This window comes from Lolium perenne, chromosome 6 (assembly GCF_019359855.2).
Source record: "Lolium perenne isolate Kyuss_39 chromosome 6, Kyuss_2.0, whole genome shotgun sequence".
Taxonomy (NCBI): Eukaryota; Viridiplantae; Streptophyta; class Magnoliopsida; order Poales; family Poaceae; genus Lolium; species Lolium perenne.
The window spans coordinates 231,835,205-231,907,293 of NC_067249.2; the positions used below are offsets into that span (position 1 = coordinate 231,835,205).

Here is a 72,089-nt window from a genome sequence, read left to right on the forward strand (position 1 = left end):
AACAGCTGTTACAAAGCTCAGATGTGTGATGATCAAAAGGGAAACTAAACATAAATATAAACAAACTACTTCATCTTTTGAGGAAATCGGCAACATCATTGCCTGTCCACTACATCACTAACATAACTAAGCTAACATTGTATGAATAATGTAGGACAAAACATGCCATCAATTTACCTTCCAGGATGACATCACACACATGCTCCTCGGATACGCCCAACACGCGCATCACCACCCCAATGTCGCGACACCTCGGAGCACCGAGCAATCACACCTCCCTCACTGCCATTGTCGCTGACTTGTTCAGGTAAATCTGGATCATCTCATCATTTATGCTACAAAACATAAGGGTTGCATGCAGTATCAACATCAAATCTAAATTCCAGATGGAACAGAAAAGGCAAATAAAGTGTGCTTTCTTACTGCAATGATCTGAGCTTTAGCTTGTCAGAGTGGAGCGGCCAGGACTTGTGATGGTAGAGCTGGCACGGAGGGGTTTCGCACGTGCGTCAGCATCAGTTTGGGAACTCGATCGTGTGGTCTCCAAAGGAACTACATCGCATCAGATACCGAATAGTGTTAACGATACATGCTTGGAAAGCAATGATATGTCACAAGTCGTTAACATAATGCTATTAGTATGTCAGTACAAAAATCTTATTTGGTGACCATGCTTCGAGACTGGCCTGCTTTTTCCAAACTCTAGATAATCTAAACGGACACTTTTGAATATCTTAATCTCAACTTACACTTTATCTAAATACTGAGTAGTATATGTCGATCGTAGTGAGCGAATAGCGTGAAAATAAACATTTCATTTGTTATGTTGAAAGAAGTGTAGAACTTCATCAGGTTATTTATCCTTTCAAATTTATTCTCAACCATCATTCCTAGTAAATTTACACTATCAGCTTGTCACAGTTCGATGAATCCTTAGCATGTAAGCACTGACATACCATATGAGAAGTATACCTGAAATGATGACCATATTTAAGGGAGCTGAATTCTAAAAGTGCCAGGAGTTAGGAATTACAAAACAGAGGTAAATAATTTTCTTGTATATAAAAAATAGAAATCTCTACTACTTAAATTAGTTCAAGTCTTTGTGTCCTTCCAATTGGATATGAAAATAATTTTTGTAAATGAGTTTCTTTTCTTACAAAGACTTAGTTAAAACAAGAAAATTGTGAGAAAGTGCCCGAAACCTCCAACTTTCATGTTGATTAGCACGTCTATCATGCCTCAAATTATTTACAACAAAAAATATTTATCTATTAGAAGAACGATTTCAATATGGCACATCCAATTATGTTCGTTTACTGAAGACTTTAGTTTACTCCTTCATGTATTTTCGGTTTCAGAGACCCAAGTAACTCACCATTTAAGCTCCATGCTTCTCTCATGGTACAATCCTCTTCCTGCTGAGCCCCCTTTCTCCTCGTTAACTAATAGAATAGTACTATTAAGTAATACTACTAATTAATACTAATATATAGATAATCAAAATTGAAAAGAGTCTTTTCTGTATAATTTCCCCATTCTATTGCTACCGCGGGTCTTAACTGTGACTAACAACATGCAAACAACAAAACTTGGCCAGGCCCACAACATGTAACTGATTTTCCCTTAAACTATAGTACTTTCATCAGTTATTTCTGACAAAACAATATTCAAGATTGTAAAATAAGTTGTAACACGAAGTACCCAAACTTGATGATGATGCAGAGTATAGCCATGGATAGTAAAAAAGTGCTGCCATGTTGTGAAAGAAAATCTTTCCATCCTCTTGGTATGAAGAAATGATGCCTATTTATGCAATATCACAAACATATAACGTGCATAAAAAACTGTAGCCATTCTTATTATCTACCCTATGAACAATAAAACAATTGTACCCTGCGTGCATTCTTAGATTTCAACTGATCAGGTATCCGGAGACCTATAAAAAATTACCATCAGCTAATGAAAATTTCAGGAAAATACTAATCTTGACCTTCAGCATCATGCATGCAGCTTGACAGATACTCTTAAATGTTTGTCCAATTGACCGGCCCTGGAACAAAATACATATTCACACTCCATGTCTTAGATAATGTTTTTTTAAGAAATTGTAGCAATTACACAAACTCCATTTACATCAACTGCATTTTTTTTCTTTTCGACAGCCAATACCACCAGATACAGTAAATATGGTATCTCCTAACAACAAGGGATGTAATTAATATGTAATCAGAGGGTGGTTACCTTGATATTCATGTGGATGTTAAATTTCATCAGTTCGTAGATCTCCTCACTCGTGCCTTTTTCAACAGCCTGAACCTCACATACGTCACTTTTCAATAGAATGGGAAAAAGTCATCTACCAATGTAACAACTGGTACATGTATATATGCCAATCTATTAGTGCACAATGCCATTACCAGTCTACATCATCTACATGTTCATCGAGGAGTCATGTATGCACTGAAGCACTCTTGGGATTTTGGCAGGTTTCTCTCATAATAAGTATGAATCTAGCAGACTTAGGAGTAGTACCTTCATGGTCATGTGGGAGCGTCCACTTAGGCAGCGCGCTCTTGTAATTCTTCTCTTAATCAATGATGGCCGAACGAAGACGAAGGACTACGACTGTAGGCCAGGGAGGATCAGTTCTACAAGGAGCTGCAGGAGCGCCATACGGGTTGCATCTCGAGGTCGACGAACTGATCGGGGAGGAACAACTGCTTGATCGATCTGGCCGGGGAAGTTCAGCGGGTGGAGATCCGGCGGCGCGGTCGGGGAAGTGGACCGGAGGTAGACGGGCACCACCATGGAGCGACGCACCCCCTCTGCTCTCGTTCGTCCTCTGGATCTCCATCTCCATGGCCGGTCCTCCGTCCAAGTCCAACCCTAGCTAGGAAGCGGCGGCGCTAGTTCCATGGATCGTGACTCGTGAGGGAGGCGATGTAGTGTGTCTGATGGATTTGTTGGGCTTGGCCCATTCGGCCGCGACAACGCGCGACGAAGTGCGACGACGAAGGGTTTGACGTATTGGCAGAATAGGGAACCTATTCCTCCTTTTTAAATAGTGTAGATTGTTTTGCTTCAAGGTCTCCAGCAAGGTCTACGGTGATATCTACAATAGCATAAATGCTACGATGCTACAATAACATAAACTTTTTTGCTATATTTATTTCGCCGTGTTGCTACTTTATTTTAAAAACTTGATGCGGCGTCTTTGGCGAGTCTCCTTTTATTTTTAGTTGAACCATTTTTGCTTGAATGAAGCAAAAGCGGGAGGCTTTTTTTTGCTGCGATGAAGCAAATTCTGAACGAGTCTCCGGCAACTCTCTTTTTATTTTTAGTCAAACCTTTTTTTTTTTGCTTCAATGAAGCAAAAGTGGGAGGTTTTTTGCTGCAACGGAGCAAATCTGAACGAATCTCCGACAACTCTCGTTTTGTATTTTAGTCAAACTTTTTTTTTCTTCAATAAAGCAAAAATGGGAGATTTTATACTGCGACGAAGCAAAGTCTGAATTTCAGATGGAAGTGAACACGTGTTGCACATACAAGTATACAAGTAGGAGGCTGGAAAACTTTAAACCTCCCAAAGATTCCTAGCACTTGGGTATTCAGCTCACACAGACAATATGTGTGCTCCTCAGGCCGAAGGGTCTCCTCATCCGATCTAAACCCAACCACGATAGTTTATGGAATCACCTGACCCAATCTGTCATGCAGGCTTGTTCAGTAAATATTTGAATTCCTTAGTCTAATTTTTCCAGTCTCCAAACAGCATTTAATGAAAATATAATCTATAAATCTTAACTTGCAAAAAAAACGACTATTATGAATACCCGGTGTCGAAATCCTACATCCGCCCCTGGGCCCCGGCAAGACAGGATATGATGCCCTGAAACCTTCCACACCAAAAAAATGAACGGCGGCCAAAAGGATTTGGTGGTACATACAATGGCACGACGCACCAAACACTGTGCAACCCAAATTGATGGTCCTGTCGAAGCGAGCTGTATAGGAGAGCTGTTTATCGGCTGCTTGTTTGCATAAATGTCATTATCAATTTATCAATTTATCATCATCATGATGTTACCAAATAATGTTCACAAAGTCATCATTTTCCAAGGAAAACTAAAGAACCAAAGTTCAAAGTCTTTCGACTTCACCATTAAATCAAACTTAAAAATACTAGCTGATTCCTGGAGATAAACATCCAAGGTCAATACATATACATATAAACCTGTGCGGGGACAATTTTACGCCTCTCTGCAAGCAAAGAAAATCCGCATCTTGGCCGAAATATGTAGTGGATCCTAGGTACTCATGAACCCGAGTTACTGTAGGGCATCGATATTCATATTTTTGGTGCTCCAAAAATTCTGAAAATGATAACACCGTTTGGCGTTTCGCCTCAAGGATTACCGGATTAATACATGGTTTATATGATATGAAACCGCAATGAAAAGTATGCGATCTGCAAGACAAATCTAGTGATACCAACGTCATATTAACAGGGAAATCCTTGAGAAATCTAGTGGTACAAACATCATGTTAACAGAGAAATCATTGGTCAAAGACTTGTCTTTACAAAACATAATACCCGTCAGTATTTAGAGGTAATTAGATGTTTCCTTGTGCTTCTGACAACTCAATGGGCTTCTCACAGTTATCCTTCTTGTCTGGACCAAATATCCATACGGCAGCGAGAGTGGGAAATAACTACTATATTAAAGAGCAACAAACATCTTTTTTTACAGAATTTTGAAGGCATTTTGAAATTACCATGGTGGTGACACGTATACTGTTTGTAAAGTTTGTTTTTCACTGGATTTTTCTGTGTACATTTCCGATGCTTAGTAGAAATTTTAGGAGAGGTTGGAACCTCATCTACTGCCAACACGTGTGCAAATGTCTATGTTTTCCCTTCATATTGCTTCGTTTGTAGGGGCTTTGGTACATTCGGTGCGTGTCCGTACCATTGGTTCAGACTGACAGTGGTCAAAGCGGTGATAACAGCCTGCTGCATTGGGCGTCGGGTTCGAGACCGACTGCCGCTGGCTTTTTCTTTCATCGCCGCCTCCCTTCCCAGGACGGCGCTCTCCACTCCCTCTCTAGCCACCGCGTACCGACGAACCCATCGGCGCGAAAAGAACTCCTCTTCATCTCGAGGTCGCTGGCGGCGCGGAGAAGGAGGCCGGCGCCATCTTCTTCCCAAGGAGGATGGCAGCGGAGAGCAGGACCTCGGCGCGTCCTCCTCTCCCTACCGAGGCGGACTTCAGCGTCACCCGACTCCCACAGGAGGGATGCCGGCGGCTTCGGCGGCAGCCCAGCGCCAAAGGGCCCTACGCCGGAGGGACCGATTACCTCCGCGTTAAGCTCATGGGCTACCTGCGCGATCTGGCTAAACCTAGCCCTCAAAAAGTGTGCTCAAGATCGCGCCACTTCCAACGCAGGGGCGCCGAGGTGGTGAGGATGAGGATCCCCGCGATGGCGGATTTGAGGATCTCCTGCTCAAGCTAATGGGCCATCTGCGCGTGCTCCGGTCAAGCAATCCTCTGCCCCTACAGTCGTCACCACCGCCGATAGCAGTCGTCGCGCCGGCGCCGTCATGGTGTTTCTCTCCGTCGGAGCGTCCTTGCGTCAGGTGGCCGCCGCCGCTACCTCCGGATACCGTGTCTAGCCAGTCGGCCGCGTCGGTGGCCGCCGCCGCTACCACCGGAAATCGCGGCAACTGCATCTAGCCAGTCGTTCGCCGTTCATCCCGCCCTTTGCCCGCGCCTCAACCGCAAATTCGCCAAGCATCCGCCGCCGTCCAGGACGAAACAGAGAGGATAGGCGGCAGCACTGCTGGTGCTGGCGACACAGGCGACACCAACACGGCAGAAGGCGAGGTTGCGTACATCGGCTACAATCAGATTTTGGCTCCCAGCCTCCCAGAGGCTTTGCCTTTGCCTTCTGTCGGTTTGTCTTCTGCTGATCTTGGGTTTCCCTGTGTTGTTCTAGGTGGATGTGAAGGGAGGAGGAACCTGCCGTTTAAGATGGCCACGGGCGCAGTGCTTGGCGCTAGCAAGCATCTCGAGTTCTCGACCTTCGCTGCCGTGTCCTTGCATCCACTGCAAAACCAGCAACGGCGTTATCCGCCAGCCGGCGCGTCTCTGCCTCTGCTGCCAAATTTGGGGGGCGCAAGGAGTAGGGAAGATCCGGGGCGACCACCACGGTGGGGCGCTACGTCCGTGAAGGCAGGACGAGCAGCATCAAAAGACCTTGGAGACGACAAAGGGAAGGTCTCTCCCATCTCATATGGGCCGCCAACCAATGTCCTCTCTCTGTGCCATCCCCAAATTTTTGGAAAGGTAAGAGATTCAATCTAATCCAGCCAGCCTACCACGATCCCCTTTCTCTGCTTCCTCCAAATCCCCACAGCTTCACAAATTTTTGAACAATCGGTGTATCAATTGCAGTCTGATGATGTTTGATGCACCAGAGGAAGATTAGGAGAGATATTTTATAATTTGCCACAATTACTTAGTAAAAGCCCAAGTATAGGACCGTTAATTTGAAGCAGAGTCAGCAGACGTAACCGTCAGCTAGGCGGCGGAGTGGACCAACTATATTGCTGCCACTGCTACACAGGCAGGTAACATTCACTAATAAATTCCCAGCCCATTTAATTCATAAAAAAACCTGACAAATCGTCTTATGTCTGACTGGATAGAAAAGGTAAGTTTTTAGCCCTATCGGTTCGAGCTGAATGAAGGGATGGAGGTCTGGTCTGCAACGCCACAAACGGCACCACAAAAGGTCCGCTTTGATCTTTACACGAAGCATTGTAGATGTTTTCCATATTACCTTTGCTCAGTCTAACATCTACTAACTGGAGTGTTAGCCGATGAAGTTGGACGATGTTCCTCATGGAGAGGATTTGCATTTTGCCTGTTGTTTCTTCATACAGGCTAAATCTTAGTTATCATCACCATTAACTAATCGTATTGATGCCTTGGTCTGAACAATTTATACATTTGTCATTTTGGCATATACCAGCTTGCTAGATTTCCTGAGCCAATGGTCTGAACAATTTATACATTTGTCGTTTCTTTGAAAATCTGGTGTCTGAATTTAAAACTTATCTAGATGAATAATTAAGCTAGCTGTATATTTAGATGTAAAGAAAAATTCATGATTTTTTTCTTCCAAGCCACATGATTCTCAACACCGGTGCATTGTTGGCTCCCAACTTGTGTCCCATCTCGATGAGCCTCACCCAGTCTCCAATTAGTACACGTACCATCATATATAAACTAAGTGGTAAGACGCTTGCCCTTTGGTTCATTTGGCTTTTATAGTATATTGTTGGATATTCATTCTTTCTCCCTAGCATCGATACTACATAAGCATACAACGACGAGCAATGAGTGTCTGTTCTACATTGATGATACATAAGCATACCGATGACCAATACATGTCTGCGAAAAAACTCATTACGACATATTTGTATATTTTAGTTAGTATTACTTTGGTCTGTCTGAATCACAAGGTCTGCTCACAAATTACCTGATTTTCACTATCACGGATAGTAATATTTACATTTGAATGCAGAGAATAACTATCATTTGGCATCAGTTAATGGTATATTTTTTCTTGGATTGGCTTAGATTGTCCCGTTTGCTAGCATCCATTTAATTGGCCAATTTACATTTACTTTTTGCATCATTACAGTTGTGATTTGTACCACTGTTCATGTCCACCATTACTGAACGTATCTTCTTATAGGGACACCAGAAGAGCAGTCATGGATACAACCTTGGTGAAGGATCTGTCACCTCGAGGGTTTCAATGGAAGACCATTGTGTGTGTCGTGGGAACATAGGGATCAAGCAACCTGGCAAAATAATTTGTTTTAGGTGGACTTCATTGTCATTGACCAAGAGGTACCTTCTAAATATTCAGAAACTTCAATCGGTCATTATCACTCATGACCTCAATGCATTTAATTAACTCGAGTTATTTACCCCCTTATCTGTCAATACCCACTATATTGTATGAAAAACAGTTCATGGACACTTTTTTTTCCCTATCAGGCATGGTGCACCTGTTGTCCTTATATTTCGAGTGAATGGCTTTGTGCAGTATAGTAAAGGGATGTTAAACTTTCTTCTGTTGTACGATCATTTAGTATCGAAACTAAATTTCCCTAGACAATTATACATTCAAAAATTAAATGATGTTTCAGGGCAACAAAATGGAAGGCTGCATCCCAGCCAATCGAATTGACCAGTTCAGAGATAAAATAAAGTAAGGTTCGATACTATTTTTCCCTTGGATTCATTCCATGTTTGCTATCCCACAGTACTGCCAAACACACAAGAAAGTTTGTCGCGTCTGTCCTGGTGGTGTTGATCTCTTTCAGTTCTTCATTGTTGTGCGCCGTGTCAAATTGGAAAACCTGGTTAGTTTGTTTCTTGTGCATCAGTGAACTAACTTGTCTTTTACTTCTTGACTCTTGAGGCTGCAGTTAATATGAATTGATTTATTTTCGTCTCAAATCATGCATAGATATTTAGTCCATGCACTGATATTTTTATTGAGGGTCCTTAGGATAAATTACCTGGTTTCAAACTTATTTCGGCTGCCTTGAATATTGATATGATTTTACTGACTAGATCTTAGAAATCCTACAGTGCATGGAGCAGCTGTTCTTGATGTCCCTGTTAAAGCCACTGTAAAAGAGGTGTTTTGTTTTATATATCCATATGATCATCAATATGATGAGTTTGCAAACATCTTTATAAGGAAACTTTTGATCCACTGCATCGTAATTCATCAATAATCACTTGTAGTACGTGTCATGGAGAGATCTTCAAACAACCACAATTTTGTGTCATAATCGATTCTACTTTATTAATACAAGAAAGAATTTTCTTTTCTGCTTCTGAATATTTTGTGTCTGAATTGATTCAGAGAAGGAATCCATATGTTTGGTGATTTCCCTACAATTTTTATTTCCGTCTTTAATTTGCCAATACTGTTGTACTATTCAGCAGGAAATTTAACCCTGTATTCGAATCCAAGATTAAAGTCTACAACAAAATATATCGCTGGTGTGTTACTTTAGGAAAAATCAACGCACCAGCTATATATTTTGTTGTAGATCTAAATTTCCTTCTGATTCCAAATGTTCTATACGTTTTAGTATTAATAGATAAAATATGTCAGTTTTGTTGGAATCTTCAACGATTTTTAGCCATGGCTGGTTGCTGAGCTTCAGTGGTTGACAGATGCATATGTTAGTTGCTTGATTCACCCATTTAGTGATTAGTTCTCTGCTATCACAGAAAAGCACAAATGCATGGCAAGCTCCCAATCATGTATATATCTGAAATGGTCTATTAGGGTCAAGATTTAGATGTAGCAGTACCTTGGTAGGTACATTGTATTCCTCCTTTATTTTTGGCGATTCTGCATTTGAGAATATGTTCATGCTTTCTGAATCGAATTAGATCTGGATTATTCACTTGGTCTTATTTGATATCGAAGTGAAGAGAGCTGGTACCAGCTTATGAATCTTTAATATTATGTCGGGTCATACATCTTAGGCCTGCCATAGTTTGAAGTTCTTTCATTTCCTGTTTCAGTGAGATAGCATCTAACTCATGTTCTAACAACTACGTACAGACATCAAATATTAGTTGTTATCAGAGGAAGTTATTTTTAATGCTTTATCTTGAAAGGGTAACCATATACATTCAACTGCATATGTGCTGTTCTTTCCAAATAAGATACACTTTAGAGTTCCCCCGAGTAGTAGGATGCCTGAGTAGTTTGTCAAGTGGTATTTTCATGTCAAGACATGTGTTATTCTAGAGATAATGAACAACTTGCTTTTACCTCAGAATTTTGAGGCCTCATAGGGGGTGAGCCTCGCGGCGACACTTTAACTTTGTTTTTTGGTTTTCACTGCCTCTTTGCTGTGTATGGTTTGGTGCTGCGTAGCGATTTCGACTGTGCAGTTTGATATGTTTCCTTCGCTTACTGAACAGTTTGAGTGGTTTGGTGGCGTGGTCATAGCTGATGCATGATTGGAAACGGTGGTGGTTGATGTGGATGACTCACCCGATCACACGTGTGTTCGACCGCTCAGACTAATCTCCTCTGCATTATCCATTCACATTTTCACAGGCTCCATCCTAGCACTTATTTTCTTCTCTCTCTGTAAATCAATCGCCACGGGAGTTGGGAGCGCAGCAGGAATGAGGCGCGCGTCGCGGGAGGATCTTCGAGGCAGCCGCCGACGAGCGCGTCCCGGTAGGCTCCGCCGACAGCCGCCGCCGTTCTGCCTTGCCTCTCGCCTTCACCAAATCGCCACTGTCCTCTATTTCTCAGCCGCTCCCTGTCGAGCTTGCCGCCACCAAGAGCCGCCTCCCCGCGCGGACTGTTGAGATACTTCGCCCCACACTACTCATGGAGATCAAGCACGACGCCATCATCGCGACGCTGGAGACGAAGAACTGCTGTGGTTGAGGAGCTCCAGCGGATCGCGAACTGTGCCCCGGATGAGGTCCGACTGCTCCTGTTGGAGCTGCCTGCGGTGGGGATCGCGAAGGACGCGCTGGAGCGGCCGGTGCTCCTCTGGCGCCAACCGGTGCACGCGGGGGTGCTGTCTTGGCCAAGACCTGCGCGCTGAGGTGGTTCGAGTCCGTGGAGCAGATCGCCGTGTGCGCTTGGAGAGGAGGCGACGGCGACGACAGAGGGCCAGGGCACAGAGTTTTCGTCTCGCTCTTTGGTTTTTTTCGCATCATTGTACTCGCCTTACAGTTTATTTTTCTTTTCTCTGTAGGCCACGTCCTGTCGTCAGTCGTTGAGTTGTCCCCCACCGGTGTCTAAGTTTGTTACGAAAACTTCTTCTCTTCTACAATTGAGTTCTACAAGCCCACCGGGGATCAAAGTCCTCTGCGTTTTGGAACAACTAGTAAACATGCACGTGCACTGCACGTTGGTGAAAGAATAGCATGAAAATATATATGTAAGGGAGAAACATGAATTTCAATATTTCATAGACTATACATTCCAAATCATATCAGACAAAAATAGTGTTTTGTCAAATGTACTATTTGTTTTATTGAACAAACAATTGAAAGAAAAATCAATAGACCATATGCGTACCTGATCTTAAGAAGTTTGCTAACATGACCAACAGATTATGAGCAGTCCACAAATTCTCCAATCTTAAATGTACTATGGCTAACAAATAATGAGTAGTCCACATATTATCCAATATTAATGTTGAGTTCCAGAAGAAAAAGTACTTGAGCTAAGAGGCTTTGTCGTGCACGCATGTTAGCATTACCTTAGTCTTACTCAAGCCCTAACAGGGATTCAAGAAATTCCATTATTGTTGCAGCACCGAATATATTTTTATTCTTGTGATTGAGAATATGAGCTTGATATCTCAAGGTTTCTCGATAGAGAAAAAAAAGACCATAACAGAGAGAGCAAGCACCTTCAGTTATAGAAAGTCTAGGCACATTCTTGAAAAAAAAAAGTCTGGCCACAGTGTTGAACATGTTGAAGGACATCATGATTAACCAGACGGTCATCCACACCATGACTTTAAGCAACTGAAGTTTTTTAATTGCTAATCAGCTTACATAATTGATCATGTTGTCATATGTGTGGTAAGAAGGCTGAGATAGTGCAGCTTTTAACACTTCCCGAGAAAACATCCAGAAATAAAAATTATACAAATTTAATGATTTACTCACGGCTTCAAACAGAAGATATAAAATATCTTTGAGAGATGAAGTCTTTGTTCATGGTAAGACAAATGATAACATCGACCTTGTCAAAGAAAAGGTAAAACATGGTATAAACTAAATTTCTTAAATGAGTGTAAATATCCAAATAGATGTATTGGTGTTGATGTTTTCTACAAGAAAATAAATTAATCTGAAATGGTTGCTATGTACGGAACCAACTAAGAAAAAGAACAAAAGTATGGCTTTATCCATCCGATTTTGTTATACAAATTGGCAACCACACACGTTAATCCCTAGCCTGCCATTGGTCTATCAATTCTTAGCAGTTTAGACAAAAGCACACTTGGTGTGCAAAAAAGGACATATCCTCCAGAAGATCACATCATGCAAAAAATTCCGTAATTTGATGAGAATACATAAGTGGTAGCAAGAAGCATCATCTTGTATGGTACTCTAATGTATGAAAAGATCAAGGAAATGGAAACCAACCGACAAAAAAGTGATACAAAGAGGCACACACGCACAGTCTGACTTGTGGCCGGTTATGGCACTTCCACTCCCACGGGCTGATGAGCTGGAAGCATTTGTGTAGTCAACAAGTGGAGGCGGTGGGTTGTGGAGGGGATGGAGACGCTTGTGGCTGGTTCAGTGCTCTTCATGTCGCTGCCTCCTGTATTTTGCGGGTGGATTTGACGATGACACCCGCAGTTCGTGTGCCTTTAAATTGTAGAAAACGTCCCCTTTGGCATGGTTAACCGAGGAAATTAACAGGCAAAATCTGTGAAGACGCATATTAGCCGGCGCAGTCGTCCGGTGCCCAAGGCCCAAGTCGCGGACGGGTGCGCGGAGCAGCTAGGCTCGTTGAATGGATCGTGCCCAGCGGCTTTGGCGGCCAAGCCTTGGCGGAGGGGCGTGGGTGCAACGGCTCCGGCTGCCAAGTGCGGCGACGACATTGGCACAACAGCTTTGGTGGTCAAGCAGCGGACCGACGCGAGCAGATCGGCGAGGCCTCCCGAGCGCAGGGGCTCTGGCAGCCAAATCGTGGAGGCGCGCTGGCCGGCGGAGCAGGCGAAGTGGAGCGGCCAGGTGTAGCGGAAGGCTGTGCAGTTGCTCCGGCGGCCAAGTCGCGGTCGCAGACGGGGAGAAATAAAAGACAAAACAGGACAAAGCTGCGACTTGGACTCAGTTTGGTATGTGGCAGTGCAGAGACGTCTGGATCTATCGCGAAGAAGCTGGCAAGTTCGCGCACAGGTGGAGCGAATCCGGCAAAGACCAACCGTTAGATATGCTAGATTACTGTGAGATGGAGGGTGGATATCAATGCAAGAGAAGAAATCGACGGCTAGAATCAATATTGTCTCTGGCGGGAAACTGGAGAGGGATTGGTAAATCCAAATTCAAAACTGCCACATTATAGTAGTAGAGATTATATGGCTTAAGGTAACCAAACCTGAAAAGGTTAGGCAAGATTGAAAGTACATATTGATTATTCTGTGTTGCCTACTATCTTGTGGCTCCATATGTGCTAATTGTGACCATTGATGTTGTAGATTTGTTCTTTGTAATTTTGGACAACTGAGATATGTTCAGATGCTATTGAACACTCTGTAGCTGAACAGTTCTCACTTTCGCTGCTGTTGCTGCTAGACAACGGCTGAATTTTGTTGATGCTCCTCACATTTGCAATTATTTGTTCGGCTCTACTTAGCCGCGAAGGTAGATAAAGTAATCATGACGACTACTGTTAAATTTACATTAATTTTCGTCTTATTTTATCTACTATTTTCCTGAAGTAAGAATATAATTATGTAAATGGTTTTCATTATTTAGCTGAACAATACTATAGACCATCTTAGTTGTTTACCGTGCAACTACAGGAGCACTCCCCATAATAGCTATTACATAGAGAAAAATGTGATCACTGCCATGCTTTTCACTTCATAATCATCATTCTATGCCATCATTTTTTTGTTTTAGGGACGTGAACATTAATTCATTATGAAGAGCTGACATTTGAGAATGCCCTGATCAACTAGCTGCATATACAGTAATGTAAATTTCATTTTTGGTTTCACAAGCTGGAGATGCTGATTTTATATTCCTTGAGGAAATATGAATGAACTAAATCAAGTGGTCTAAAGTTAGTTTGGTTTCAAGATTCCAAGGACAGGGAAAAAAACTTTGCTGACCATGATACCAATGTACCTGTCGTAGATGATTCGTATGCTGGAGCTTTAGTAGGCGGATGGAGGTACCTCATATAAGGCGAAACTTGTTCTAGAGAACTATTATGTTAGATTTCATTGCAGAAGAGGACTGCCGCTTACCTTTTCCCTGATTCTATCACGATACAGATTCATATGTAAACTGAATGCCAAAAGAGAGGACTGCCCCATCGCACTCACTTGGTTGCTCAAAGTTGACGGAACTCTCTATAAATATGTTGACGCCCTTTTCTCTTTCCTACAGCACTTGCATTTTAATTGATCGAAGGGACAATGCTTTTCATGATTATTTCTGCCACTTTTCTGTATGGCAATGGCTTAGCCATTTGCTCGATCTATGACTGTATTAGTAAATGCAAACACGGCCTTGTTTGTGTGGTTGTTTCTGGCTTCTTAACTTTGTAATTGGTTAGTCCATTTTTTTTCATGTTATTATGCTTACAAAATACTTCTATTTAACTAAGTTATTACTCAGAAGAAGTTATATCCATATGTTTTAATGATGTTAGTTGGCAGTAGCCAGATCGACGACTCTGCTATCTTCTTTTCAACCCCATCCATTGTACAATACTCTTGCCCGATTGAGATAAACACCTGACGAAGTTTTATATGAGCCTCCAAATCTGGCACGGAAGCACGGACATCACTAAAAAAAACACCATACCAACATGTATCAAACTTGAGCCCAATAACTGGAAGTTTATTTACCACTTCATCCAATATAATCTTGCAAGAAACATCAAAAGTGTGCATATGTTTTTTTTTAAATAGCCCCACATTCAGAGAAGATAGCAACAGCAAGAAAAACCATATCGCATGAAAAGAAATTTACGAGGAGTTGGCATGACATCCAAGCGAGCGCCATCTCTCTTTATATCTGAAGAAGATCATCAATATCCATTGACCTATCCATAGTGATGAGAATACTCTATTGGACAGATATGGATGCAACCGTCTTATTCAGACGGCACAGTGCACGATAAAGAAATACTTCAGGGAAATCACACATTTTTTTATTCAAAATAGTCACACACATTCCACAGAACAAAGAGAAAGAAAAAAAAAACTCACCCAACATGTCAGAGACATACCCGGGTTTATTATACAAGTTCTAAAAATGAAAAACACAATTCTAGAAAGAAAGAAAAACTAAAACCCGCAAATATTTAACACTGCCAAGAATTACCATCACTCAACCACCACATGGCGCGGCGTGCCGTCGCGCCCTTCATTGCTAGTATGATAAATGATAGCACCGTTTGGCGTTTCGCCTGTTGTTGCTCCAAACTGCAGGTTGAAAAGAACATATATTCATTATTTTAAAAAATGCAATTTTAGATGACAGAAAATGCTCAAAACTGCAGATTGAAAAGAGCACAAATTTTATTGAGAAAAAAGGAAACAAATGAATTACTCGCTTACCGTTTTCCCCGTTCTACCATATTTTGAGCTTCAACATGTAATTTACGCAACTTATGCAAGGTATTATCACCAAACTCTTCAAATGCGCCGTATTTTGAGGAAGAATGCTGTAGACAAATGGAAGTATTAAAACTTTCATCTATACCAATATAAAAAAGCACAGAGGGGGCAGAACCAACGAAACACGGCCATCAGATGGACATCTAACGCTCCAAATCATCACCACGATTAGCGCTAAAACAGCCAGGCTGACAACTCCCGATCGCTAAACATCCGTCGCACGCTAATCACCTGGACGTAATCCCTGGACAACGTCACCGCCGCTTGCCGCTTTTTCGCTTCGCCGCTGCCCCTTATCGCTTGCCGCTTTTCGCTTCGCCACCGCTTGCCGCTTGCCGCTGGGCTGCCGCTGCCGCTTGCCGCTTGCCGCTTGCTGCCGCCGCTTGCCGCTTGCCGCTTCGCCGCCGCTTGCCGCTTGCCGCCGCCGCTTGCTGCTGCTCGGCCGCCGCCTGTTGCTGCGTCTCGCCGCCGCCCCATCGCTTCGCCGCTTACCGCTTCGCCGCCTTATCGCCCGCTGCCCACCGCCCGCCGCTTCGCCGCTTATCGCTTATCGCCGAACCGCTGCTCCGCCCGACGGTGCGTTCCCGTGATTTGGCCGACTCCGCCCTGCAGGCAGCAGCGTCGCACGCCACCGGCGCGGAGCGCTGCCCAACCCCGCCGCCGCACTGGCCTGCCTTCGCTTGAAGGTAACTGTACTGCCATGTTCTTATGATTTGAAGATTACAGTGTTGTAAATCTATTTTGTTCAAATTTGATCGGTATTAGAACTGTAGTCATCTCGCTGTGATTCACAACGGCGGAACGATTACTGCAAGCGTCGGCTCAACTTGTTGGTAAATTAGCGTATTCGGAAAGACATCAGCCCCGCAAAGCATGCCGCTTACCACCCTACAACATGCTAATTGATGTTATTAACATTAAAAATTTCTCAACATGTCATCCTTCAAACTATTATCATGATGTAATTTTTCGCCGCCATGGATACTTCATTGTAGTCCGGGATTAATTGTGTCCTTTAATGTATGTTCTCGGTTCCAATTACCATAGTATAGTTCTTGAAGTAATAGACGGAAGGTTGGTGTAAGTCTCAAGTAGATGGATAAATTTTAATTCACCCATCTCATTTGTTCAGATCATGTTTCTGTGTGCTCTCTACATTCTGCAAAAAAATTATGATAGTTGTGCTTTCCACAATGAGTTGCTAGAGTTCCTTGGTGGTTCATGCAAGTGACAAGGGAGGCTGTGTTGTTTTTAATGGAACATCTGTAGGTGACCCAAGTTGTCTTGAAACATAACCTGATTCTTGATTTACACGTATGTGTAGTTGAAATATTCAGTGAAAGTATATTCTCTTGTTTGCGATATAAGAATGGACTTTTGATAGCTTATATACCGTTTCCCGAGGATCTTTACTATATTCGTAGTTTATATGGCATGTACAGGGACAAAATCTTGGGTGCTGATTCTAATGGGTATGACAGTTTCAATGCTCGAAATGTCTGCACATAGGACATAGATATGTACATCTCTTATTTGGGATGTTCTTTTATTTAACCAGGAGCATGTCTTCCCGGGTTTCATTTAGAAATACCGTTTCCAGTGGTGCTAAAATGACTGAAAGAATTTGACAAAACATCTTTAGCTATTACATATAAAAGATTGCAACCCAATGTCTGAAGCAGGAAAATATTGTCCAAGTTTCTACACGTTTCATTTTGATGGATGTTTGTCTCTAGGTTATCTATAATATGATACACAAGGAAAGCAAGTCTGTCTGCAGCGCAAGCATAGAGCTTGCTTTGATTGCATGATTTAAGCATTATGAGTGTATGATCATATTTGTTTATGTTTTGAGTCAACAATAGTTGAAATAAATACACTTTCATATCTGCACCAGAAAATGTGTGATGTTATTGTTTTATCCTTTCGTGCTAGGTACACAGTCTCAGCTGCCCCCGCCGTCAGCCGCCGTTTGTCACCGGAAATTCTGAGGTTTTCTCCAATCTCCATACAATTTTTAATTATGCAATATTTGCAATAACCAGTTTCATTCAGCTGTTTAGAGTTCCTCTCCGTGCCTAATCGATCTGCATATTGTACCAAGGCTTATTCGTGCATATATATACTGTGCCATGAGTCTATTGTACTAAGGCTGAGTTAATGATTGACTGCTCTGTTTACCCTCCAAAATTAATCCCCCTATCAAGTTCCAATTTTTTTCCCATGTAAACTTTACCAAACTCTAATCCCCCTACCAATGCCCCTTCAAACCAGGAATAAGTGCATGTGCATAGTGTATCACGTGTGTAACAATTATACCAAACAGGTGCATGGAGAATGTGGACATATCTACTGAGAGCTACGGTCATTCTTCACAAAATACATTATTGTTTTACTTCTCAATTAGTTTTCTTATTAATTACTGTTTGCTACTAATTCTGCCTCAACTCCTCATTACCCTGTTAACCTGAATTAGTTGTATGATTCATTTTATGGTGTTTGTAATGCTGTATGTTGATGCTTGATTAGATCGATAATGTCCCAACTCTGTCTCGGAATCCTATACATATTATCAATTTAAATCTGCATCAAAATTTCCATTCTAATATTAGAAACATGTTTCAATTCTGTTGGTTATTGCAGATGCTTGATATGCTTGAGTTCCTTTTTTTTCATTTTCCTTTCTATTGCAAACTTTACAGGGACGAGGTATTCTATAATATCAATTACATTTACGAAAAGTGTAAGCCAACACTAAACATGTCAGCGTCAAAGCACACCCCTTTTCAAGACATCACCAACGGCCAGAATCAAGGTGATTAACAATGACTGATGCTTTCAACTCGCTTATTATTATTTCGACATATAGTAAATTGTGTCATGACTGCAGATCCTAAAGAGGCCAAAAGGCAGAGAAACCGAGAGTATTATGCAAAAAATAAAGATGAAATTGCAAAACGCCGGCGCCAAGCACGAGAACTTAAAAAACAGGTTCCTTCAACAGATGCAAACATAAACGATAACACAGTATGTCATACACCAGATCCTCCACAATCCGGAGTCAGCCAGCTGCAATACAAAACACCAGGTCATGTGTTCTTTACTCGCGCATATATGTGGCATATTTTTTTAATGCAAATACTGAATTATCATCTACAATGAATTTTGTAGACATGGCTCCACTTGTTCAGCATACCTATGCAGACGGTTCACCAAACCATATAACTGGTAATATAATCTATGCAGACGGTTCACCAAACCATATAACTGGTAATATAATCTGTCATGCCATTTTTTGCATTTTTTTTACGTGATCTTCAAAATCTTCTAACAATGTTTGATGTTCACATGTCTTGAAGCTGTTCTGGGCTGCAGTAATGCTTCTCTTCATCAATCGTCAACATCTACCTTGCAATATGATGGCTGTGACTCGGGTACTGGCCTATCAAACACACAACGAGGTCAAAAAAATCAAAGTGCTAAAAGTTGGTACGCTAAATTGTCTGCCGACAAAAAAGCTGACTATATACAGAGGCAGCGGTTAGCTCGCCAACGAAAGAATGCTGCAACTCGGATTGCTCTTAATCATGCAGAAGTATCTCCGATGCAAATTACCCCATTGAGCAACGTAACCATGTCACTTGCAAATGGTACATAAACCTCTATTCAGAAAATTTTGCAAAATATGCGTAAATGTTTCATGCGAGCTTCATTTCATCTGTATCATCCTATTTTCTACTTCAGGTAGCAGGGATACTGCCACGCAATGCAGCGACTCAAGAATGCTTGACGGAGATCATAGTGATTGGCTACACAGTAATTTGACTTTCATCTCTCATGTGAAATCTGGACAAGATCTGCAAAATGGATCCACATCTACAGGAGGACATGGACAAAAGAGCTTCGCTGAAAAAAGTGAATATTGCAGCAAGAAACGACAGCGTGATTCTTCTGATTAGAAACGACAACGTGAAAGGGATCGGTACTCATCAATGACAGATGGTGAGAAGGAAATATGCTTGCGCAAAAAAAGGGAGTATAAGAAATTAGTCCGGGAAAATTCTTCGCCCTTGATCACCTCACATTGCACGCCTTACATGCAAGCACAACCATGTAAAACTAACCCAACAGGTACTGCTGGCCACATGCATATAGTGTATGCATGTAATCTAATTGTGCAGTTCACAGATATGATATTTAACTAATATTTATGCTATTTGCTACAGACCGAGTTGACACAAACAGCGATGATGAGTCCGATCCTGCAGGCATTTTAGAGCCATTTGAACAAGGTGCTACATTGGAAGGTAAATTAAATAATCACACTGTCTATGTACAAATGTGAGGTGTATCAAGCATTATTGAGACAATTCAGCACAACTTGCCTGCAGAGAACTTAGACACATTACAAGAGAAAACAACAATGCATGATGATGATGATGATGAGTGCAGGATTTTTAGTGGTACAGGTAACTAATACAAATCACTGAATACCATTATTGCAGTCCAATATGCCTTTTGGCGCCTATTTTATTCCTACTTATTTTGTCTTGGCAAAGTATGTGTTTGATTCCTACCGAGTGACAAATGGTGTTTCCACGACTAACCAGAATGATGATCCTTATGACTACGTGTACCACAATCTACCAAGGAAGCATCATGCTTTGAAGCCAGTAAAAGACTGCGAACATTGTGGAGCAATGAGGATCCAATATGAGGGTCCTGCTTTCTGTTGCAGAAAAGGGAAGGTGAAGATAGCTACCCCTGAAGTTCCTCAAGAGTTGCGACGGTTGTTTACAAGTCAGGTTGATGAGGATGCAAAATATTTCAGAAAGCACATAAGATATTTCAACAGCCACTTCTCCTTCACTAGCCTTGGAGTCACCCTGGATAAGACGGTCAGCACTGCGTCAAAAACCGGGGTGTATACATTTCGTGCACAAGGGGCATTGTATTATAAGATGGACGATCTGGTGCCTGGCGGTCAAGGACCTAGACATCTCCAGCTCTACTTCTATGACACGGATGAAACCTTGGAACATAGAGTTAAGCGGTCTCCAGATCTTGATATCAATATCGTAAGGGCGATTTTGAAGATACTGGAGGATAACCCGTATGTGCAAACCTTCAAGAGCATTGGATCTGTTCCGAACCTAGACGAATATAGGATATCACTAAATACAGATATAAGGCTGGACCAACGAAGGTACAATGCGCCCACAGCTTCCTGTGTGGCCGCGATGTGGGTTGAGGGGAGTGACCCACAAAATACCTTTGATAGGCAAGTTGTGGTGTATGGCAAAGGGGACCGTCCTATATTTATTAGAGCTTACTATGGTTGCTATGATCCTTTGGCGTATCCATTATTCTTCCCGAGAGGGGAGACGGGATGGAACCGTTGGATGCCATATGAGAAACCACCTAAAGTTGCAAAAATAAAGAACCAGGATGACACACCTAAGGTCGTTCATTGTGAGAACCAGAATGACAACGAGCATGAACACTTGCAAGGTGTACATCAGAGTTCAAATGTACAGCTGGAAGAAAACACGGATGAGGTAGAAGAAAACACAGATGAGGTAGAAGAAAACACAGATGAGGTAGCAGGTAATTATCCCCGTGCTGACAAACGTGTTTCACATTTCATGTTTCATATTTTATTCATTGTTAGTGGAGATCAACGATTAATCATTTTTTGATCCATCTTGTAGATGATGAAGAGGATCAGGATGATGATGCAACTGGAGGTAAACGAAAATTTGTCAGCGCCAGGGAGTATTACTGCTTCAAGCTACAAGTCAGGAAAGGACTCTTTAATATTATATTGTTCGGTGCACGGGGATTCCAGCAATGGGCTGTTGACATGTACATCAAGATGGAGACAATGAGACTTGATTTCTTCTCCAAGCCTAAAAATCAAAAGCGCATTCGTGCAGAACTATACCAGGTACCACAATGTTCTCCAATAATTAAGATTTCTAGGTTATATCACACATGAATATACTGAGCATGAAGTTTTGATTGATTTTTTTCTTAAGGGTGTTGTTGATGTTATTAATGCTGGCGAGACACGTGGTTCTGAGGTTGGAAAGAGAATCGTGCTACCACGGACTTTTCCGGGAGGTGATCGAGACATGCAACGAAGATTCCTTGATGCGATGGCGATAGTCCAGCGGTTTGGGAAGCCGGATTACTTCATCACGATGACTTGCAACCCACACTGGGAGGAGATTACATCCAGACTTGAACCCGGGCAGACGCCACAAGACCGTCCAGACCTTGTGGCAAGAATATACAGGGCGAAGTTGCGAAGTATGAAAGATCTCTTAATCAAGAAACAATACTTTGGTGAGGTTGCTGCATATGTCCATGTTACTGAGTTTCAGAAGAGGGGGCTGCCACATGAGCACATGCTTTTGATCATGCGATCGGATAGCAAGCTAACAAATCCAGATGGGTACAACAAGGTGATATCTCGCAGTAAATTCTCGACAAGGACAAAATTTCGTATTGCATGCTTTGGTGGTGAAGCATATGCTCCACGGACCATGTGGTGCTCTCAAGAAAAATTGTCCTTGCATGATAGATGGTGAATGTCGATTTCGCTATCCTCGGCAGTTATGTGATGCTACGGAGCAAGGAAAGGACTCATATCCTATCTATAGGAGGAGGCATGATGGTCGCTGTGTGAAGGTCAGAGGAGCTGAGCTGGATAATAGGTGGGTTGTCCCATACAACCCTGGTCTCCTTATGCTGTATAATTGTCACATCAATGTTGAAGCTTGCTCTAGCATCAAGGCAGTGAAATACTTATTCAAATACATCTATAAAGGACATGATCGTGCTTCATTCTCGCTGATCCAAAGAAAGCAGATACAGATGGTGGAGTAATCAATGAGATTAAACAGTATAGAGATGCTAGGTTCGTGGGGCCACCGGAGTCTATCCACAGGATTTGCGCTTTTCCAATGTACGGTGTCTCTCCCTCGGTCCTCCAACTTCAACTTCATTTGGAAAATATGCAGTCTGTCACATTCAATGAGGGTGATAATCTAGAGGATGTTATCAGTCGGGATTCTTCTTCCAACACCATGCTCACTCAATATTTCAAGATGAACAAGGTGGACCCTTATGCGAGGAACTTCTTGTACAAAGAGTTCCCAGAATTTTATCGTTGGATTAAGGGTAAGAAGATATGGCAGATAAGAAAACTAAAGGGCCGGGGGCAGATTGGGAGAATTGTGTATGCAAATCCTGCTGAAGGTGAAAGGTACTTCCTAAGAATACTTATGAATCATGTTCGAGGTGCAACATCATATGAAAATTTGAAGACTGTGCATGGAAAGTTGTGCGCGTCTTTCAGAGAAGCGTGTGAGAAAAGAGGTCTAATAGAGACCGACAAGTCACTTGATGACTGCTTGACTGAGTCTGCTACTTTCCAAATGCCACGTGCTCTAAGAAGGCTATTTGCAACTATTCTGGTGTTTTGTGAGGCGACAAACATCCGATCATTGTGGGAGAAGCACCTCGAGTCAATGTCTGAGGACTACCTTCGGAACCATCCCAACAAGGCCGCAGTAGAGCAGATGGTCCTTAGAGACATTAGGGATCTGGTGCATTCGATGGGGAAGGATATTGGCAGTTGTGGCCTCCCAGATTTGGATCCGGTAGATGATGGGTGTTCAAGTGGTTACTCGAGAGAGGTTCAAGAGGAGATGTCGATCATTCCGGACAAAAAAGATATAAATTTGTTTACATCTCTTAACACTGAGCAGCGCGCTGGTTTTGATGAAATACTCTCTCACGTCGTTGACAAAAGGAGCCAGGTATTCTTTGTTGATGGTCCAGGTGGCACGGGAAAGACATATTTGTATAAAGCACTTCTTGCTAAGGTTCGTTCACTAGGACAAATAGCTATTGCAACAGCGACATCTGGTATAGCGGCATCCATCATGCCTAGTGGACGCACCGCCCACTCAAGGTTCAAAATTCCAATTAAACTCACAGATAGCAGCATGTGCAATTTCACCAAGCAAAGTGGTACCGCAGATCTGCTCCGCAAGGCATCTTTGATAATCTGGGACGAAGTTGCCATGACAAAGCGTCAAACAGTTGAGACACTTGATAGGTCCCTACAAGACATCATGGGATGTGATTTGCCTTTTGGTGGGAAGGTTGTGGTGTTTGGAGGAGATTTTAGGCAGGTCCTTCCAGTGGTGACGCGTGGGACAAGAGCGCAGATCACTGACGCCACACTACGGAGGTCTCATTTATGGGAGAAGATTAGAAAGATACGTCTCACGCGTAATATGAGGGCACAAACTGACCCGTGGTTCTCCAGTTACCTCTTGAGAATTGGGAATGGAACAGAAGAGACGATCGGTGGCGATTATGTGCGTCTTCCGATGACATTGTTATTCCTTACACTTCTACGTAAGAACCAAGAACAAGCTTATTGAAGATGTCTTCCCATCGCTTCATGAAAACGCCGCATCTGGATCCTACATGAGCTCACGTGCCATTCTTTCAACCAAGAATGAACATGTGGACAATCTAAATACAAAGATGATTGAAAGGTTTCCTGGAAAAGAAAAGGTATATTATAGCTTTGACTCTGTCGAAGATGATGCACGCAATAACTACCCAATTGACTATCTAAACTCCATAACTCCAAATGGCCTGCCCCCGCATCTTCTGAAACTCAAAGTCAATTGTCCTGTCATTCTTCTCCGAAATCTCGATCCTCACAACGGGTTGTGCAATGGAACAAGATTGATGATTAGAGCATTTCAAGATAATGCAATTGATGCAGAGATTGTTGGTGGACAACATGCTGGAGATAGAGTGTTTATACCGAGGATCCCTTTGTCGCCTTCGGATGACATTTCACTTCCGTTCAAATTCAAGAGGAAACAGTTCCCCATACGGTTGAGTTTTGCTATGACCATCAACAAAGCCCAAGGGCAAACCATTCCAACCGTTGGTATTTACCTCCCGAACCTCGTATTCTCGCATGGCCAGCTTTATGTTGCACTCGTCGAGGGTGTGTCAAGGCAGACCACTCGGATTTTGGCCAAGCCAAATAATGACATAGATCCCACTGGAAAAAGCACGAAGAATATTGTGTACAGGGATGTCTTGGAGGGATGAAACAGGTTTGTTCTTCCTTCAGTCCGGTCAATTATTATTAGTATTCAATGTTCCTACTGCATCTATTGAACATATCATTTGATATCGCTCATTTATCATATTCTGATATAAGCATGTTTGTGTTTTGCAGCACCGCTATGTTGCCAGGTTTTGAAATAGGATCTTCCCATATACATTTGATTATATGTATAGGTCTATACAGCTTGAGAACGGGGCTGATACTTGCCTTGGTGGTTTAGCTTTTTTCTCAGTCTTGTTGTTCGCTGCTGTGTTTTTCCATCAATGAAACTTGGCTGGAAAATAATAATTAGAACATTGGATTTTATAGAAATTTCTTACTTATTGTTCCACTTCAATATCTCCCAAGAGTTATATTTCTTCTGGACCTTTATTCTTTTCGGTCACATGTTTAGATCATAGTGCCTTGCAGGTTTCAGTACGCCAACAAGTTTCAATTGAGAATTATTATTATTATTATTGCGCTGAAAATGTAAGTCTGCCTCTTTCATATGATCAGATATACTGTTGACATAAGCGTCAACTATATGTGTTTGCGCTATCTTCCTTTCACCCGTCATCTAACAGCTGAATTAAGTAGTGGCCCAGAAGCTTGATTGCCATCGAAACCTAATAAATATTGCAAGTGTAAATGGCGCCAGGAATAGTAGTTGCGCAAGATACACATATAGCAGGTAAGATGCTCTAATTGCTAGACAGATATGCTTTCGCTCAACCACAGATTTGTTGTTTATACACAGTATGTAAATACTGATCTGGGTTGATGTCAACACCCGGATTTTTAAGTCCAGATGCCTATTATGCCATTCATCGCAATCCCAGGAATATTGTTTTTGCGAGACATAATAGATTGATATCACAACACATCATTCATTACATACCATAATCGTCTTACAAATAAAGGATCACATGATCCATTCTCATTACAACAATAGAAGTTCTATTTATTCATTACATAACACATAGCGGAAGCGAAAGTAGCGTAGTATTAGTCCATCTATTCCACAGGCAACTGTTGACGTCAGGAGGTGAGCTCATGGGTAGGTTATGACGCGTGAGTAGTGGCGCGGCTGGATGGCATCGTGTGCAGGGCGCACGGGTATGAGGCTGACGTCGGCGTCCTCTCGGGGCGTCGCGTCGTGGCGTCGTCCTGAGGCGCGGGTAGGTCAACGAGGGTGTCTAGGAGAGGTGTGAGAGAGAGAGGAAGATGGTGGCGCAGTGGAACATGGGGGTTTGCAGTGTGCACGCGGGAACGGGGTCGTGTCCACGGGTGGTGATCAGGGGACATGGCACGGGTCGTTTTGGTCGACTTCGTGCTCTCCTCGACCAAGGGTCATGTCTGGCAGGTGTAGAGGGTCAAGGGAAAAGTGTGTGACAAGGTGAGAGAGAGAGAGGAAGAGAGGGAGCAAGTGGTGGCATGGTGGTGACTAGGGTGGCCGGCATGGTGTGTTCTAATTGATTTGAGAGCAAATCTTTCTCTCTGTGGTCATGGCTTGGTTCAAAGGGATGAGTCCAGGCTATTTGACAAGGTTATCATAGTTGGAGGGGTCTAGAGCTTGTAAAAATAGTTGTTGCCAAAGTTGTATGTGACACATGCAAGTACTTGGCATAGTTGGTGTCCTAGTGGTCATGTACTACTAGATGATGTCAAAGCTAAGTAATGTCAAGGGAGTGGTTGTGGTACAAGTGACACTATTGAGGGGTACAAGTGAGGGAGAGAGGTGGTGGTACATAGTGGGTGGGGTGGTTGTACCTTTATGTAAAAAGTGAATCCTTATGTAAAAACCTCATGTATGGGTAAATTTTGCTAGGTCTCTTCATGGATGAGCTACAAATGATTTTTGGCAGCAAATGGTGGCATTGGTTTGGGTTTTGGGCAAGATTTGTGAAAATTCTAAATTTGGAGGGAATCTAGAATTGGTTTCAAAGTGGTATCTTGGCTTGACTAATGTGAGCAATGGTCAACTCTCTGGTCAAAGTGGTCAACATCAAAAGTGTTCACCTTGATGAGGTCTTGGATGACATGGCTTTGGTTGACCAAGTTTAGTTTGAAGAAAAGTCAAAACCAGGGGGTAAAGTAGTGAACATTTTATAAAATGGCAATATGACCATTATCACATGTATGTTGATTTTGAGATTTGCTTTGATTTGATTTTGGTTTGTTTGATGCAATTGTGTTTGTTTATCATATATAAGAGTTTTACAAACAATAGATCAAGCAATGGTGGCCTTTGGTGAAGATTTGCAAAATTGGCCTTATGTGTATGTGAGTGAAATTGGGAATTCCTCACCATTTGATTTCTCTCCAATTTATTTGATATTTCTTGACTCAAATGTGATTCTTATTAGTTTAGAAACATTTCCCAACCATTGAAACCAATTCAAATGGTCTTGCTCAAAGATTTGCAAAAATGGCCATAACACATAAGAAGTGATGTGTCATATTTCATTAAACTTGTAGATTGTTGATCTTGCTTTACTTGGACTTGGGTTAAGGTCAATTTAGTGTTATATTAGGTTGAGAGATGGTTTCACATCATTTGGTCAAGGTTTAAAGGCATAGGTCAAAGTTTGGTGAAATGGCTATGTGCCACATATGCTTCTATGCATATGTTGCATTGGAGTTTTAGTTTGACTTGGCTTGACCCAATTGGTGTTGTTGAGTGTTGAAATGGTATATAGGAGTGATCCCACCATTCACAACAAGTCTTAGGGTCAAGCTTCTCAAATTCACAAATTTGCTATTTTACTCTCATATGCCTCTATGGCATTTTTAGTTTCTTTTTAATTTCTTTGGAAACCACTTGGAATTGGTTTGATAGGTACTAGGTAAGGTGTATGAAGGTTTTCCAAACCTCTAAACAAAGTAGAAAAGCATAGGGTCAAGATTTATAAAACTAGCCATAGGCACATATACCTTTTTCTTATTTAATTTCCTTTTATTTCATTTTAACTAGTATGGTGAAAAGAGGGGTGAGGTTTAGGGTTTAAGATCACTTTAAATACTAATAACAAGCAATCATGGCAATAGCACAAGAATTAAGCAAGATCACTAAGCATCAAACTTAATTTGATAAAAGTTTTTGTTGGTTCCAAAATTTGGAACTAGGGAAATTCATTTGTTTTGTTTTGAAATTTTTGGGATGTTACAAACCCTTCCCCCTTAAACAAATCTCGTCCGGAGATTTTAAGAAAAGTTAGGTTCCTAAGAGAGATTGAGCGTTTTATTAACAGGAAGACATACTTGGCATGGTCTGGGGTGCTTCCTGAGCTTCAGTGGCAGTCATGTGGTAGAGACGGCCGTTGTTGTTGTTCTGGTTCCTTCTTCCGGCAAAGCGGCGCTGTTGCTGAGCAGGTGCTGCGGTGTTGGCGGCAATCTTTGCAAGCTTCTTGGGGCACTCATTGGATTAGTGACCCACAACTCCACATTCATAGCAGTTGATGGTGGACTTGTCCTTGGGGTTGACGGGAACAGCGTTGCTTCCAGTCATTGGGGCAGTATTGGGGTTGTTGTTGTTGCCATTGGGGTGGTTGTTGTTGTTGTTGCTGCTGTTGTTGTTGCCTCCGGTCTTCGGGGGTCCTCCGTTGTTGTTGGGGTAGTTGGGGCGATAACTCTGAGCAGTTGGCTTGTTGTTTCTTGGGGTGAATCCTCCGGAGGAGTTGTTGCGGTACTTCTGGTTATGGTGGGGTCCATTCTGGTTCATCATCCTTCGCTTGCGGTTCTCATTGGCCTGATGCAGCTTTCCTTCCATCTGTATGGCTGAGTCCACGAGGGCTTCGAGGTCAGCGAACGGAATGTTCACCAACACAGTTTGCATCTCGTCGTGCAATCCGTTCAGAAATCTTTCCTTCCTCTTCTCATTGGTATCGGTCTCATCCGGGGCGTACCTTGACAGAGTAAGAAACCTGTCGCGGTATTCCACCACGGACATCCTTCCTTGTTTGAGTTCCCGGAACTCGTCTCTCATTTTCTTGATCAGTCCTTGGGGCACATGGTATTTGCTAAACTTCAGCTTGAAGTCTTCCCAAGTCATCATCTGTCCTGCATTCATGGCACGGGCACTTGTCCACCAGGCTCTAGCAGGTCCTGACAGGTAGTGGGTGGCGAACAGTACTTTTTCTGCGGCTTCTACTCCCGCAACTTCTAGGTTGTTCTCCATTGTCTGGAGCCAGTCATCAGCATCTAGGGGCTCTTCAGTCTTGTTGAACATGGGTGGGTTGGTGTTCTGAAAGTTCTTCAACTTTGACCCCGGGTGGTCGTGGTTTCCATGGCCGTTGTTGTTCTGAGCAAGCTGCTGCAGTGCAGCAATGTTGGCTTGGCGTTCAGCTCTTTCGACTTCTCGGTCTGCCATCATCGTCTGCAGCAGTTGCATCATGGCATCCTGGGTGGCGTTGCGGGTTGGTGGGGCCATCTGAACATTGAGGTAGATGATAAGATAAGAGGGAAATTTCTATGGTTTGTTTTGTTAAATTTTTTTTTAAAAGTTCACAAATTGAAATTTTGAGTAGTGTTGCGGGGGTAAAAACCAACAACACTTTTTCATTCATACCAAGCATCACATATTACAAATCTAACACACCGTTGGTTTGAAGAACCATTCATCGCTCTACGATACAAGGGGATCCTGATACAACTCACACCTACGAAAGTGCTTTAAATGAAACTACTCTTCAGGGGGGAATTCTTCGTCTTCACGGGTAATGTGCTTGGCGAGAGGCGAGGGCGTTGTCCAAATCCCTGCGGGTTTTGTACAGCCTGAAGTCCTGATGTGCTACATAGTGGTTCATCTCCGGGTGTGGTGGCATGGTCATCGATCTTCCCATGGAGTCATGTCTTGGGTAGTAGATGAAGCGAGTGTCCTTGATCTTGTTCTCATTTTGTCCACACAGACGGGAAATTGCTTCTTGCATAGCTCTGACTAGTCCTTCTTTCCAAGTGTTTCCCGTTACAGAAAACCAGATGGTTTCCCATACCGGGGCTCCAAGCTTTCTTCGTAGATCAGTTGAAACTTCCCACCGAGGGGGTTCTCCGGAGTGATTGTTGCGGGGTATTCCGAAGAACTCGGGATACGGGTGTCCTAGATATTCCACTAGTTGCTTCAAATCCTTTTCGAACCTCAGTTCTCCTCCGTGACCAAGCTGATAGCACTCCCATTTATATTCCATCTATGAACAAAGAGGAGGAGTAAATTAGAGAAGTATTCAAGTGTGCAAAATTTTAGATAGTGCTACAAAGAAAAAGTAAAGCATGAATTTCTTATTTTGAAAAAGATCTCAAGGATAAGAGTGAGAATAAGTTTTTTTCACAAATATTCACTTCTTTGGTTTTGAAACTAAATTTTACAGACGTCCATTCTAACTAGGGTCTCCTAAGGTCAAACAATGGCTCTGATACCAACTTGTCAACACCCGGATTTTTAAGTCCAGATGCCTATTATGCCATTCATCGCAATCCCAGGAATATTGTTTTTGCGAGACATAATAGATTGATATCACAACACATCATTCATTACATACCATAATCGTCTTACAAATAAAGGATCACATGATCCATTCTCATTACAACAATAGAAGTTCTATTTATTCATTACATAACACATAGCGGAAGCGAAAGTAGCGTAGTAGTAGTCCATCTATTCCACAGGCAACTGTTGACGTCAGGAGGTGAGCTCATGGGTAGGTTATGACGCGTGAGTAGTGGCGTGGCTGGATGGCATCGTGTGCAGGGCGCACGGGTACGAGGCCGACGTCGGCGTCCTCTCGGGGCGTCGCGTCGTGGCGTCATCCTAAGGCGCGGGTAGGTCAACGAGGGTGTCTAGGAGAGGTGTGAGAGAGAGAGGAAGATGGTGGCGCAGTGGGACATGGGGGTTTGCAGTGTGCACGCTGGAACGGGGTCGTGTCCACGGGTGGTGATCAGGGGACATGGCACGGGTCGTTTTGGTCGACTTCGTGCTCTCCTCGACCAAGGGTCATGTCTGGCAGGTGTAGAGGGTCAAGGGAAAAGTGTGTGACAAGGTGAGAGAGAGAGAGGAAGAGAGGGAGCAAGTGGTGGCATGGTGGTGACTAGGGTGGCCGGCATGGTGTGTTCTAATTGATTTGAGAGCAAATCTTTCTCTCTGTGGTCATGGCTTGGTTCAAAGGGATGAGTCCAGGCTATTTGACAAGGTTATCATAGTTGGAGGGGTCTAGAGCTTGTAAAAATAGTTGTTGCCAAAGTTGTATGTGACACATGCAAGTACTTGGCATAGTTGGTGTCCTAGTGGTCATGTACTACTAGATGATGTCAAAGCTAAGTAATGTCAAGGGAGTGGTTGTGGTACAAGTGACACTATTGAGGGGTACAAGTGAGGGAGAGAGGTGGTGGTACATAGTGGGTGGGGTGGTTGTACCTTTATGTAAAAAGTGAATCCTTATGTAAAAACCTCATGTGTGGGTAAATTTTGCTAGGTCTCTTCATGGATGAGCTACAAATGATTTTTGGCAGCAAATGGTGGCATTGGTTTGGGTTTTGGGCAAGATTTGTGAAAATTCTAAATTTGGAGGGAATCTAGAATTGGTTTCAAAGTGGCATCTTGGCTTGACTAATGTGAGCAATGGTCAACTCTCTGGTCAAAGTGGTCAACATCAAAAGTGTTCACCTTGATGAGGTCTTGGATGACATGGCTTTGGTTGACCAAGTTTAGTTTGAAGAAAAGTCAAAACCAGGGGGTAAAGTAGTGAACATTTTATAAAATGGCAATATGACCATTATCACATGTATGTTGATTTTGAGATTTGCTTTGATTTGATTTTGGTTTCTTTGATGCAATTGTGTTTGTTTATCATATATAAGAGTTTTACAAACAATAGATCAAGCAATGGTGGCCTTTGGTGAAGATTTGCAAAATTGGCCTTATGTGTATGTGAGTGAAATTGGGAATTCCTCACCATTTGATTTCTCTCCAATTTATTTGATATTTCTTGACTCAAATGTGATTCTTATTAGTTTAGAAATATTTCCCAACCATTGAAACCAATTCAAATGGTCTTGCTCAAAGATTTGCAAAAATGGCCATAACACATAAGAAGTGATGTGTCATATTTCATTAAACTTGTAGATAGTTGATCTTGCTTTACTTGGACTTGGGTTAAGGTCAATTTAGTGTTATATTAGGTTGAGAGATGGTTTCACATCATTTGGTCAAGGTTTAAAGGCATAGGTCAAAGTTTGGTGAAATGGCTATGTGCCACATATGCTTCTATGCATATGTTGCATTGGAGTTTTAGTTTGACTTGGCTTGACCCAATTGGTGTTGTTGAGTGTTGAAATGGTATATAGGAGTGATCCCACCATTCACAACAAGTCTTAGGGTCAAGCTTCTCAAATTCACAAATTTGCTATTTTACTCTCATATGCCTCTATGGCATTTTTAGTTTCTTTTTAATTTCTTTGGAAACCACTTGGAATTGTTTTGATAGGTACTAGGTAAGGTGTATGAAGGTTTTCCAAACCTCTAAACAAAGTAGAAAAGCATAGGGTCAAGATTTATAAAAATAGCCATAGGCACATATACCTTTTTCTTATTTAATTTCCTTTTATTTTATTTTAACTAGTATGGTGAAAAGAGGGGTGAGGTTTAGGGTTTAAGATCACTTTAAATACTAATAACAAGCAATCATGGCAATAGCACAAGAATTAAGCAAGATCACTAAGCATCAAACTTAATTTGATAAAAGTTTTTGTTGGTTCCAAAATTTGGAACTAGGGAAATTCATTTGTTTTGTTTTGAAATTTTTGGGATGTTACAGTTGACATGCTTGTCAAACTGCTTCTGTTAGGTCTACTCTCAAGTGTCGACACAAATATGGACCAGACGCTGCGAGTCATCCACAGTTTTGCATGTCTAAAATGTTAACAATACGTTTATTGTACCATTACATGGGCTTGGGGTAATTTAGTTTGGCCAAAAGTGAATGCCATCCAATCCATTTATTTCCTCGGGTTGATACAACTTGCTCAATAGTCTCGACCAAATAAACAAGAGCTGCGGATTAAAAGAAAAGAACCGCTCTGAACCTTCAAGAGGAAAATAATGATGATGATGATGATATTAAATCAATCAGAAGAAGGAAAAAATCTCACTTTGTAGCAATTACTCAATTCTCCACAGATTACACTACAATTATTAGAATACAGAAGTGTAGTTTTGCCGATAGGAGATTGTTGCTTAAAAGCGTATGTTTGTGATATTCTCTTTCTCAAGTTCATTGCACATTTGTAATCTGTTGCTGTTTATTTCCAACTAAACAGATGATACTTCAAATAGCAAGAACCAATCCGTAAATTTTGCCTTCAGGTTTGTATGTATAAGACTGAATTTTGTTGTTTGGTAGTTGTTGTGAGAATGGGCTGCATTTGCTACTTTGATTGATTTCCTAAGATTACACGTGCATTGCACGTGCACAATTACTAGTATATACTAGTACTATAACATATGCATATATCTCACTAGCTTGCCATCCTTTGTAAAGACTAGATTGTTAGAAATAGAGGTACTCCGTATTAAGAAATATCTTTAATTACAATCTACTTCCTCCGTTCCATATTAATTTCACGGTGAACTAATTTCGCGGAACAATGAAACCCTAGAGGAGAGGAGAGGGAGAGGGGGAAGGTCAATTAATTTCGCGGATCAATGAAACCCTAGAGGAAGTGAGTAGAGGGGATATAAATTAGGAGTAAGGTAAGAGGGGTTTACCTTGGATTGCATCCTCCCAACACCATCAGAGAAGAACCGAACTGAGCTCCAACTGAAGGAGCCTTGCGGCATCGATCGCCGAAGAAGGCGACCTGCGGCGGACCTGACAAACAAGGAAGCCATCCTTTTTTTTTTACAGCGAAGAGGATGCAGACCCTGTGCTGTGATTTGTGTGGACGAAGGGAACCGCCGAACCGGCGTCTGGTGTATAAAAATAAGCGGTTTCCGGTAGAGCTGAAGCCGATCCAGAGTCCAGTCCGATACGTACTTTACTAGGCTAATAATAGGCCGGATTTATGCACGCGCAGCCCGCGATCGTCTAAATTAAGATGTGCAGCCCACATGCCGTACTGCTGCGCCAGACAAAAAAAATGTTACTAGAACATTCCTAGGGAAAACTAGTGCATGGCTCCTATTCGTCGTATTCACGAGGAAGTCCACATTGATGTCATTGAGTCAATAGCTTGTAAACTGAGCAAAACTGAATAATAACTACGAATTTAGAGGTTCAATTCAGAAAATAGTGCAGATAGTAACGTAAACACATTAGGCCTGGAAAAAAATTATAGGTCACACCCGAAAATCCAACTCGATATATATTTATAGGGGCTCAAAGAGCGAACTGAACACGAACCTCTACTCGTGACACGCTGAAATTTCAGATCAATCTAACTGCTTCCGTCGGTACAGTCACTGGAATCCAACTAAATTCGCCGGAATCCAACCAAATTCCGGCGAGCTCGCGACGGCATGGGGCGGCGTGGGGCGGGGCGAGCTCGCTGCAGCGTGGGGCGGCGCGGGGCGGGGCGATCTCGTGGGCGGCGTGAGCTCACGCACGGCGGGGTGAGCTCGCCGCGGGGCGGAGCGGGCGGGGCTAGGGCCGAGGCGGGCGGCGCGGGGCTGGGGCCGAGGCGAGGCGGTGCGGGGCGAAGCCGGGGCGAGGCCGGGTAGGGCGGGGTGGGGTGGAGCCGGAGCAGGGCGGCCGGCGTGGACCTCGTCCGGAGCAGGGCGGCCGGATGGAGCAAGAAAGAAGAAGAAGAAGGAAAGGAAAAAAAACCTCTAACATGTGGGTCTAGTGGCATATTTAAAAATATGCTTTTTTACAGTTTTTTTTTATGGGTTCTGATGTGCGCCAGCACTTTTTCGACCCGTAAACACGAGTTCGGTGAACTGAACTCCGGGTTTTCAGTTCACGTTTTTCCGGCTCTGCTAGAGATGCTCTTGGGCCTGATGGTTTCCCCCCTCAAATTTTATCATTTTTCTGGGAGGATATAAAAAGTACCTCGAAAAGGTTTTTGATGATTTTAGTTATGTAAAAGCTTGATATAGGTGGATTACGTTTTGGAACTATTATATTGATCCCAACATGTGAGGATGCAATGAATACCGGTTCAAATATGACCACCAAAGGGATGGAGATATAATGCTGAGATGGAGAGCAGACTCGCTCATGTGGCCGGGGAGATAATGGATAAATCTCAATCATCTTTTATGAAAAATAGATTGATAAAAAAAAAGGTGTATCCATGTCGCGTGAAGTTTTCGTCAAGTCGAGAAAGAAAATTGTTTGTGCATGTTTCAAAGTTGACTTTGAAAAGAACTGTGAACATGTAAATGGTTCTTTCTGTATGATGTGATGCTTAAAAAAAGTTTTTTTCCCATAAAATTGGATGATAGAGTGAAAATAAAAATAAATGGTCAGTTGGTTTTTTCTAGAAACATAGGTGTGTGAGACAAGAGGATCCCTATTATCCTCCCATCCTTTTTTAGTACTGTTGTGGACTCTATGACGGTTAATTGTAAAAAAATGGTTAGTAAGCTTGATTGATTATTGTGCTAGTCCCTCATTCGCAGGAGAATGGTATTGTCATTATTCAACAATATGCAAATGATACTATTTTTATACTATATGAAATGCAAGGAGCATGGAATTCTTGTTTTGCTTATTTGAGCAGATGCTTGGCCTTAAGATAAATTTTCTTAAGAGTGAGGTATTTTGTCTTGGCAAATGCAAAGAGGGGGTACATATGTATGAGAAGATTTTTACCTCTAAATCTAGGACTTTGACTTTCAAATATCTGTGGGTGCCCATTGACAAGGATCTTAATATACATTGGAGGCCTACATAAGATAAAATGGAGAAGGGATTGCCATGGTATGAATGAAAGATTTTAGACACCGACTCTGAAGCTACATTGTTGAATGCTTGTCCGACTATTGTCCTTTGCTTGTCCTTTCCTTCTATAAAGCTCCAAGTGGTGTTAGGAAGAAAATGGGTATTATTGGGTGAATTGGGAGTTAGTGTTCTCACCTAAGGATTTAGGAATCTGAACTTCTACTATGAACAAGATTAAGGTTGGTCCTGAAATTAACGGTCTAGCATCTGCGAAGTGAGTGGTTTAGTAAACACACTAGCCAACTCATCATCAGAAGAGATAAACATGACATGTAGATCTCCAGAAGCAACACGCCCATACATAAAATGGAAATCGATCTCAATATGCTTGGTCTGTTGATACGTCTCCAACGTATCGATAATTTCTTATGTTCCATGTTTCTTTTATGATGATACTCACATGTTTTATACATACTTTATGTCATATTTATGCATTTTCCGGCACTAACCTATTAACGAGATGCCGAAGAGCCAGTTGCTGTTTTCTGCTGTTTTTGGTTTCAGAAATCCTAGTAAGAAAATATTCTCGGAATTGGACGAAATCAACGCCCAGGATCTTATTTTTCCACGAAGCTTCCAGAAGTCCGAAAGGGAAACGAAGTGGGGCGACGAGGCGGCCACACAATAGGGCGGCGCGGCCCAGGCCCTGGCCGCGCGGCCCTGGCATGTGGGCCCCTCGTGGCGCCCCCTGACCTACCCTTCCGCCTACATAAGCCTTCGTCGATAATATACCGAGAGCCACGATACGGAAAACCTTCCAGAGACGCCGTCGCCGCCAATCCCATCTCGGGGGATTCAGGAGATCGCCTCCGGCACCCTGCCGGAGAGGGGAATCATCTCCCGGAGGACTCTTCACCGCCATGGTCGCCTCCGGAGTGATGTGTGAGTAGTTCACCCCTGGACTATGGGTCCATAGCAGTAGCTAGATGGTTGTCTTCTCCTAATTGTGCTATCATTGTTAGATCTTGTGAGCTGCCTAACATGATCAAGATCATCTATTTGTAATGCTACATGTTGCGTTTGTTGGGATCCGATGAATATGGAATACTATGCTATGTTGATTATCAACCTATCTATGTGTTGTTTATGATCTTGCATGCTCTCCGTTATTAGTAGAGGCGCTGGCCAAGTTGATACTTGTAACTACAAGAGGGAGTATTTATGCTCGATAGTGGGTTCATGTCTCCATTAAATCTGGGGGAGTGACAGCAACCCCTAAGGTTGTAGATGTGCTGTTGCCACTAGGGATAAAACAGCAATGCTATGTCTAAGGATGTATTTATTGATTACATTACGCACCATACTTAATGTAATTGTCTGTTGTTTGCAACTTAATACTGGAGGGGGTTCGGATGATAACCTGAAGGTGGACTTTTTAGGCATAGATGCATGGTGGATAGCGGTCTATGTACTTTGTCGTAATGCCCAATTGAATTTCACAATACTCATCATAACATGTATGTGCATGGTCATGCCCTCTGTATTTATCAATTTCCCAACTGTAATTTGTTCACCCAACATGCTATTTATCTTATGGGAGAGACACCACTAGTGAACTGTGGACCCCGGTCCATTCTTTTACATCGAATACAATCAACTGCAATACTTGTTCTACTGTTTTCTGCAAACATCATCATCCACACTATACATCTAATCCTTTGTTACATCAAGCCGGTGAGATTGACAACCTCACTGTCATGTTCGGGCAAAGTAATTTGGTTGTGTTGTGCAGGTTCCACGTTGGCGCCGGAATCCCTGGTGTTGCGCCGCACTACACTCCGTCACCAACAACCTTCAACGTGCTTCTCTGCTCCTACTGGTTTGATAAACCTTGGTTTCTTACTGAGGGAAACTTGCTGCTGTACGCATCACACCTTCCACTTGGGGTTCCCAACGGGCGTGTGCTTTACGCGTCAACAAGCTAATTTCTGGCGCCGTTGCCGGGGAGATCAAGACACGCTGCAAGGGGAGTCTCCACCTCCAATCTCTTTACTTTGTTTTTGTCTTGCTTTACTTTATTTTATTTACTACTTTGTTTGCTGCACTAAAACAAAACACAAAAAAATTAGTTGCTAGTTTTACTTTATTTACTATCTTGTTTGCCATATTAAAAACACAAAAAAATTAGTTACTTGCATTTACTTTATCTAGTTTACTTTATTTACTATTGCTAAAATGGGTACTCCTGAAAATACTAAGTTGTGAGACTTCACAAACACAAATAATAATGATTTCTTATGCACACCGATTGCTCCACCTGCTACTACAGCAGAATTCTTTGAAATTAAACCTGCTTTACTAAATCTTGTTATGAGAGAACAATTTTCTGGTGTTAGTTCTGATGATGCTGCTGCCCATCTTAATAATTTTGTTGAACTATGTGAAATGCAAAAGTATAAGGATGTAGATGGTGACATTATAAAGTTAAAAAAAATTCCTTTCTCATTAAGAGGAAGAGCTAAAGATTGGTTGCTGTCTCTGCCTAAGAATAGTATTGATTCATGGACTAAATGTAAGGATGCTTTCATTGGTAGATATTATCCTCCTGCTAAAATTATATCTTTGAGAAGTAGCATAATGAATTTTAAGCAATTGGATACTGAGCATGTTGCACAAGCATGGGAAAGAATGAAATCTTTGGTTAAAAATTGCCCAACCCATGGACTGACTACTTGGATGATCATCCAAACCTTTTATGCAGGACTGAATTTTTCTTCACGGAACCTATTGGATTCAGCTGCTGGAGGTACTTTTATGTCCATCACTCTAGGTGCCGCAACAAAGTTTCTTGATAATATGATGATTAATTACTCTGAATGGCACACGGAAAGAGCTCCACAAGGTAAGAAGGTAAATTCTCTCGAAGAAACCTCTTCCTTGAGTGATAAGATTGATGCTATTATGTCTATGCTTGTGAATGGTAGGACTAATGTTGATCCTAATAATGTTCCGTTAGCTTCATTGGTTGCTCAAAAAGAACATGTTGATGTGAACTTCATTAAAAATAACAATTACAATAACTCTAGGCCATATCCTGCTAATGGTAACTCTTATAGTAGATATGTTTCACCTAATGAGGAAAAGATGTTAGAAATTGAAAGATCTACTAAGAGCTTTATGCAATCCCAATATGAGCAAAATAAATTGTTTACGAAAACTATGAATGAACAATCTACCTTGTTGAAAAATATAGAAAATCAACTTGAAAATCTGAATATGGAGATCTCTGGGTTGCAAACTAAACTTGCAAATGCTGAAAACCGAATCTCATACATGTCTGCATCACAATCTTCCTTAATTAATAAAATGGCTTCTAAACCTAAGGATATTGATAATAAAATTGTTACTACAGCAAATGCCATCCAAGTTAGAATTAATGAGAATATAAGATTGATGGCCGAATTGCGAGCTAGGTGGGAAAAATAAGAAAATGCTAAAGAAGATAATATAGCTAAAGTTTGGACTATTACCACCACTAGTAATGATAATGCTTCACATGTTGCTACACCTCCTACTATCAATGGTAAAATAATTGGTGTTAGTAATGTTTCTACTCCTAACACTACAAGAAATGGGATATTTGTTGACGAAAACCCTGGTGACAAAAATGCATACCGTCATGGATGTGTCCTTATAGGTGACGAATTCATCTTCCGTCATGCATTTAAGGTAATTCTTGACGGTATGATTTTTCGTCAACAAAAAATCGTCACCCATTACCCAACCGGGAAGGGCTTCCATCGTGTCTGTTAATAGGTGACGAAATCAAAGATTCGTGGTGTATGTAAACCGTGATTTGCATATACAACGGACCCACATAGCAGGTAAATAATACTAAGTTACTTTATTAAATGTTATTAGTTTTATATATCATGTGTGACCCACTTGTCAGGAACATATTTAATTAAGTAAAAATTGTGTTTTGGAAGAATCAAACCAGGGCTTTGAAGTGACCAACGCGGAGTGTTACCGCTAAGGTAGATATGGAGTTTTGATCTGGATCCGTAACTAGTCTATTCTACATATTTATTTCAATGGTGTGATGTAGATGTTACGACATAATAATTTCCTTATTAATATTTATGTCGGCCGCGGGTGCCTCATTTAAGTCGCGCCGCTAACACGGCCTATCTAGGTGATCTTGCTAACAGTCGAATCGACTAGGGTTCTCGTCGAGGTGAGAAGAAATCCGTGAAGGCTCCATTGTGGAGGCGGCGAGACGCATCATCAGTGAGTTCTCCTGATTGTTCGCTAGGTCTAGATTTTTTAATTAGTTGTCAAGATCTGTTCTGAAGAACGTTGGCATATTCTTAACTGAATTGTAGGCAATGGATCGAAGTTGGATAACTGATGGCACCCAAAAGTTCACAACAAAGTACATGGCAGGTGTTAGGGATTTCATCAAGTTTGCGCGAGAACACTTGGACAATACAGATGAACCAATCTTGTGCCCTTGCAAGGACTGCCTAAATCTGAAACGTCAGGATATAAAAATAGTCGAGGATCACTGCAATTGTTCAGGTATGTCCATGACGTATACAAGATGGACTAGACATGGGGAAGGTTTTAGTGATGACGAAGGGCGGGATAGAAACGATGATGGTGCGTATGATAGTGACAATGATGAAGACGAAGACAGTGGTGATTGTTATGTTGATGATTCGTCTAGTATGATCAATGAACTGCAGAAGTCTGGAAATAAAGGTCCTAACCTGCCAAATATTTATGCTAATCTAATTGAGTCAGCCAAAAAATAACTTCATGAGGGATGCACCACTTTCACTAAGTTGTCGTTCATTATTAAGCTCCTTCATGTCAAATCATACAGCCGGATAACAAACAGAGGATTTGATCTCTTACTTCACCTTTTACGTACAGCTTTGCCACGTGTGGACTTTCCCAAATCATATGCTGATGCTAAGAGTGTTCTTTCTGATGTTGGGCTTGGTTATGAGACAATTCATGTATGCAAGTTTGATTGTTCTTTATTTTGGGGAGATCACAAGGACGATACGCACTGCCATGTTTGTGGATTATCAAGATATAGAGACCCTACTGCAAAAAAGAAAATCCCTCACAAGGTGTTAAGGTACTTTCCTATAATTAAAAGGTTGCAGAGACTATTTGTTAAAAAGGAAATGTCGACACATACTAGATGGCACAAAGAGAAGAGGGTTGATGAGCCCAATGTACTGAGGCACCCTGCTGATGGTGAGGCATGGAAGCACTTTGATGCCAAGTTTCATTGGTTTGCTAAAGATCCTCGTAACATAAGACTAGGTTTTGCCACAGACGGCTTCAATCCCTTTGGAAGTATGAGTAATCCTTACAATATGTGGCCTGTTTTTGTCATTCCTTACAACTTCCGACCATGGATGTGCATGGATCAATCGAATTACATGATGGCATTGCTAATCCCCGGAAAGTATTCCCCAGGGAAATATTTTCATGTATTTATGCAGCCACTGATAAAAGATATGATGCAGCTATGGAGTGGTGTGCAGACATTTGATGCATGCACAGAGGAATATTTCCCATTGCATGCTGCGTTTCTTTGGTCTATTCATGATTATCCTGGATATGCCACTATGTCAGGCCGAAGCACAAGAGGATTTCATGCGTGTGTGCATTGCGATGAGAATCCTTGCTATGAATCTTTGAAAAACAAAATTGGATATATTGGGCATCGGCGATTTCTTGATAAAAGTCACCCATACAGGAGAAGCAGACTTTTCAATGGTAAAACTGAGACTAGAGATCCACCAAGGAAGTACACACCCAAAGAGGTAGCTGAGAAGGTAGAAAGGGTTAAGGATTTTGAACATGGGAAAAATCCAATAATTAGTAGAAAGCGGAAGCGTGCAACTGTACCTGGTGAACCAACATGGCACCTGAAAGTCAGCTTACATCATCTACCGTACTGGCCAGAACTTAAGTTAGCTCACAACTTACATGTGATGCATATTGAGAAGAACATATGTGACAATATTGTTGGTACACTACTTGAACTTGAGGGCAGGAATAAGGACACTGTTAGTGCTAGAATTGATTTGAAGAAATTCAAAATCTGGGAGAAGTATTGGTTGAAGAAAATTGTGAAGGATGATGATGATGCAAAGAAGAACTTATGCGAAGCCCCCGCACCGTGGACGCTTTCGAAGGAACAGAAGAGACATTTGTGTAGGTATTTGGCAAACACTAGGTTCCCAGATGGTTATTGCGCAAACTGGGGAAGATGTGTGAATATTGATGGTTGTAAGGTTACCGGTATGAAGACGCATGATTGCCACATACTTCTACAGCGAGTGTTGCCGGATGGGCTCAAGGGAATTGCATCTAAGGAAATGTATGTGGCTATTGCAGAGCTAGGAAGATTTTTTAGGGAGCTGTGTGCCAAAACCCTGAAAGTTGATGTGCTGAAGCGATTGAAGGTTGAAATTGTTGTGATCCTATGCAAACTTGAGAAGTTGTTCCCCCCAGCTTTTTTTGATGTAATGGTGCACTTAGCTATTCATCTTCCTGACGAGGCTCTTTTGAGGGGTCCTGTTCATTATGGTTGGATGTATCCAGTTGAGAGAAGATTAGGTTATCTAAAGTCTACGGTCCGTAACAAAGCAAGGCCGTAAGGTTCTATCGCAGAGGGCTACATTGTTGATGAGTGTTTGATTTTTTGCTCTAGATTTTTCAAGGATGGCACAGAAACAAGATTTAACAAAGATGATAGGAACCAAGACATACGGAGAAAACCTGATCGTGACGAGATGGAAGTATTTTCAGTTGGAGCTAAAGGTCTTGGGAAATCCATTTTGAAACATTTTGACAAGGAATTTGACAAAATGGTTTGGTATGTGCTGAACAACTGTGACGATGTAGAACGTTATATAAAGTAAGTAGTTAGCTTCACTTTAATAACTACTTCTCAATGTTGCAGACATAATTGTCTTGTATTTCATATGTGTTTTTTCTATGTTTCAGTGAATTCCGACAAGAATTGGGAGGTAGGGGTGTGCGTGACATCGAGGAGACGGTTCAGAGAGAGTTTGCAGGTTGGTTTGCAAACCATGTGAGACAGTTGGACAATGCATCAGAAGATTTGAAGTCTCTGGCTGCTGGGCCAGACCGGCGTGTAGTAGTATACGCTGGTTGCAACGTAAAGGGTGCGAGGTTTCGCACACTTACTCGGGATAAAGACCTGAAGACTCAAAATTTGGGCGTAGCGACTAAGGGATCTTTTGGTGATGCAGATGAGACCGAGTTCTATGGTGTTCTGCAAGAAGTTCTTGAACTGCAGTACGGGACTAACAAGCACGGTGACAGGTCCGTGTACTTGTTTCTGCTATGATCGGTTCGACCTTGCGGGCAGGGGTTCCAAGATAAAAGATGATGGTTATTTTAAAAGCGTTAACACTTCTATCCTATGGTTCAAGAATTCACCATTCATATTGGCCAGTCAAGCTGAAACATGCTTCTATTTGGAGGATACAAAGTTTGGTGATCCGTGGAAAGTGGTGCAGAAGTTCAGCCATAGACACGTGTACGACGTTCCAGAATTAGAAGATGGTAACGATGATGCATTTGTACGGAATGAAGACGCATACCAGGAGGATGAAGGTTCAGTCGACCATACATTTCATGATGTTGTCGACCTAGACGAGGAAGCAGAGGTGGAGGCAGAGGAGGATGATCATCGTGTTGATGAAGTTGTACATATTCATGATGCTCGTACAATTCGTGAACTAGAGAATGAGGAAGATAGTCCCAATGTTGACATGGATATGAGCGAAGATGAACTAGAGAATGAGGAAGATAGTCTCATATTGGAAGAGAACATACATGATGACGAGGGAAAACTTTAAGAAGATAGTGATGTAGATTGATAGAAACATGTTATGCATACAACTATATGTTTTGTTCCAAACATTTGAAATGTTCTTATTTAGATGTTTATGATCTCGAACTTGTCATTCAATTATCCAGAAGGGTTTAAGAGCAAATTAATATAAGCTAAAATATGGACAAATATAAGAAAAGCCAACATGTCGGTAACATAACTTTGACAATGGTTTTAATTAATCGACACTTGACACGATTACAACCAGCAGCACGATATGACTAAATATTGTTTTAACAGAAGCAAAATCGACAATCGCATAAAGAGTCTTACAACTTAATTTAAACCTAAAGGGGCCGCATAGTTGGACACACGGGCACCATGAATCACTGACTAGCTACTCCAGATCGATTTCAGGCACATGGGTAGCAAACAAGTAAACCCCTGCATTTCCCAGGTAAAGCAAGAACAGCATCTTGTCACCCATCTGAAGGTGCTTTTCCTTGTCCATGAACTCCTTCCCCCCACTGAAGCAGAGACAACCATCGTCAGAAGAAATTGCGTAGGACGCACGCACCAAAGTACTGGGATGGCACACAATACTGATTGCACCATATTGTTCCATATCTTTAGGAACCAAACGGCTAGGGATTTTCTGTTCCAACAGTAGAGACATAGTTTAGTTAACACTTGTACGTAATGTAGCTCGCAAAGTTAATGAAATGATATGATCTACTGCTTACCACGTGTTTATTGTAATTTTCGTTGTTTGTCCAATTCAGAGTATGCAGCATTGGGACAACTAGTGCTCCTTGATCATAATCTCCAGCATTGTGGTACTCAACAAGGTAGTCCAAGTTGTCCACCTGAAGAATGACGGTATGCATCATCCTCCAATTTATCATTGTTCCATCAGTACTACTGAGCGAGTCAACAATGTCACGCTTCGTACGGGACAACTGGTAGTAAGCTGCATAATTAAAATAACTGACTTAAGATGGAATAATTAATATGATCAATCATTCTGTCCAAAGGTGGAAAATTACCTGGATGGATTAGTGGTTCAGTTCCAGTTATTACAAGAGTATCCTGACCAGATGAGTTAACTCTGAAAATTAACTCCATGCCAACCTTAAAATTGTACACTCTAGCAAATTCGTTCCAAAATCTTCCGTTGATATAGGTTCTGCCAGCTCTGTTGGTAACATTAACAACAAATGCATGGCCATCTTTGGTTTTAAGTGCATCTTCAAAAGTTGTCCTGTGGGAGGTCTAGACACCATACTTCTTAAGGAAATACGGTCTATAGTAGCAAGGGATGACCTAAATTCAGTAGATTTAATACAAAAGTAAGTTAACTATTCTGAAAATTCAATAAGATAGAAACATGTGAATGTTACACATCGTGTCATATTAGGACCTTGAAGAATCACGAATTGCATGTAGCTACTGTAAAATCTAATGATCAGGTAGAATTATGCGTCTACTCGGATAATCACCGAGTCTCAGATCTTGGACTTCTATCAGCACATATCTGAACTTCTATCAGCACATATCTGAACTTCTATCGGTATAGGACTGAACTACCGATACCTCTATCTCTAACAGCTACAACTATCGTAAAACTCATATGAACGTAAAAGTTATCACAACTATCCTAAAACTCAACCATAAATAAGCGGTTAATACATATGGTGACCAACAATTATTACACACATTGAGAACAAGCAAGTGCGTGGTACTAGGGAGCCCTCTGGGGCTATCCACGATACCCACCTGTCGTGCGAGGGCTGACGATTGAGAGAGCGAAAAAAAGGCTGGGCGAGCGAGGGAAATAAATAAAGATCAAGAAACGCACGCTCCTCTCCCCGCACGCAACCTCCCCCATCTCTCACGTCCCAGCGGCGGTGGCTCCCACCTCACACCCTCATCTTCTTCCTCACCCGATCCGGCTGGTTCATCTAAGGCGTCAACCCGTGGTGGAAGCAGGCGGAAGCACCTCAACCGCGGAGGCTCGACGGCCAGAGCGACGGCGGCCGGCGCGGCCCTGGAGGCTTGGGCGTTGTCGCCATGTCGGCCCTCCCAAAGGCCGTGATGCGCCGCCCCTCGCCTCTCACCTCCAGTAGATCAAAGGCCATCACGGCGGCAGTCTGGACTAAGATACGTGATTCCCATTTTCTTGTTGTATTTTTTCCCTTTTCTCTATTGTCATCGATTGATGGACCTATCCCCTGCTCCTCCCCTTGCGCTTGAGAAGAAGGAGCGGAGATGCCGTCTGCCGATGCGGCAGCGGAATGTGGAGGTGCAAGAGAGCAGCGAGGAGGAGGAGGGAGGGGCGAAGCAGAGGGAGGAGGATCAGGCCCAGCCGCGCAGAAGAGCACTGCGGGGAAGGTGGGCGAGGGGGATCGGAGCTCGCGGTGCACAGGGGATTTAGGCACGCAGGGCCAAGCAAGGCGGCCAACGAGAAGAATCCCTACAGTGGCGAGATCCGCGAGAGGAGGCCTTCAGTTGCGAGCGACCAGGGGAGATGCCGCCAGTCTGCGTCTCGTCGAGGGGCTGGACACTGGCGGGGGATCAACAGGGGTAGTGCTGGGGCAGACGGAGCGATGCCAGCCTGACCGAGCTAGACGGCACGAGGCAACAGCGATGGCGGATCTTCCTGCTGCCCTACATCGTCCCTTCAAATCCCAGACAGTGGTGAGGTACGAGCTGCTCCCATCACCATCTGCTTTTCTTCTATTTTTCTCAGTTGACCCGACGGCTGGAAGTAATGTCCATTCATCTGGTCTGATGTCTTAATTTTCACCCTGCTGAGTTTGATTGCCATGGTTTGCGAGGCTGGGTGAAAGACGATGATTCCTGCAGTGATGAATCTCTATTTTTGCAGAAGGATGGTGCGTGCTTGAAGGAAGGAGCCGCAGAGATCAGCATGTGTGAGTCGTCTCACAGATCTCGTGTACTACATACTTATACTGCTGGTCACCCAGCAGTGTTTGCGTTGCACCATTGTCTATTGTCCTCATGTATGTACTTTGGCAAATCATGAGCACTTGCGTTGGCGTGCTAGCTTATGCAGGGGAGTGATTGCTTGTTGTAGTGAAAATGAATTAGGTTCAAGGTTTCCCGATGTTTACTACATTATATGTGAATGAACTATGTAATACATAATGCATTCTCAGAGAATTTGCTTAAAAATATCTACTCCTGTAGACATAGTTTGCCTTTTATAGTTTTGCACTTCTTTTAAACTATGCAAAAATTGTTATGTTTCTTCGGTCCTGCACGATAGTCATGCCAATTATTGTAGCTTACCATGCCCGTCATATTTCTTACGTGGATTTGCTGGATAATTTAAATCAGAAGATCATGTCAAAGCACACATAGTTGTACCTCTGTTAGTCCGTTACAAAAGCATATTTTCAGACAACTTAACAAAAATCGTGTGTTCACTAAATATCTACAGTCTATAGGGCCCAAAGTATCAGGATATTCTAAACATCCGAGTGAGTGATTGGTACTAATGGGCGTGGTCAAGCTCTAGAAGTTGATGCTGAAAAAAGTTGTTATGCAGGTACTCAATTTTTTCTGTTATGTGTTGTAACAAAAAAGTCCAGTCTGTACTCGTTCTAAAATGATATATTATTATGTTATTTTTAAGTAATATGGTTAGCTTAGGGGTTCATTTTCATAAATTTGAACTGTATTATTTCATCTGAATTGATGATTATACGAGTCTTTGAAGCACTTTACGAATAGACAACAAAAGTTCACTGGCGAGGTACTTTCCCATTATTCACGAGGTTTTATTTTTTGATAGCATAATCATTCTTGATATTGTTAACTCATGGTTATTTTTATCTTAAGGCATCACAATTGCAGAGCACTGGAACTAAATAAAGTAGACAAGCCCATTTTAAACTTTCGGAATGAAATTTAAAATAATACTTGCCTTCTCCTTGTGTGTATATTAGTATGAGAAGTTGCTACCTTATGTTGCTTACTTATGTATGTTGCTTCTCTTGCAGATTTTGAAAACTTGTGTCTCGCTTGATATGCTTGGACGCATATTTTAGTGGTTCTAGAAAACCTATTGACAATTTTGCGTGAGGCATAATTGGACATCTCTGGTAAGTGCTTTCTCCGTTCAGGCACGCTGTTATGTAAGAACTTCATGACTAATTGTATGTTCCTCATGATAGGACACATGCACTATTATTATAACTATGTATTGTTATGTTTATTTCAAGAAGTTCCAGTAATCCAAGTGAGAGAACCTACCCTTAGGAGATGATGGAAAGAAGGATATCTACTATTGATGTCGTGAACTCCATTGATCGAGGGCAAATGATTCCTTTCTTTTCCTACTGGGCTTCCCGGTAATGAAATTGTTGCTCAGATTTGTTGTCTTCTGGTCTTCCCAAGAGTTTGGAGAAAGGCAAGCACAAAGAGGTGATAACCTGTTTGAATCCAACTCTGTTTTAGGAAACTATATGCTTATGGCTTCATTTATGGGATTTTGTGTTAGGATATATATAGTTGTCGTTTTCTAATTGTTGGTTGTGTTGCTTCTGATGTTCTAAAAGATTACCTATGTACTCTTATCAAATGTGTTATGTATGAACGAGTTAGTTCCAACACTATGTACTCATATCAGATACTACCTCCGTTCCTTTCTATAGTGCCTATAGATTTTTGGCATTTGTTTCAGAATATAAGGTTGTAGCTTAGCTTTTTTTCAATTACCCCCTCCCTATTTAGATCCCAAATCGTTCAACTCCCAAAATTGTTATGGTAAGTTAGGAAGATATGGATTTCATTACGTTGTCGTTCAGCTAGGAGTCTTGTGTAAAAAATACTCTTGCGCTAATTTCCGTGCCAAAAAACAATAGGCACTATAGAATGGAACAGAGAGAGTAGTATATACCCTTAACTGCACTATTACAATTTCGAGGTGCTTTAGTGCAAAACTAAGTCAATTAGAAGTACTATAGTAGTGTAGTAGAAGATTGACTTGCCACATTGGACCATCAAAAGTTTTGTGACCTTTAGTAATTGGCATGGTGCTGCGGCAGAAGGTTGTAGATAGATGATCTGCATAGATACAAGCATCTGAATCTTATGTTGTCCTGTTCAATCTGCCTTATTTTTATGCGATACTCTTTATCATTTTTTCCATTTTAATCTTAACAAACCGATCCTTCTTGCTATTTTGCAGCCTCCAAAGCTCACCAAGTTTGAAGAGAGGCGAAGGTGAAGATGCTCACAAGGGGCGCGGGAGCGTGCGGCGAAGACAAACAAGGGTACCGATTCATCCCAGTCACGCTGATATCAAACCCATAAGATGCCACCGCATAGACAAAAATGGCATGCTGCAAGCGGCACATATAATGTGTTCGCCAATGTTCAAGAAAGCATGTGGAAAGCCGAAAGATGACACCGACCATTGCAGAGTAGAGCCATGGTTGTTTCTGGTGGTGTATTGTTACATAGCCACGCTGTGGCTTGACAACATCCACAAACTACACCCATGGGTTCTCATTCTTAATTGTTAGTCCTTATATGTAATAGGAAGTGGCGGTCTGACTCATCTCACTAGAATAGCCATTTACTTCAAAATTGCAAATCAATCTTTACACTGCAATTTTAGGTGGTGCAACTTTGAAGTTCAAATTTTTGAGGTCAGGCATGTTCTCTATCAAATTTGACATGCACCTGCTGGTTGTGTTTTGTGGAACTGAAATATAAAATTGGATTTTCAACCTTGGTTGAATATTTAACCACTGCCGTTAAATTCTATTTCTCTTGTTTAGTGTAATGTATACCTGCCGTTGTGTTGAATTTGGGGCGCACAGGACCGGTGAGGAGGCGCCCCATGGGGCGCCCCAACCACTAGTCTGAATAATAGTACTAAACTAGCAATAACTACTAGGATCACGTGTTAAACTTTGATGTGGCGGTGAATTAATAAAACATTTGAATGAATTTTAAACTTATAAGTGCATGTACCGTCTTCTCCTCAAAACCCTCTTGTAGTGTTTGCACGAAAAAACCTAACGCGACTCCCCCTCCGCCGCACATCCCCTTCTTGTCAAAGCAAACTGGACACTGCAAAAAATATGAAGAAAGATTACAAATCGGAAACAACGATCGATCGCGAGACGTACATGTTATTTACGTACTCCACTAGTAGGCGCCATCCTTGGTCTCGACGCGGAGCGAGAGTCTTACAAGTCTCGCCGGGGAGATTAGTGGCGAGCTGTGGCGGCGAGAGACGTGGCGAGATCTGGCGGCAGCTGAAGGAGGTCGTGATATGATGGCCAGTTATATCGTGGAGTAAATTTCGGTAGGTCAAGAGGAGTGCAAATGGGCGGTGCTGGGTTTTGACGTGACAACACGATCGAATGCGCGTCAGTTGGACTGCACGTCAGTTGGACTAGACCCGCGTCAGTATTCTCTTCGTCTACCGTCTCAATATTCGCACGGAGTAATTAATGGGGATGATATTTATCCCCTTCCCCCTCCCCTACCGTCTCAATATTCGCACCGCATCCTGGTTTCCACACTTCTCGTCGTCTCCGCTCCCTCATTATCTTCGTCTCCCGCCGCCGCGTCGCCATGGACATGGATGAGCAGCAAAGTACTACTGGTCCAGCACGCGCGCAGTCCACATCCACGACGGCCAGGACCTGGAGGTGGTCTACACCAACGACCCCTGGGAAGTGCGCCGCGTACTCGACATGTACACGGAGTGGCTCAAGGAGGACGAGCACAAGTTCGTCGGCCTCGACTTCGAGTACACCAACCATCGAGCCGAGGACGAGAAGAAGATCGCCGTGGTTCAACTCTGCATGCGTCGACATGTGCTGGTGTTCCACTACGCAGCGTAAGAACTAATCCCCTTTTTGAATCTTTCGATTGGGGTTTTTTACTTGCCGCCGTTGTGTCTCTCTTTGACTCTCGTTAGACATTGTTCCCGAAAATCAGTACATTCCCGATCTAAATCTGCTAGACATTGTTCCCGAAAAGCAATACATTCCCGATCTAAATCTGCTACACATTGTTCCCGATTTATTAATTTGTTTCATCTTCGTCTCCTCTGTAGGTTCTTGCATATTTGTAACTGATCTGTGACTAGTACATTACTTTGTTTACTGTAGTGCTAACTGGTGGGAGTCTCCGGCTATCTACGATTTCTTTCGAGAAGGCGCTACGTTTGCGAGTGTTGACATCCATGGTGACAAGAGAGTTCTGTGGAGGACATGGCACATGGAGATTCCTTGTGAGTACTACGTCGATCTCCAGGACGAGTACTTCAAGTACACTGGTCATGCGAGGGCTGGCATGGCTACCATGGCAGCAAGACTCATTGATTCATGGTACGGTGATATGAAGAAGAAGTTCCACCACCATCGGCACAGACTGTGGGGGGACTTCCCACTTCCAAATATGAACATCGAGTATGCAGCCATTGATGCTTGGGTCTCGTACGAGCTCTACCGCAAGATCGTGGTCGACAGAGTCCTGCTGATGGTGGATTGATCATCTCTTCTGCTGCATGACCCCCTGATCTTTTTGTTTGATCTCCCTCCTGCGTGAGGTGCTTTTGGCTAGTAGTCCGTTCTTTTGAAACTGTAAATATTTTGCCATGATATGTTAACAATTGTCCTGGGAGGTTCAATTTTATGTTGTGTACATCCTAGTACTTCAAAGTGCTAGTAAACTAAATGTTCAGAGCAGTAGAGTTCTTCAAAATCAAAACATACCAGACGTAAAAATCACCAAAAATTGTGATTCAAATTTTCTTTATGACTTTTACTCATTTTCTGAAATTTTTCATCGAAAAAATCTCAAAGAGGTGAACAATAACATAAAATGGTGGCCCCATGGTGGAGATGTGTCGAACGAGGGGTTTTCGGACGAAAAGAGGGGGGAATGGCCAAAAACTGACCAAACCACCATGGATTGGGGCAAGATTTGGCACCCTTGTGCACATTGTGATATGACACCTTGGTTGCTATGGGTTTTGATTTTTTGGAGTTGGTGGCATGGTGTCCCCATGGTGGACATGTGTCGAACGAGGGGTTTTCGGACGAAAAGAGGGGGAAATCGCCAAAAACTCACCAAACCACCATGGATTGGGGCAAGATTTGGCACCTTTGTGAACATTATGATATGAAACCTTGGTTGCTATGGGTTTTGATTTTTTGGAGTTGGTGACATGGTGTCCCCATCGTGGACATGTGTCGAAAGAGGGGTTTTCGGACGAAAAGAGGGGGAAATCGCCAAAAACTGACCAAACCACCATGGATTGGGGCAAGATTTGGCACCCTTGTGCACATTGTGATATGACACCTTGGTTGCTATGGGTTTTGATTTTTTGGAGTTGGTGGCATGGTGTCCCCATGGTGGACATGTGTCGAACGAGGGGTTTTCGGATGAAAAGAGGGGGAAATCGCCAAAAACTCACCAAACCACCATGGATTGGGGCAAGATTTGGCACCCTTGTGCACATTGTGATATGAAACCTTGGTTGCTATGGGTTTTGATTTTTTGGAGTTGGTGGCATGGTGTCCCCATGGTGGACATGTGTCGAAAGAGGGGTTTTCGGACGAAAAGAGGGGGAAATCGCCAAAAACTGACCAAACCACCATGGATTGGGGCAAGATTTGGCACCCTTGTGCACATTGTGATATGACACCTTGGTTTCTATGGGTTTTGATTTTTTTAGAGTTGGTGGCATGGTGTCCCCATGGTGGACATGTGTCGAACGAGGTGTTTTCGGACGAAAAGAGGGGGAAATCGCCAAAAACTCACCAAACCACCATGGATTGGGGCATGATTTGGCACCCTTGTGCACATTGTGATATGACACCTTGGTTCCTATGGGTTTTGATTTTTTGGAGTTGGTGGCATGGTGTCCCCATCGTGGACATGTGTCGAAAGAGGGGTTTTCGGACGAAAAGAGGGGGAAATCGCCAAAAACTGACCAAACCACCATGGATTTGGGGCATGATTTGACACCCTTGTGCACATTGTGATATGACACCTTGGTTGCTAATGGGTTTTGATTTTTTGGAGTTGGTGGCATGGTGTCCCCATGGTGGACATGTGTCGAAAGAGGGGTTTTCGGACGAAAAGAGGGGGAAATCGCCAAAAACTCACCAAACCACCATGGATTTGGGGCATAATTTGGCACCCTTGTGCACATTGTGATATGACACCTTGGTTGCTAATGGGTTTTGATTTTTTGGAGTTGGTGGTATGGTGTCCCCATCGTGGACATGTGTCGAAAGATGGGTTTTCGGACGAAAAGAGGGGGAAATCGCCAAAAAACTGACCAAACCACCATGCATTTGGGGCATGATTTGGCACCCTTGTGCACATTGTGATATGACACCTTGGTTGCTATGGGTTTTGATTTTTTGGAGTTGGTGGCATGGTGTCCCCATGGTGGACATGTGTCGAAAGAGGGGTTTTCGGACGAAAAGAGGGGGAAATCGCCAAAAACTCACCAAACCACCATGGATTGGGGCATGATTTGGCACCCTTGTGCACATTGTGATATTACACCTTGGTTGCTAATGGGTTTTGATTTTTTGGAGTTGGTGGCATGGTGTCCCCATGGTGGACATGTGTCGAAAGAGGGGTTTTCGGACGAAAAGAGGGGGAAATCGCCAAAAACTGACCAAACCACCATGGATTTGGGGCAAGATTTGGCACCCTTGTGCACATTGTGATATGAAACCTTGGTTGCTAATGGGTTTTGATTTTTTGGAGTTGGTGGCATGGTGTCCCCATGGTGGACATGTGTTGAAAGAGGGGTTTTCGGACGAAAAGAGGGGGAAATCGCCAAAAACTCACCAAACCACCATGGATTGGGGCATGATTTGGCACCCTTGTGCACATTGTGATATGACACCTTGGTTGCTAATGGGTTTTGATTTTTTGGAGTTGGTGGCATGGTGTCCCCATGGTGGACCTAAAATTGTCAGAAAAATCTGAAACTCCTCAGGCACACATACCTACCCTTCATGACCACTCACAAAAATTTGCAGCTCAATCTGAGTCTTTGAAGTGTAGCTTGCTTGAAAAAGAGCCCTTCACCGACATGATCGATGTGGGTCCACACATGGATCGACCCAACCAACATGAGGTTTCACAAGTGTTTTCAGACAAAATCTCACATGTGTGAACAATAACATGTATATGTGGGATGTGTTCTCACATATACCTCACATGCAAAAGGTTTTACAACTTCCGGGGTCGACGATTCGACCGTTATGCCGAAAATGCCCTCACTTGTGTAAATTCACATCAAACTACACCAAACCTCATGAAAAATTTAAATTTGAATTTTCCACATGAATGTCACAACATTTACTCAGTCCCACTAGTTACTGATGATTTTACATTGAATTTAGCATTTATTATGAGTTTTACTCGTTTTCTGTCATTTTTTAATTAAAATATACATGTACAGTTCCATTTTCAGAGTAATATTTTTTCTTTCACGGCAAAAACTTGTTCCCTCCAAATTGTAGTACGCCGGCTGCCAAAACGCCCAAATTTTTTGTTCCCTCCACTCCTCCCGCGCACCCCACCTATCAAATATTTCGCCCTCCCTTATATACGTCGTGCCTCTCCCGCATGATTTACGAGCATCTTAACTCCCCACCCCCCCCCCCCGACCTCATCCTCTCGTGCTCACCCCGATCCGGTGTCTTCGCCGGACGTTCTTCCATCTCGCATCTATCTCCCCAGCCGGTGGTTGCCATGGCCGGCAGTCGTCGAAACGTCGGGGGGAAGGAAAATCGCGCACACACGCCGAAGAAGGCGCCCAGCTCGAAGAAACCCCGAGGTAAATCTGTCGATGATCGGCTTGTTGTTGTGTTTTTCGGATGGTTAGATCGAGAGATCGGTTTTACATGTCTACCTCGCCCGTTTGACCTATATCTAGATCTTGCATATTTGATAGATCCAATCCCGACATCATACGTCTAGGGTTTATCGTTTTTATTGCAGAGACAATCATGCCATGCTATGCAATCTTTGCCATCCCGCTGCTGCACAATCTTTTGCGTAGACAATTGTTTGCCGAAACACTTAACTGAACTAATTCCAGTCGTTGCCGAAAATAGCCTGACGAGCTACAGTGAACAACGACATTGTTTCAGACTTTTATTCCTCAGTTTCAGAGGGAAGCAGAGTTTGATCTAGAACAATTGTTTGCTGTTTTCTATGGATCTAGTTAGTTTGCACGTGTTTCCCAAATCAATGTGTCAATTAACTCTACATATAGGAGGTTGATCAGGTCCAAAGGCTATCAACCAAACTACAAAACAATTGACCCATATCTAGGTGATCACAAAATATACTTCCTTTTAAATTCTTTTCTGATTCTAATTTTGTAACCTCAATGATGCTTTTGGTGCGCATGTGCGTTAGTAACTGAGACAAGGGATTAATCAGGTAGAAATGGTGCATCCTAATTACGACTTCAAACAAAAGTAGAGGGACTTGGCTGCATCCCACTGAAAATTATTTGTTACGAGTAGATATCTAAAAGCACATGATGTCCCTTAGCCTGGCATATGCCCCCTCTTATGTTTTGTTCGTCCACATCTTACGTAGACTCTTATGTTTTCAATCATTTGCTGTTGTACAATATTTTGCAAAGACAGTTATTTGCTGTTTTCTATGGAATTGGCCCCCTCTTATGTTTTGTTCACGCTCCGCTCTTCCGATTATTTCAGCGCAGACAGAAAACCCCGTCAAGCCGGCATATGAGCTTGTCAAGGAGAAACAAATGCAAGAAAATGTAGGACGCATGGAAAAAGTTTTGGCTGAAAGATTTGGACCTGGCCACAAAAATCAGCAGGAATTCTCTAGTTTTGCACGTTCATTAGTGTATGGTGGGATACAAATAGGAACTAGTAACAATCTAAAGGACACAGACTGCGAAGAGAAGGAGGTCGAAGAGGACCCTTCGTACGAACCGAATCCGTAAGAGATAGCTACTGCTGAAGATGATCTTCATTCGTAAGAGGATCGTGGCACTGTCGACAAAACTTCAGCTCAGTGTCTGTGGAACTATGTCTCGAACTATGATAGCAAATACGTACATGCTAAATGTTTCCTACTAATGTAGCCTCTACTTTGCTTGTAGATAGTTGCTTCTTCTCGCAATGCTGCAATGTAAGAAGCGATCCAGAGCTGAAGTGGCACCATGCAAGATTGCAACACGATAAATGGCAACAACCGAACTCGAAGCTGGGTCATCCGATGAGCCGACGGCCACCGCTGGTCGTAACACCGAAGGAGCACCCTCACCTAACCAGATCATGACATCTGGAGGCAGCAACTCATCTCCTGAGGACAATCAAATTGTAAACTTTCAGCCGCAAGGTATGAAAGTTTGTAAAAACTAAACACTGTACCGCATATTTTCATATAAAAGAGAATCATTTCATATCTCTTATTTCAGAGACATTGACAACATCTGGCGGTAGTAAGAGAAAGAGAGGTGGACGCAGACCTACCATGGGCCATGGACTACATGAGTACACAAGAAGACATGGTGGCAATAAGATGCCAATTGAATTCTCTGCTGGTGTCAGGAGACCCAAGGATTATATCCAACAAGAAAGCTGAGCAAAGGAGGTTGGTATTCACATCCGTGAGAAAATGCCGCTTGCAACACACTGGACACAGTACAAAAAGATGAAAGTCTCAAGCATGTCATTCCTCATGCTATAAGTACAGTAGCGGTGAGTCCTGTACAATCTTGGTTTAACCTAATTAGTATGCTACATGATCAACTATCTAAGAATCTACTGATTAATGCATCACTATTTTGCAGGGAAAGTTTAGTATGGACAAAAATGATGAGGTGGCTCAAGATGTGTGCACTGATATGCTGCAAGTTAGTATTCGGCAGTTCTGATATAGGCTTAAAAAGGAGTATTGGCCGAAAATTAAAAATCTCACACTAGAGCAAGCATATCTGAAGAAGCCAGATCATGTAGAAGGGAAAAGCTGGAAAGAACTGGTGAAGAGATGGTTTGATGAGAAGTACCAGGTACATAAACATTATTCCTTTCAATAACAGCTACTGAATTCTTACATTTCTCTGATCTGGATAAATAAAATGCATGTACTGAACATAGGTAGTGTGTGTAAAAAATGGAAAGAACAGAGAAGCTGTGAAACAGTTCCATACCACTGGATCTCGAAGCTATGTTGCTCACTGGGAACTTATAGTAAGTGTTCTGAATTTCCCCATACAGTTCATATACTTCACATACACGAGGTACAATGGTAATATGCATTCTACATTTTTTCAAGCGGAAGGCTAAGCAGCAGGAAGAAGAAACCTCTCCAATTGAATTTTTAGAATCACACACACTAACAAGGATAACATTATGAGTGCTGAAGCAAAAAGTGCATATGTAAGAAATATTTCATATTAGCACAATATAATATAATCCAGTTTTGTATGTTGTCCATGCAATGATTGTAATCTTTATGCAGGATAAAATGGTGGCAAAAAAACGGCGCCACGCAATGAAGATGAACCTGATTTGACTGATTTGCAAATTGTTCAGCTAGTTCTGAGCGAGAAAAGCCCATCCACCACCTGCAACAGCACATTCCTACCAAGATTGGGCGTCGCAACAAGCTCCAGGAAGTCTTCTATCTCAGCTACACGCATCCGAGAGCTACAACAAAGACTGGCAGATCAAGAGCAGAACTCCATACGTGCAAATGAAAGGTACCACAGTGAGATGCAGCAAGACCGCAAGAACAAGATCAAAAATTTCAAGAGATCAGAAGAAGCGACAGGAAGAACTTGAAGCTCTGAAGAAAGCCCAAGAAGAAAAGACTCTGGCTTTTGAAAAGAGGCAGAGAGAAACGGATGCCGTGCTTAATTTGCTCTTGAGGACATCCCAGCCACCATCCATGTCTGAATCCCAGGGCAACTGATCTATTGCACCACCGTCCTACAACATTATTAATCATAGGTCTTTTAATTTCTTTGTGTTCCAATTGTAATTTTTCTTATGAATCTTTCGGTCTGTGAGAGACATATATACTTCTTGTGCCACTATTTATGCATGATATTTATTGTCTATTTTTTCATATTTCGCCAGTTTTTTTGTTTCCCAAATTTCGCAAATAATTCAAATACTCTCAAATTTTGTCAAATTCAAAAGGTGACGGAAAATGTCACAACGTCACTATTAAATGAAACCACGTGGCACCAATTTCTGGTCCCACTTGTCAGAATTTGTGGGTCCCACCAGTCAGCATTATTGGGACCCATATGTCGGCAACAACCTGGTCCCACTTGTCTGAATTTTGTGGATCCCACCGGTCAGAATATTGAGGGTCCAGCTTGTCATAATATTTTGTGGGTCCCACCATGTCAGCGCCGTCGGACCATGTTGTCAGAAGCCAAATGGGACCCACATGTAAGGCCACGTATGCTTTTTTTGGACCAATCAGAAACTTCCCAAGATTTAGATATTGACGAAACTTGCAATTTTTCGTGACAAACCTCTCTGTCAACAATAAACCTTCGATGTTGACGAATTTGCAGGTCGTCACCATCAAACATTTGACGTTGATGAAAAATGCATACCGTCACCCCCGATATTTTATGACGGAGCTTCCTTGACGAACCCCATGACGATCAAATTTCGTCACCGCGAAGTAATGCTTGACGAAAACTGGCCTTCAAATGACGAAAGTGATTTGTCAAAAAAAAATGTTTTCCTTTGTAGTGTAATGCAAAGCGTGCAAAGTTGCCTGAAACTGCTGAAACTGCTGAAACTGTCTGTGATAAAACTGCTGAATTTTTTTCCAACATTGGGGACAATGATCCCATTGCTTTAGATTATAATGGTTTAGATTTTGATGATTGCCACATCTCTGAATTTATAAAGTTCTTACAAAAACTTGCTAAGAGTCCTAATGCTAGTGCTATAAATTTGGCCTTTACAAAACATATTACAAATGCTCTCATAAAAGCTAGAGAAGAGAAATTAGAACACAAAGCTTCTATTCCTAGGAAGTTAGAGGATGGTTGGGAGCCCATCATTAAGATGAAGGTCAATGACTTTGATTGTAATGCTTTATGTGATCTTGGTGCAAGTATTTCCGTTATGCCTAGAAAAATCTATAATATGCTTAACTTGCCACCATTGAAAAATTGTTATTTGGATGTTAATCTTGCTGATAACTCTACAAAGAAACTTTTGGGGAGAGTTGATAATGTTCGCATTACGGTTAACAATAACCTTTTCCCCGTTGATTTTGTTGTCTTGGATATTGAATGCAATGCATCTTGTCCCATTATATTGGGAAGACCTTTTCTTCGAACTGTTGGTGCTCTTATTGATATGAAGGAAGGTAATATTAAATATCAATTTCCTCTCAAGAAAGGTATGGAACACTTCCCTAGAAAGAGAATGAAGTTACCTTTTGATTCTATCATTAGAACAAATTATGATGTTGATGCTTCGTCTCTTGATAACACTTGATACACACTTTCTGCGCATAGCTGAAAGGCGTTAAAGAAAAGCGCTTATGGAAGACAACCCATGATTTTACTACAGTACTTTTGTTTTATATTTGAGTCTTGGAAGTTGTTACTACTGTATCAACCTCTCCTTATCTTTATTTTATTGCATTGTTGTGCCAAGTAAAGTCTTTGATAGTAGAGTTGATACTAGATTTGGATTGCTGCGCAGTAACAGATTTCTTACTGTCACGAATTTGAGTCGCCCCGTCTGTAGGTAACTCAAAAAATTATGCCAATTTACGTGCGTGATCCTCAGATATGTACGCAACTTTCATTCAATTTGAGAATTTTCATCTGAGCAAGTTTACTGCCCCAGAAAAATACGTCTTTACGTACTGTTCTGTTTTGACAGATTCTGCCTTTTATTTCGCATTGCCTATTTTGCTATGCTTGATGGATTTTTCTATTCCATTAACTTTCAGTAGCTTTGTGCAATGTCCAGAAGTGTTAAAAATGATCGTGTCACCTCTGAATATGTGAATTTTTGATTATGCACTAACCCTCTAATGAGTTTGTTTTGAGTCTGGTGTGGAGGAAGTTTTCAAGGATCAAGAGAGGAGGATGATACAATATGATCAAGGAGAGTGAAAGCTCTAAGCTTGGGGATGCCCCGGTGGTTCATCCCTGCATATTTCAAGAAGACTCAAGCGTCTAAGCTTGGGGATGCCCAAGGCATCCCCTTCTTCATCGACAAATTATCAGGTTCCTCTAGTGAAACTATATTTTTATTCGGCCACATCTTATGTGCTTTACTTGGAGCGTCTGTATGTTTTTGTTTTGTTTGAATAAATTTGGATCCTAGCATTCATTGTGTGGGAGAGAGACACGCTCCGCTATTGCATATGGACAAATATGTCCTTAGACTTTACTCATAATATTCATGGCGAAGGTTGAACTGCTTCGTTAAATTGTTATATGGTTGGAAACGAGAAATGCTACATGTGGTAATTGGTATAATATCTTGAATAATGTGATACTTGGTAATTGTTGTGCTCATATTTAAGCTCTTGCATCATATACCTTGCACCTATTAATGAAGAAATACATAGAGCTTGCTAAAATTTGGTTTGCATAATTGGTCTCTCTAAGGTCTAGATATTTTCTAGTAAAGGTCGAACAACAAGGAAGATGGTGTAGAGTCTTATAATGCTTACAATATGTCTTTTATGTGAGTTTTGCTGTACCGGTTCATACTTGTGTTTGTTTCAAATAACCTTGCTAGCCTAAACCTTGTATCGAGAGGGAATACTTCTCATGCATCCAAAATCCTTGAGCCAAACACTATGCCACTTGTGTCCACCATACCTACCTACTACATGGTATTTCTCCGCCATTTCAAAGTAAATTGTTTGAGTGCTACCTTTAAAATTCCATTCTTTATCTTTGCAATATATAGCTCATGGGACAAATAGCCTAAAAACTATTGTGGTATTGAATATGTACTTATGCATCTTATCTCTTATAAGTTGCTTGTTGAGCGATAACCATGTTCCTGGGGACGCCATCAACACTTTATTGAATATCATGTGAGTTGCTATGCATGTTTGTCTTGTCTGAAGTAAGGGTGATTTATCATGATCAAATGGTTTGAGTATGCATATTGTTAGAGAAGAACATTGGGCCGCTAACTAAAGCCATGGTCCATGGTGGAAGTTTCAGTTTTGGACAACAAACATCAATCTCTTATGAGAATTTTATCTGTTGTTGAATGCTTATGCATTAAAGAGGAGTCCATTATCTGCTGTCTATGTTGTCCCTGTATGGATGTCTAAGTTGAGAATAATCAAAAGCGAGAAATCCAATGCGAGCTTTCTCCTTAGACCTTTGTACAGGTGGCATAGAGGTACCCCTTTGTGACACTTGGTTGAAACATATGTTATGCAATGATAATCCATGTAAATCCAAGCTAATTAGGACAAGGTGCGGGCACTATTGGTAATCTATGCATGAGGCTTGCAACTTGTAGGATATAATTTATATAATGCATATGCTTTATTACTACCGTTGACAAAATTGTTTCTTGTTTTCAAAATAAAAGCTCTAGCACAAACATAGCAATCAATGCTTCCCTCTGCGAAGGGCCTTTCTTCTACTTTTATGTTGAGTCAGTTCATCCATTTCCTTCTATCTCAAGAAGCAAATACTTGTGTTAACTGTGCATTGATTCCTACATACTTGCATATTGCACTTGTTATATTACTTTATGCAGACAATATCCATGAGATATACATGTTATAAGTTGAAAGCAACCGCTGAAACTTAATCTTCCTTTGTGTTGCTTCAATGCCTTTACTTTGAATTTATTGCTTTATGAGTTAACTCTTATGCAAGACTTATTGATGCTTGTCTTGAAAGTACGATTCATGAAAAATCTTTGCTATATGATTCAATTGTTTACTCATTGCATTTACATTGCTTCGAATCGCTGCATTCATTACATGTGCTTACAATAGTATTGATCAAGATTATGATGGCATGTCACTTTAGAAATTATCTTTGTTATCGTTTACCTACTCGGGACGAGTAGGAACTAAGCTTGGGGATGCTGATACGTCTCCAACGTATCGATAATTTCTTATGTTCCATGTTTCTTTTATGATGATACTCACATGTTTTATACATACTTTATGTCATATTTATGCATTTTCCGGCACTAACCTATTAACGAGATGCCGAAGAGCCAGTTGATGTTTTCTGTTGTTTTTGGTTTCAGAAATCCTAGTAAGGAAATATTCTCGGAATTGGACGAAATCAACGCCCAGGATCTTATTTTTCCACGAAGCTTCCAGAAGTCCGAAAGGGAAACGAAGTGGGGCGACGAGGCGGCCACACAACAGGGCGGCGCGGCCCAGGCCTTGGCCGCGCGGCCCTAGCGTGTGGGCCCCTCGTGGCGCCCCCCGACCTACCCTTCCGCCTACTTAAGCCTTCATCGATAATATACCGAGAGCCACGATACGGAAAACCTTCCAGAGACGCCGCCGCCGCCAATCCCATCTCGGGGGATTCAGGAGATCGCCTCCGGCACCCTGCCGGAGAGGGGAATCATCTCCCGGAGGACTCTTCACCGCCATGGTCGCCTCCGGAGTGATGTGTGAGTAGTTCACCCCTGGACTATGGGTCTATAGCAGTAGCTAGATGGTTGTCTTCTCCTAATTGTGCTATCATTGTTAGATCTTGTGAGCTGCCTAACATGATCAAGATCATCTATTTGTAATGCTACATGTTGCGTTTGTTGGGATCCGATGAATATGGAATACTATGCTATATATGTTGATTATCAATATATCTATGTGTTGTTTATGATCTTGCATGCTCTCCGTTATTAGTAGAGGCTCTGACCAAGTTGATACTTGTAACTCCAAGAGGGAGTATTTATGCTCGATAGTGGGTTCATGTCTCCATTAAATCTGGGGGAGTGACATCAACCCCTAAGGTTGTGGATATGCTGTTGCCACTAGGGATAAAACATCAATGCTATGTCTAAGGATGTATTTGTTGATTACATTACGCACCATACTTAATGCAATTGTCTGTTGTTTGCAACTTAATACTGGAGGGGGTTCGGATGATAACCTGAAGGTGGACTTTTTAGGCATAGATGCATGCTGGATAGCGGTCTATGTACTTTGTCGTAATGCCCAATTGAATTTCACAATACTCATCATAACATGTATGTGCATGGTCATGCCCTCTGTATTTGTCAATTGCCCAACTGTAATTTGTTCACCCAACATGCTATTTATCTTATGGGAGAGACACCACTAGTGAACTGTGGACCCCGGTCCATTCTTTTATATCGAATACAATCAACTGCAATACTTGTTCTACTGTTTTCTGCAAACATCATCATCCACACTATACATCTAATCCTTTGTTACAGCAAGCCGGTGAGATTGACAACCTCACTGTCACGTTGGGGCAAAGTAATTTGGTTGTGTTGTGCAGGTTCCACGTTGGCGCCGGAATCCCTGGTGTTGCGCCGCACTACACTCCGTCACCAACAACCTTCAACGTGCTTCTTGGCTCCTACTGGCTCGATAAACCTTGGTTTCTTACTGAGGGAAACTTGATGTTGTACGCATCACACCTTCCACTTGGGGTTCCCAACGGGCGTGTGCTTTACGCGTCAACATCTGTGCATGGAGGACCGGCTTAGAAGTCAGATATGTAGCTCCTAAATTATCACACCACAATATGAGGGTACGCTACTGAGAAACGCCTAGATCCTTGAGTAGTGACTCTACCCATATGCCTTTAGCAACTCCATTAGCCAAAGCCTTGTACTCGGCCTCGGTGCTTGATCTCGGGGCAGTAGGATGTTTCTTCGAGCTCCAGGAAATGAGGTTTGGTCCAACAAAAATAGAAAACCCTCTCATGGATCGAAGATCATCAACACATCATGCCCAATCTGCATCCGTGAAAATACTAATACTGGTGGAGGCAGACTTACAATAATCCAGCCCCTGTATTAAGTGTCCCCTTAACATAGGGCAAGATGCACTTGACTGCTTCCCAATGAACATTAGTGGGATGTGAGAAAAAAATGAGATACTTCGTTTACTGCAAACGATATATCTAGGTGAGTAAGTGTCAAATGCCCAAGGCCTCCAATAATGTTGCGATACCAGGATGAATCATCAGTACCAAGTGGAGTGCCACTCTTGCGGGCAAGACGATACGTTGTAGCCAATAGTGAAGAAGTGGCTCAATAATCCTCCACACTCACACGGTGCAAAAGATTCAATGCATACTTTCGTTGAGTCACTGTCACCCCCCTGAATTATAGGACGCTTCCAATCCCAGAATGTACTCCATTCTACCAAGACCCTTGATAGGAAAGTTGGTAGAGAGAGATGATATTGAGCATCTAGTGCCCCATTAAAGACATTGAGCATCTAGTGCCCCCATTAAAGACATATAAGAACATCTACATTGCCTATGTGCTTAAGTAGACACTTCGATGATAGTGAAAAAATGCAACATCATAAAATGTGTAATAAGACTCTCCACCTTCAATTCAAAGAGTAACCACAAAAAATAGAAACTGAGAGAAAATACGGAAATGGGAAAATAAAATTCGGAACAAAAACATGAACTCTTAAGCGGAATGATGGAACCGTGTTTTTTCGACCAACTTCAGAGGTTGTCACCTCACCTCATACCAAACCTAAGCCTGGTATGATCCAAAATCTAACTCAGGACACATGTCTTGTCTAGATCCCACAATTTCGCTATGACTCAGAAGTCGGAACAAAAAAGAAGACTAATCAAAAGAACAAAAAAATGTGGCATTGAAAGACATGGTTTCTATGTTTCTAAATTTATTTTTAACAAAGAGCTAACCTAAAAGCAAGTATAATAAATCCTAGTCAGCTGACTATAAGGATTAAAATAATATATTATTACTTAGTTGGAGGAGAGAGAGAGGAGGAGAGAGAAGTTGAGTGGGCCCTTATGCAAGAGCCAGCTCTAGCACGTGCTCTTAGGCACTTTGTGAGAGTGAAAGGTGGGTCATACATTTATAAAGTACTATATTTTATAGCTCACTATTGTATATGTTGGCTCCAAATTTACTATAGATGACATGACACTTAGCTTATAGCCAGCAGCTGGCTACACTATTGAAATTGCTCTAAGACTGCTCATAGTGGGAGTAACATAGCTAGTAACATCACATAATCCAAGACATTTTAATGACATGGCATGACAATGAATGAAGAAAGAGAATGATGTGGTAACTAGCTATGTTACCATAACATCACACACTTCAAGACAAGATGAGTCTACAACATAATAAATGATACAATGCATGACACCACATATAAGTTTCTACCCACTATGGAGATAGTAATTTAGACTAGTAAGAGCAAGCACAATAAATCCTAGTCAGCTGACCATAAGGATTAAAATAGTATATTATTGTTTAGTTGGAGGAGAGAGAGGATGAGAGAGAAGAAGAGTGGGCTCTTATGCAAGAGCTAGTTCTAGCACGTGCTCCTAGAAACTTCGTGAGAGTGAAATATGGGTCATACATTGATAAAGTACTACTCCCTCCGTTCCTTTCTATAGTGCCTATAGATTTTTGGTATTTGTTTCAGAATATAAGGTTGTAGCTTAGCTTTTTTTTTCAATTACCCCTCCCCGTTCAGCTCCTAAAATTGTTATGGTAAGTTTGGAAGATATGGATTTTCCAAATTTTACGTTGATCTCAAATCGTTTAGCCAGGGGTCTTGTGTAAAAAATACACTTGCGCTAATTTCCGTGCCAAAAAACAATAGGCACTATAAAATGGAACAGAGGGAGTACTTTATAGCTCACTATTGTATATATTGGCTCTAAGTTGACTATAGATGATATGATACTTGGCTTAGACTAGCCATAATGGGAGTATCATAAGTAGTATCATGCATGCCATCTTGGCAAAAATCTGATGTGGCACACCAATTAATGAGGTGAGATGAGAGTGGTATCATAATATGATACCGTATCATAGCACGTAAAACTAGAAAACTTAATGGCAAACACATCATGTACATACATTTGCATTGAGATTCTACAAAAAATTAAATATGATGATACTATGATATTATCTTATGATACTATGCATTGTGGGGTTAGTATCATAAACTAGTATTATACTTCCCATTGTGACTAGTCTTATAGCCAGCAGCTGGCTACACTATTGAAATTGCTCTAACATGATATAACGTATGTTATGTTACTAGTCTAAGTTACTCCCACTATAAGTAGCCTATGCGTGAAAATTAAAGCTTTGTAGTAGCTGAGGACGAATCGAGCCAAACATTTTAAATGCGATGTCTTGTCACGTGTCACCATGGCAACCATCACATGCTTTCCCATTCTATGTTGCGTACAGGTGATTGGCGTTTGGCTCTCTACAATGTAGCCAAGAATGCACCTAAGACCATGTACTATGTGTGTTCGGTTCAAAGGAAAACATGGCAGGGTTTGGAATCGGCTTTGATTCGCTGCTATGTGTGAATCACTTTGCTCTGACATACATGCATGCCAATTGATGAATCTTCCTTTTCTTTTTAGTCTATGCCATGTGGGCCCATTCTCCTATCTCATGTATGCATGCATGGTTTACAAGCAAAGAAGCGAACCAACAATAGGAGCCGCTTTTTTGTGTCAGACCAATGATTCGGTTCCTTGTTATGTATAGAATCGATTCAATAGGAGGAGAGAGAGTGTTAGAACCGCTTTTTTCACACATAGTACATGGTCTAACCACTTTCACAATACCGTATCCTAGAGTTTAATTGCATTCTAGTAGGTTTTGACGAAAAAGACAGCGAACCTGCCTAGGTTTTCATTGTAATCCCGAGACCTCAAAATCCTAAAATGTGCTCTAGCAATAGCATGTCCTAATGGCATGGCCTTGCATGCGATTAATTCCTTTCCTCTCACTATATGTACTCTCTGTAGAACAAAAGTGCGCTATATTTATTTATGTCTAGGAGGAAAATATTGTGTGTCAATCGGTCTGATTTTAACAGGCCTTTGCTGGATATATAAATAGGCGTAGTGAGCGAGGAAACCAAGCCACTACTAGTTGTCTACATTAAGGACATGTTTGATTCTTAGGATAGGAAGAAAGTAGAGTTTCAATGTCATGCCTACCCCGATCGTACCTGATTATGGGAAGCAATATTTATTTGATTCCAACATGTGAAAAGCAAAGGATTCTGAAAAAAGAGCTGTGAATAGATGTTCAATTTCCTATTATTTTTTTCAAGTGCCGGCCCGCAGAAGATCTGCGCGTTTTGTATTAAGCTCGGAGAGTGAAAAGGACGAGGTCCATTACAGAGATAGGGTGGAGATAGGGTCTCCACCGTGACCCAGATCCTACATGTTCAATTCCTATGAAGTTCCTATAGAAGTCAATCCGACAAATCAAACAACTATCATCATAGAAAAAGTTCCTACAGAATTGAGTTGTACAAATTTCGTACGCAAATCTTTTAAATTAAACAAACCCTAACTCTTGTTGTATATGCAAAGCAGATATCTTCATGGATGACAATATTTATTTTTACTTTTTCTTTTGCGGGTATCTCTCTTCAGTTTTAGTGTTCGATGAAACATGCCAGATGTTTGTTTATCGTTTCTCCCGCCGTCGTGTCGGCGCTCATCTGCGCACTGCCCGGCGTCACCAATCCGGTCGACGCGCTATGTTCATCCTCTACATGCAGGATGTACTTATCAACCGAGATCTATCCATGTTCTAAAAATGCGTCTTAGAGCATCTCTAATAGAGCCCGTAAATCCCGCCGGAACCGAACTTTTCCGGCGGATTTACGGGTTCGGGCCGAAACTGGCGCCGATCAGTGACCGAAAAAGTGGGCCGGTCTGAATACGGAGTTCGGGGGCCCGAGAAACTCCCCGCACTGCCCCTATTAAAGTGATCGCGGAGGGAGTTCGGTTCGCAAACCCTACTCCCCTACGCCGTCTACTCTCCCTCCGCCGCCGCTAGTCCCCCGCTCCGACGAGCAATCCACGCGCAGCCAGCCACTAATCCTCCACCCGCCGCCGCGCGATGGCCTCCCGTGGAGGTGCGGACAGCCGAGCCGCGGGATTGGGCGGCGGCGATTCGCCGCCGCATCCGCCCGTCTTCCGCACCGAGGCGGAGCGGCGGAAGTGGAACCGCAGCGAGGGCGCGCGCAAGAGGAGCGCTCACCGGTGGAGAGCCCCCAGGGAAGCTCGCCCGCTATGGCAACCAGGCCGAGAGCTCCTCCTCCGGGCAGTCGAGCTGCGCACCGCGGCTGCCCGTGGCGGCGAGCTTCGAGGAGGACGACCTCGTCCCCGCTCGTTCTCCAACCTTCTCCGCCGGGGACTACGTCCACGGCAGTGACGAGGAGGAGGCGGTGATGGCGCAGACGTTCGCCATCAGCGAGGCGGAGGCGAGGGCGCGCTTCCGCCGGGAGGAGGCCGACGCCGCCCGCCAGGTACGCCGGAAGGTAGTCGAGCTTGACAAGGAGGACGCGTGAAGACTTCACGCCGCCGCCGATCTCCGCCAGCACCGGCACCGCCGCGTGCCATAACTAGTAGGCTGCATTTTGCTCATTAGCTAGGTTAGGTTGCCGGTGTACCAGTAGTAATGTCAATTCCCCGCACTATGTAAGTATCGATGCGCAGTCGGAGCATCTATTTCATCTATGAACTATGATCATCGCCTAAAATTACCTGCGCCAATTCAAGCGTTTTTAACTGAACTCACGCTTTTCGGCTTGCGTTTTTTCGGGCTCTACAAGAGATGCTCTTACCTCGGTCTCCTATGCCCAGCGTTGGTGATGCATGCTTGATTTGTCGATGAATCGTCGAACCAGCCGGCAACGGAGAAGGCGACCATGAAGACCAAACATGCCTGGCTTTGGCGCTGGATGCATCACCAGGAAGACAGACATGCAGATCAGAGATCACCGTTTGCAGGCGGCGGCGCGTAGGCGAAGGAAGGAAGGAAGGAAGGAAGGCCGTCGTCGGCGGCGAAGGCGGGAGGGAGACGTGGTCGCGCAGCGAATACTCAGTATTGTGTGCCACCGGAGTTCTTCCCTACGTCGGCGACTCATCTTTGTCTCGAGCGAAACATCCATCCTTGACCACTGCACGCTACTGGTTTTGTATATTGCGCGCCACCTGCTTTCGCTGACCGACTGGCCCTGGTCAGCTCAGCTGCGTTCGTCACTTGGTACGCCGGTGGCTCTGTCCTCCGCGCTCGGCTGCTGTAGGACCTGCTCTCCACCCACCGCCGCGTCTGCCCGGCGTCACCAATCCGATAGCCGCGCTGCCGAGCAATCCGGCGTCACCAATCCGCGTCCAACCCTTCCGGCGAGCTTGCCGTTAATAATTTCCCACGAGCGCCACCACCATCCCCGACAAAACCGCGCCAGGTCAGAGGCGCACTGCTGCCTCCGGTCGCCGTCGGAGACCCCCTCCCATATCCAAGGTCAAACCCCACTCACGCGCGGACGCGTCTCGCTCGCTCGCTCGCTTCCTCAGCTCCCCTTCCCACCCTCCGCTCCGCTGCTCGGCTCGGCTCCGCGCCGCTCGCTTCCTCCACGCCACCGCCGGCCGGAGCACAGAGCGCGTCGCCCGCCGCCGATGGGCACGCCGCGGCGGCCGCGCCCGCGGCAGCTGGCGCGCACCAACGCCATGCGGAACTCCTCCTACTCCGCGGACGCCCCCGCCGACGGCGAAGACGACTTCTTGGCCTACGCCGCCGCCGGGGCCGGGGGCGGGTACGCGTCGCAGACCAGCTTCCGCATCAGCGGCGGCAGCGGCGGCGCCGAGGAGGTCGCCGAGCTCTTCCGCATGCTCGGCCTCTCCGGGCCCGAGGACTTCGCCATCCCGCCCGCCGTCTACGCCGCCGCCATGTCCCACCTCCCCAACGCCGCCCGCCGCCGCGCCTCCCTGGACGAGTCCCCTAGATCCGGACCCGAGGCTTCCTCCTCCTCCTCCTCCTCCTCACCATCCGAGACCCCAGAAACTTGTAGCCACGCCGTTGTGCTGGCCACCGAATCGCCCCAATCGGAAATCACACAGGTCACCGCACGGACGCCCGCCGTCTACGCCGCCGCCATGCCCCACCTCCCCAACGCCACCCGCCGCCGCGCCTCCCTGGACGAGTCCCCTAGAGCCGGACCCGAGGCTTCCTCCTCCTCCTCCTCCTCCTCACCATCCGAGACCCCAGAAACTTGTAGCCACGCCGTTGTGCTGGCCACCGAATCGGCCCAATCGGAAATCACACAGGTCACCGCACGAACGTACCAAGCACCCGGAGCTGAATCGCAAACCAGATTGGTCCAGCAGGAGGTACTGGAAACAACCTCCACATCAAAGGTCACTCCAGCGTCCAAGCCGGGGAATGCAGGCGAAGACAAGGGGAACGACAAGCCGGCCAAAGCAGAAACACTACGAAAAGAGAGGAGAAGGGAGCTGGTGGCTGTGGAGACGACAAGGGAGGCCACTGGTGGTGGTGCCCTAGCTGTCGTCGTTGCAGAGTCCACTTCAGCTGACGTTGAGCATTGGGTCTCGCCGTCGCCTCATAGGCGGTTCAGGAGGACCATCACGTCCTGGATCAAGGGAGAGCACATCGGGAGCGGATCCTTCGGGTCGGTCTACGAGGCGATCAGCGAGTAAGTTTCCATCATGTGCCAACTTCATTATCTATCCGCAACTGCTGATTCGACAAATTTGATACTGTACTATTAGGCTTTACCCAATATCAAATTTGGTTTCACGATAGCAGAGTGAGAACAATACTAGTTCGGGTTCCAAATGGTTGTGCTATGTGCTACACTTGTCTTGATGTTGGTAGGCCGTTAGAACTTTGCAAATTGGTTCGATACATTGCAACTGGTTAGATTATTTAGTTCTTGATGAGGTTGAGTGGACTAAATGATATTTGTTGGCAACCATTGTGAGCATTTGGCGTAGAACTAGAAAGCATGCCCTCATGCTCTGCAACTAAATGCTTTACTGACTGGTTGAAACATTGCTTCTGCAGTGACGGGTTTTTCTTTGCTGTCAAGGAAGTGTCATTAATTGACCAGGGAATCAATGCGAAACAGCGCATTGTCCAGCTTGAGCATGTAAGATGTGGATTATGGCATGCCTGTGCAATTTATGTCGGTTACACTGGTTCGAACATTATATTTCTGATTACTCTACACTGGTCATATTTAACACTCAACCAAGTATTCATTTTTGTCAAGGTCCACTGAGACTAGCTGTGAATCATTTGTTTGCAGGAGGTATCTCTCTTGAGTCGTCTGGAACATGACAATATAGTTCAGTATTATGGAACATACAAGGTAGTTCTCTAAACACTTGTGTCTTGCAAATTCATTACAGAGTAATGCTCCCTCAATTCCTAAATGGATTCTGTCCTTCCGAAATTCAAGATTTGAACAAGACATAATCCAATATTACGTGCGTCATGTACTTATGCTACACAAAATCGGTATTGTTGGGTTCGTCTTGAAAAACACTTTCTTATGACTTGTTTTTTAAGAACTAACATAATGATGTACAAAAAAGTTTAAAGTCAATGTTGTTGTCTTTCTGGGAATTGCATAACTTGAGATTTGGACAAGGTAGAGATTTCTTGGCTGGATTTTATGCTGCTTTTACAATGCATGACTTCTCTGAGAATTGTTTGACATGAAGTGCTCATTCTACATGTTCACATTAAATCTGATGGGCTCGCAGGAAGATGGGAAATTCTATATTTTTCTAGAACTTGTGACTCAAGGCTCTTTGGCAGCTTTATATCAAAAATATTGTTTGCAAGATTCCCAAGTCTCAGCATACACAAGGCAGATTTTGAATGGTTTGAACTACTTACATCAGCGAAATGTGCTGCACAGGTGAGTTCCTAGAACTCTACATTAGATATCTTTGTTTGGTATTTACCTATCTGTATTAAGTTTCTTCTGGCTATTGATGTTCATTCTCTACATTACCAGAGACATCAAATGTGCAAATCTCCTAGTTGACGCAAATGGATTGGTTAAATTGGCAGATTTCGGGCTTGCAAAGGAGGTACTTTCTCTACCAAACATCTGTGTATTATCATTGTACTCCATGTTGTGCTGACTCTGCCATGTCACAGATGTCAATTCTGAGCCAGGCAAGATCTAGCAAGGGAACTGTTTACTGGATGGCCCCTGAGGTTAGTTGATGCAATTGTGTTATGGTGCCTTTTCTACAATATGTTGGTCTTACTTTGTTTCTGAAACATAGGCATCTTGTTGATACTGTGTATCCAAAGTGTGGGACCAATCTCACATGTTATATGTTTCACTTCAAAAGGATATTATGTTTTCAACATGTTTGTGAGTTTAATCTATCGTGTTCATCTACTGAATATTTAGCCTTATGTTAGATATGTATATCTTCATGGCCTAAATGATCCATATAATTCTACGGTCTACGAAGTGAGCCGGTTACAAATATATTAGGTGTGCAACCTTAGCTAATAACTGTGTATGTAGCTTGGCAACTTGAAATTTGCATAAACCATACTTGATGGGGAGTTTAAGAATCCCAACAGTGAGTTGCCACTGACAAACAGTTTTAAGATTACACACTGTATGATTAAGTATGGCAAGACT

General features: G+C 42.8%; 1 protein-coding gene and 4 long non-coding RNA genes across 15 annotated transcripts in view; 4 read left to right on the plus strand and 1 right to left on the minus strand.

Moving 5' to 3' along the window:
• Positions 1–5,023: 5,023 nt before the first annotated feature.
• On the plus strand, positions 5,024–10,922 carry LOC127305973 (uncharacterized). 5 transcript variants are annotated; one of them, XR_011747754.1, is made up of 7 exons: positions 5,024–5,888; positions 6,001–6,350; positions 6,459–6,634; positions 6,713–6,798; positions 7,768–7,925; positions 8,076–8,294; positions 10,035–10,922. It is a non-coding gene; the product is annotated as an uncharacterized lncRNA (long non-coding RNA). The 5 variants fall into 5 exon arrangements; XR_011747753.1 differs by having other exon boundaries at positions 6,459–6,630; positions 6,718–6,798; positions 8,076–10,922; XR_011747750.1 differs by having other exon boundaries at positions 5,025–5,888; positions 8,076–10,922.
• A 2,253-nt stretch (positions 10,923–13,175) lies between these two features.
• LOC127305975 (uncharacterized) lies at positions 13,176–14,335 on the plus strand. Of its 3 annotated transcripts, XR_007854283.2 has the most exons (3): positions 13,176–13,208; positions 13,301–13,466; positions 13,728–14,335. It is a non-coding gene; the product is annotated as an uncharacterized lncRNA (long non-coding RNA). The 3 variants fall into 3 exon arrangements; XR_011747756.1 differs by having other exon boundaries at positions 13,182–13,475; XR_011747755.1 differs by having other exon boundaries at positions 13,182–13,466.
• Positions 14,336–15,213: 878 nt separating this feature from the next.
• LOC139832159 (uncharacterized) lies at positions 15,214–33,530 on the minus strand. The gene is made up of 3 exons (XR_011746829.1): positions 33,364–33,530; positions 15,398–15,504; positions 15,214–15,262 (listed from the first exon to the last, which is right to left on the minus strand). It is a non-coding gene; the product is annotated as an uncharacterized lncRNA (long non-coding RNA).
• An 11,556-nt stretch (positions 33,531–45,086) lies between these two features.
• On the plus strand, positions 45,087–48,672 carry LOC127305977 (uncharacterized). 5 transcript variants are annotated; one of them, XR_011747757.1, is made up of 6 exons: positions 45,087–46,072; positions 46,258–46,303; positions 46,834–46,941; positions 47,396–47,497; positions 47,570–47,819; positions 48,586–48,672. It is a non-coding gene; the product is annotated as an uncharacterized lncRNA (long non-coding RNA). The 5 variants fall into 5 exon arrangements; XR_007854289.2 differs by having other exon boundaries at positions 47,618–47,819; XR_007854285.2 differs by having other exon boundaries at positions 47,621–47,819.
• Positions 48,673–68,778: 20,106 nt separating this feature from the next.
• Positions 68,779–72,089, plus strand: part of LOC127305979 (uncharacterized) — a 5,071-nt gene continuing 1,760 nt past the window's right edge. Inside the window, exons 1-6 of the mRNA XM_051336573.2 lie at positions 68,779–70,109; positions 70,481–70,565; positions 70,725–70,787; positions 71,185–71,342; positions 71,442–71,517; positions 71,588–71,647. Of these exons, the coding sequence (XP_051192533.2) occupies positions 69,076–70,109; positions 70,481–70,565; positions 70,725–70,787; positions 71,185–71,342; positions 71,442–71,517; positions 71,588–71,647 (1,476 nt within the window). The 5' untranslated portion in view covers positions 68,779–69,075. The remainder of the gene's footprint in view (positions 70,110–70,480; positions 70,566–70,724; positions 70,788–71,184; positions 71,343–71,441; positions 71,518–71,587; positions 71,648–72,089) is intronic.